At 35.3% G+C, this 72,089-nt stretch overlaps 1 protein-coding gene across 2 annotated transcripts; it reads right to left on the bottom strand.

Moving 5' to 3' along the window:
- Positions 1-22,088: 22,088 nt before the first annotated feature.
- ankrd50 (ankyrin repeat domain 50) lies at positions 22,089-61,915 on the bottom strand. Of its 2 annotated transcripts, none has more exons than XM_015343988.2 (5): positions 61,619-61,915; positions 59,375-60,650; positions 45,677-45,906; positions 24,661-28,217; positions 22,089-23,926 (listed from the first exon to the last, which is right to left on the bottom strand). In XM_015343988.2, exons 2-4 carry the CDS (start codon positions 59,860-59,862, stop codon positions 24,664-24,666), a joined length of 4,272 nt encoding a protein of 1,423 aa, XP_015199474.2. In that variant the 5' UTR covers positions 59,863-60,650; positions 61,619-61,915; the 3' UTR covers positions 22,089-23,926; positions 24,661-24,663. The 2 variants fall into 2 exon arrangements, with proteins under 2 accessions (XP_015199474.2, XP_006629224.2); XM_006629161.3 differs by having other exon boundaries at positions 59,375-60,238.
- Between the last annotated feature and the right edge of the window lie 10,174 nt (positions 61,916-72,089).

Genomic DNA, 72,089 nt, shown 5'->3' with positions numbered 1-72,089 from the left:
ATTGGTACCTAAATAATATTATATTAGTTGGGAGAGCAAATCAAACTTCTCCCTTTACATTTCCTGACAGAAGGCATTCCATAACAACTGGGAAATACCATCACTATTTAAGCATATCGTTTTTAATGAATACTCAGTTGATGGGCAAGCACTGAAACTTCTCACTTTGGTGCCAACTTTTATTGCTCATACTGGTCTTTACATATCTTCTCCTGCTTTCTTTAATTATTTATAGTAAAACTTAATTGGAATCAACTACTGAAGATCCCTCTGTTTCATCACAAATGAATGCTTGCCATTATTTCCTCCTCTAAAATGGCCTTGAGCCACCCTCCAGCATCTTAGACTGACAACAACAGCTCAGTAAGACAGCCTTTTCATTACAGATGCTTTATTTAAATTTTAAAAGGCTTTGATAAAGTTCAAAATTAATTTTGCAGTTTTATTCAATAAAATTCAGCATGTATAAGTGGTGAATGCACAAACTGGGGTGATGTTATTAGTGTAGTCAATTTAAGAACGCTTCTGAACTTATATCAATAATATACATTCCGGAATAGTTAATAGTAAGGAAGACAAACCTGCAGATGAAACCACAATAGGAGGATTATCCACCACTGCACAAGCTGTGAATAAAATTATTTAGGAAAAATGCAAGAGAAGGGAAACTAATGATAGAGGACATTTAATTTAGGAAAGTGCAGAATGTCACATGCAGGTAGCAGATGCTTGAATTATAGATGTATAATGTCAAACACTTTTGACTTTTTGTCAAAATACATTTCATATAAAGACATAAAAAAACTTAATGTAGGTATCAATATGGTAGATCCTTTACATCTTCTATACAACCTGTAGAAGCAATAAAAAAGACAAAATGAACTTTAGTCTATATTGTTAGAAGTGAGTGCTTCAGATCATTGGATGTATTGTACAGTGCACTAGTAAGACCTCATTTGGAATAGTGTGTATGATTTTGGTCAGTATGCAGCCAAAAAGTGTCACACACTTTCAGGCTAAAAACTGAATCTTTTCAGTCTTGAACAGACAAGACTACAAGGGTACATGATTCACGTATTTAAAATACTGAAAGAAAATGAATGTCAACCCAGTGAATGTCTCCTTAATAAACAGTGAAGATGGAAACAGAGGACACAACTGCAAACAACATGGAGGTAAATTTAAAACTGGGAATAGGAGACACTTTTCCCACAAATGGTTGTTGGTGGATAAAACAGTTTATCAAGCAAAGTTACTGGAGCTTAAACTCTTTGAAGAAAAAGAAGGGAAAAACCTTTAGGTTTGCACTATGCAATATTATTATTATTATTATTATTATTATTATTATTATTATTATTATTATTATTATTATTATTATTATTATTATTATTATTGGCTTAATCAGAACTTCACTATTGTTCATAAATGAGTAAAGACGAAAATCTTCTGTATTTCTTCATAGACAAATTTGAATTTTCAGAAAATCCAAATTATCATGTTTTGAAATGACCCTCTTCCCCCATCTGTCATTCAGCATACAGGCCTGAGGTCCCTGCCCCCTACTGATCCTCTCAATGCACCGTCTGAAAATCAAAGCTGCTCTGTCATTATATCTGTCTTGTCTTTTTTAAGGTTTCTTGATCTGCCCATTCAAATGTTGCAGCTGGTAGACATTTCATGTTTCCATTATTTGATATTTCTAGCAAGATATGAATAATCTGAGATGCCTACTTTTAAACAAAGGTCTTGAAGTAAAGATGCCCAAGGATTTTTGTGTTTCTTCCAAAGGGAGGCAACCCTTCCAGCACACTAGGGTATGACAGCATGGTTGAATTGGCAATTAGATGAGGTTATTCATCCAAGTACTGACTACGCCCAGCATTATATATTGTACTGCAATGATCAGGCAACAGTGCTTTAGCTAAAGGCTATTGGAAGGATTTTGAAACAGTTCATTTGAATTAATTAAAAATTGTGACTAGAGCACACTAGTCAGTGCAATGTCAACATTAAATAATGCTGGAGAGAAAATAAATGGTATTACAGATTATTTAAAATGGACTTATTTAGTCAAGTGGAAAGATTCAATAATATAACACAAAAGATAAATTGATATAGTAACTACAGCAAAAGCCATAGAACATAGAATTTCACACAAGACTGCAAACATTTGTGTCATAAAACAAAGGACACAAGGAACTTAATTCTAAGAATTTGTCTTTTCAGTTTTTCTTTCATATGTTACAAAACAAGGAAAGCTGCACTTGTCAAATTGAAGTACTTTGTTGATGAAAGGAATGCTTTTGATCAAAAGTTCATTGACTGAATTTCTACATTGTAAACGATGAGTTAATTCCTCTAAAGTTTCCTTCAAAGAGTATTAAAAATAACACATGATGGATTGGTGCTTATAGACTAAGCATTTTTAATAAATTGCAGGCATCTTAAACGCAACACAGTTCTGAATTATTGTATTACTTTGCAAAAGGATTAAAATTAGTTACTTTGGTACATAATAAAAACAAGATATCTGTCAGTTCAAAAGAAATACATAATCATACTATAAACAAAGTAATAGCTTCAATACTACAAACCTATATACAGTAAATGTAAATATAGCTGCTGCCTTTTTATGAAAAAAAAATCTGATATACATGTAATACACACATAAATGGGAAATTAAAACTCACTTAAGGCACATGTATTGCTGATCTGAAATAGGAAGATCTGTATTCAAATGACCAATTGTACAGTATATGTATAAAAAGCATCTGCTGATTGTTTTTTTATATTTTGGGGTGGGAGGGGATGTGTGCACTACTGTCTTACAGCTTTTAGGTCCTGAGTTAAATTCTGTCATGGGGCTCCTTCTGTGTGCACTTTGCATGTTCTTTCTGTGCTCATATGTGTTATAAGTGCTCTGCGTTCCTCATGTTCCCAGAGATACAGTATGCTGGTTAGGTTAAGTCATGTCTCCAAACTGTCACTGTGAGTGTGTGCTTTCTGATTGTTGTGCTGTCTAGAGTTCAGTTCAGTCTTACAAAGGTAAATTCTGAGTTGCTTCAAAATTTACCAGGAATAAAAGGCAATAGGGGATTAGTTTATTATTATATTATGTAATATACAGTACATTCTTATATACTACTTAATATAAAACAAAATTGCTGTTTAATTGGTGAACAATACCTTTCTTGTTTAGACATCACACCCTCTCACCAGTTTGCATTTTTGTAAGCATTTCTAAAACAACAGGGGCCCTGAAGAGTTCTTTGTCATGTGTGTGTCTTCTTCTCATTAAGATCATTAGTATTCAAATATAATTCTATTTTAATTCTTGTTATTTTTGTTCCCGTTCTCTGTGCCATGTGCATGGAATAATAGCTTCTGTTTCTGTCATGCTTATGTTGTCTGTCACGATTATAGTTCCCCCTCCTTAAGGGTGCTCCAGCCCTTTCACTTAAGACTTTATTCTGTGCACCTGTTTCCTATTCCCAGCCCACCTTAAAAGCCAGGCGCTGACGCTCATCCGGGCTCTGCATCTGATTTCCGTATCGTGCGAGTCCGGGACCTGGAAGCGCCTGGTCCCGTTAAGGTTTTAATCTCGGTTCCCGTTCCCGTTCCCTGTCCGCCGGTTCCGACCCGGCCTTCATGTTTTAATTCCGCGTTTGGATGGATCTCCTGGTTTTGGACTTACCTTTGTGTTTTGGATACTCTCTTAGGACTACTCTTTTGGATTGTTCGCCTCGGCTACACCTCCCCCGTGCACCAGCGCACCTTGGACACGCCCCCTGTCTTCAGCCCCGTATTCCTGCATGACGTTTCCCTAGTGTTTCCCCACTTCTTCGGATTGTGTCGTCCGCATAGGGTCTGGAAAGAACTGTTCGTTACATTGTCACTGTGACCTTTCTTGATTACTTACTCCTCAATTAATTTAAAGAATGTAGATTTAGAATAGACAAATTATTTAGATGGGTGCTACTGAAAACAATATGGGCTTAATTGATGGGGTTTGTTTAATCTAATTGTGGTATTAACTATAGCAAATATATTAAGCCACATATAACAAACAGAAAACAACAGCCATAAAGACTGTATATATATTTTTCAAAGGTGCAGCTGAAACTCGTTTTACAATGAAAATTATGTAGAACTATTATCTGGAATAATGTGTCTTAAATTAAAAAAATGATCTATGATGTTTCCATTGAACAAAATCCTTACTAACACAATACATATTGCAAACATAACATGAAATATTTCATTGACAGCTTGCAAGACAAATGTCTGACTGACTAGTGAACTCTGTGAGGCCCAAGGCGTAAGATTTTAGTTTATTTTTATAAAGGAATTCATGCAATGTCAGCTTGCAGCTGTTGTTTATTATCACAGATCTGAGATTATTAGGAAACTAGATAGCACATTATTTGTTAATCATTATATTTTAATATAAAGGAACAATATTTTGGTGTACCATAGGCTTTATTATACATTAAGCTCATTATGAAATATGTTTTTACCGTATATGATTTCTATTGTATTTTAAAACAGTATATCAAGTTTACAATTCATTCTAATGAAGTAATTATATATTATCATAACACAAATTTTTGAGAGATACTAAATACAAAAACAGGTAGGTGAAAATGTGAAATGTCTCTTCTTGGTCTGGTGTGTATTGGGAAGCTGAATACAAGATATGGACTCTATAAAGAAGTTTAGATCTGTTTATGAACATGTTGTTAACCCTGTTCCTGCTAATGATCTTGTACCACAGTGCTGAATTTATCTATTTCTTATTTAGGCATTTGGTAAAGTACTGTGCATTAACAACCTCCAGCTTCAGTGGTAAAAGTTACAGAAAGTTCAATTCAATGTAAATATTCTCCCATTTTACATTCAAGCACTTATACATTTTTCAGAAATAAACGAGAACTCAACCTTCTTAAACTAAGCTGTTTTTTACAGTGGCCATGATTCACATTTACATTGATGAATTGACTTTATCAGTGCAAAACTGTAGAATTACATAACTGTCAAGTAATTGATAACTTTCATCATTAACTGAGCAGATCTTGTCATGCAAGCAAAATATTTGCTTTCCATGAAATGAATCCTGCGCTTGCAATTCCAGAAGCTAAACCCATCCCCTAGACTTAACCTGGTCATATTAAAATACCACTGGGTGGTTGTGAAGTAAACAGCTGTCAAAATAGTCTAGTCTGTTTTATTAGACCTTTATTCCAGTGCCAATAGCAGGAACTAGAAACATATCTTTTCTGATAAGGGTTTTGATGGGGATTATTTCTTTTTCTTATTCTGCTTTCAATAGAAAATACATTTCTATACCAAACCTACTATTACTTCTTAGACAGAAAAGGTGATATTAATTAATTATTCCTAAAAAAATGTGAAGCAGTCTCTTTCATTTACTTCATTCCTTATGTTTAATTCTTCAGTCAGGAATTATTACAGGCTGACATTATTACTTACATTATAGACTGTGAACTGGAGAATATACATTTAGGGCAGCATAGTGGTGCAATAATAATCATTTCTCTCCAACCAGTTGCTCTGGATTCCTCCCCCAGTTCAAAGACATTCTAGTAGATTAATTGGCTTATATGAAAAATTGTCTCTAATGTACTGTAAGTGTGTGTGCATGGTGTGCCCTGCAATGGACTGGCTTCTCATCCAATGTGCATCCCACCTTGCACCCATTGCTTGCCTTGTTAGGCCTTCTTCACCTCCAGAGTCCATATAGCACTACATTATATTATGATATCTTTTGAATGTTGTTGGACAAATAAAAGTACAATATGTAATTGAGAGAAATAAGTACTGTATTCTAGTTTCCTTTTATCTTTACACACATCACACTCACTGTTACTTCACACCTTAGTGAAATGACTTTGTTATCTCCAAATGTTTCCAAAGTATTTTTCTTTTTTCTCACACATAATTATTGAAGGCACACTGAAGAAGAATAAATGCAGAACACTGGACAGCCACAGATTTACAATAGTTCAGGTGGGTAGCTGCGTCAGCATGCGTAATCTGCAAAGGAACAAGTAAGAGGTTTATTCCATGCTTAAAAGAGAAGAGAGAAAACACAACGTTTCGGCTGTGAAGCCTTTTTCAGTGGTGAAGAAGAAGCATTGCATTTCATACTTGAAGAAAGCTTCACAGCTTTCTTTCTTCTCTTTTCAGCATGGAATAAACCTATTACTTGTTCTTAGTTAACTGTGTCAGCATTCTAAGGCTTCTTCTCTTTTCAGCATGAAATTAACCTTTATTTGTACTTCAGTACGTATGCACTTCACTGAACTTCAGTAATATGGAAACATGGAAAAAGATTTTGTGGTCAGACAAGACAAAATAGGATCTTTTTGAGCTAAAAGGAACTTTTTGATCAAAATGCAATGCTTTATGTTTTGCATAAACTCAACATAACACATCGCCCATTCAACACCAATCCTACAGTGCATGTCAAGCTTAGTGGTGGCAGCGTTATGCTATGGGGCTGCTTCTCATAAGTATCATTGGGAAATGTGTTTAAACAGGGAGAAAATTGGATGGAGCAAAATAAAGGCAACTCCTAGAGGCAAACCTTCTTCAGTGTGCTAAACACAAGATTTGTGGACAAAAATCACTTTTCAGCAGGACAATGACCTACAATAAAGCACCAGGCTAATGCTACACTGGAGTGGCTTAATAGGAATAATGTGAATGTCCCTGAGTGGAGTCATAAACTAAATCTGGCAAAACTTGAAAATAGTTGCCCACCTGCTTAACATATTTTAGTTCTTGACTAACCCAAAAACTAACCCAATTAATATATTTGAGTTTTTAATTTTTGCTGACATTTAACTGCTTACACCCATAAAAACATTCTGTTCAGGATTCAAGTTTAGATTCAGTTTATAAATTGTGTACTTATCATTTGTAATTAAACAAAATTAGACATCCTGGGAAGGGTAGTAATACTTTTGAAATGCATTGAATAGGCAGATTATATTTTTACATTATATAAAACATATATGTATTAAACATACATAAAGTGGAGACCTATCCAAGAAGATGTATATTTATAATTAATTTAAGGACAATATGTAAAGTTCCACTTTGATATTCTAGATTATTGTTTGTCTATGGCAAAGCAACACAAAATAACATAATGTACAATATTTAATTGGGATTTAAATGGCAAAAAATCCTAATTAAATATTGTATATTATGTTTCTATATGGTAACACAAAAAATGTGAAAAGGTCCCAGAGTGATGAATACTTTTGACAGACCCTGTGATATAGATAATGTATGACAACAGCTGTGATTAGTCAATGCAGAATATTGACATATGTAGCTGAATTTCATCTAGACATTCAGTTACAGCCAAATATGTCCTGCGGGCCTTGTTGATGGGCGTGTAGACTGGTAAAATGTCTTGTACTAGTGACTAATGCCATGGAAACCTGGAATCATACCCTACAATTAATGGCTTTCAGGTGGTAGAGAGGGTGGAGAATTTTGTAAGAGTTACAGTGACAAACGAGTCTCCTAAATGACATCCTTAAAAATGTTTGTGAACAGAGGACATTTGTTGTTACTTCATCACTCACAGCATTTAATTACTATCTGTTCTACTAGAGTTAAATCTATAGGCTGACCAAAGCACAGAAGTAGTTTTTTAAATAGAAATGAAATTTAAAGCATTTTCTGGTGCAATTCTGAGAAAATAGTGTTCTTTTATAGCAAACTGCTATAAGTATAGCTGTTCCTTAAATCCTTATAGCCTGATCTCCTCTCAGAAGTTAAGAAGGGCTGAGCCTAGTTACTACTGAGATGGAAGAACTCCAAGGAAAATCAGGTTTCTGTTGCAACAGGTGGGTCAGTAGGTGGCACTCTTTGCCCTGAGCCAGAATTTCCAGATGTTCCAGTATGACCAGGGTCACCGTGCTGTTGTTTTTGTGGTTCTGTCCTTCAGATGACACATTGAGCTTAGTTCCTCACTGCTTGGTTTGTTAAAAATCTTCTAAAACTGTCCAAACACACAGGAGTATTATCAAAAAAAATTCTGGATAAACTCCCAGTCTAGACTTACATGTTTACTCCTATACATAAAGTTCCCAAGTAATTCAATTGATGGAGCATTTACTCACATCTGTACCTATGTTATCTCTGCTGATCTTCTTCTTATAGGGTTTACTCCTGTACATAAAATCACTTTGGGATGAAGGCAGTGCGATATTAAATAAGTAAAGTATTATTATTTGAACATTTTCAAACCTATCCATAGCCAGAGCCTATCCCAGCAAGCAACAGGCACAAGAGTGGATACATCCCCTGGATGGGACACCAGTTCATTGTAGAGCACACACAGACACAAAGATGTACACACTCACACCACTACCAGCTTTCTCAGAAGTCAATTAACCCCACACAAACCAAGGGGTAATATACAAACCCAAAACAGACAGCACCCCAGGAATAACTCAGGTCTTCAGTGCTGCAAGGCAGCAATGCTAACCACTACAACACCATTTTACCCATTATGGCTGTCTGATCTTTTTTGATTTTCTTGGATGGTGTTGTTCTTCTATTTACTGTAATTTCCTTAATGTATTTAGACATCAAGGAATCTGTCAATTATTTTTTTCTTAAAGCTATTTTTAATCTGTATTGTAACTATTTTCTATTTTCTGTCACATACTGCCTATCAACATCCTCCTCCAACAATGCAAACTAACTCTTTTGAAGACATGATCATTATACAAAAAGAAATTACGTTTTCCAATGATAATTTGCTAATGGGTAGATCAAATGGCCACAGCTAGGCCAGCAGCTACCTACCATGTGGAATATTGGGGATTAGAAAAACAATTCAATCTTTGCCTGCTTCTTCCTAGTCAAGAAGAAGATGAAAGGATTTGACTAAAAAGAGTCAATCTGTTCACATGGTCAACTGAGCAGCAGGTACTGCTTGTTAAAACTGAGAGGGTGGCACTGAGCTCATGGATTTTTGTAATAGAGACAGACGTAAACTCTCAGATGTCTGCAATTCAGCAACTGATCTCAAAACTGAACTTGGTTTCAGGTGACCAAAAGGAACAAAAAAGTCACAAAATACCTTGACAGTGAAACTGGAGAGTCTGGAAAACAAGACTGTTGAGATGGAAGACTGCTCATGTTATAGCTACATCTCTATACTGGCTCTTCCAGGGGGAGCTGAGTTAGAAAATCGAGTCAGTTTCTTAAAAAACAATCCTTGATGTGATCAAACCGAATCTATAGTAATCCACCTTCGGAGGCCCTGACGAGCCCTAAGTGTTAATTTTCAAGTCTATCCATGAAACTGAAAGAAAACTGCTTCTGATGGAAAACAGGTGATCCAGCCCATTCACTGTTCTGAGGAATCAGTATATCAGATTTTCTTTTATTTCTTATTGTGGTGAGTTGTTTTGGTCCATTACTTTGGCCGTGTTGTAAGGAGTGGTGCATGAATGCTCTGCCATAGAGTTACTGTATAAGTGCAACCGATTTGATGAGAGGAAGGGCCTGGATAGGGAGGGGCTCCAAATTCAATTCACTTCTCCTTTGTTGGAATCTTGTCTGGGAGGTGGTTTCCTGTACTTGTTATTGTCTAGGATGGTTTTGGGTAGTGGTACACTTTTTAAGGATTTTCTGTTTCTGTTATTTTATCTCTCCATTTTTGCTTGTCATCTGGTAAACTTACTTCATTCAATAAAGAAATATTTATTCATCTTTCTCATTGATTTTCATCACTGATTTCTATGACTAATGTTTCTCTTTTGTCCAGGGTAATTATCTTACCAGGCATGCTAGCTGGATAGATTTATAGCTAAAGAAAAAATCTATACAGGAGTCTCATTTAAAACAACAGGATACTTGTAGATTTGCTAATAGATATTATATTATAGCAGTTGCTTGTTCTGCAGAAAACAAAACAAAGGTTGCTTTAATGGCAGTTGATCTACCATTTAGATTCCCCAATAATAAATGCTTTCTTGTCATTATATTGGGGTATTACTGTTAGATGTCATGCAGACAAACTACACATTTGGCCTCTTTTATTTAAAGTCTTGATTTATGATATGATCGAGAAAACTGCATGATTCACCAATCCCTTCATTTACCTTACCTCTCCCATTCTAAACGTGCTGTACTAGAGGTGCTTATAAGCATGTCTGACCTAGGACCTGAGAAGAGGTGAATTAGCTGAATAGTATTCCACTTTTTGATTTGCAATTAAGTCTTCTGTTTGAAATGATGCAAATGGCAATGGAGAAGAGTTCATTTTGGAGGGATGTTAAAAGACAAAGAACATACACTTTTTCTGAGCCAGCATTCCATTTTTCTGATTTGTTCTGACACCACTTGTATAGTGGAGTGCTAATACAAAAGCTGGAGGAGGGTGTATATGACCAAATGAGTAAACCATGATCGGACAGGCTTTAAAGACCTTGTTGTACAGTATCTGCTTATATTCGTTGCTTCAATATTATCACACACCTGCAGATAGTTCAATCTCTGTGTCATTCCTTTATCAGATATTATATTATGGTCTCTCACAGTGCTGTTATTAGATAAGAAATAATTAATATATACATATACACGTACTGTACATACTGTGATGAAATGGCATCCCATTCTGGGTGTGACCTGGCTTGTGCAATAATAGTGTAATAATATTGAAGCAAATGTGTCTGTGTCTCATGGAGAGCAAGCTGGGGTATGCGAAAAGACGAATTCTTAATGCAAGAAATTGTATAGGGCTAATAAAGAAACATTATATTACATTACATTATTATTATTAGATGATGATAAGAAAGTTTTTGACTGGCTCAAGTGGGAATATTTTTCGTTGGTTATAGTTCTGTCTTTAGATAATACTAATACAATTAAAACTTTATACACCATTTTAAACACTGAAGGTGTTGTTATTTTTGTTGTGCATTGGATTTGTTATGTTAAAAAATGTATTAGTAATAACCTTAAAAAATGAAAATACATATATAGCACATATACTGTATGTGAATGCTTCATCCATTTTCAATAACTGCTTAGTCTATTACCGGGGTGCGGTATGCCAGCAGACATTGGGCACAAGCCAGGTCACACCCAGAATGGGATGCCATTTCATCACAGTACTGTATGTACGTGTATATGTATATATTAATTATCTCTTATCTAATAACAGCACTGTGAGAGACCAAACTGTCTTACAGTGTCTCATTCCATCGTTTTGTGTATATTGTATACACATTACTACTCTATGCTCTTAATTCACATCCTAATTTACAGTATAAACGTTTTTTCATCTAATATATTATTACACTTTGGGGGGGATATGGTGATGTATAATAGGTAAAAGAATAATCAAATAATCATTTTCTAATTTAAGATGTCAGATAACTTGCCTTCTGTTATTGGGAGTGGAGTAATGAAAAAGTAGACTTAAATAGGTGAGCTAATATTTAGTTACAACACTTAACACTAGCACACAAACTACTATTAACATAATATTTACAAAATGTGAGTCCCTGAGTACAGGCTTGCTATAGACCTAAATTACTTTCACTTGACACTTCAGAGATGGGCCAGACTTACTGCTAAAAAAAACACAGCAGCTAAGGGAGGACATGCTGAATTCCAAACAACAAAAGGCCTTTCACAGGGCAGTCTGCTTTCTAAAACTGACACATAATTCTGAGAACCATTTCTCTAACGGAGATAATGCATCCCAGAGATGTGAGCACAGCCTGGTGAGTGCTAAAAAGGAAATAAATCTTTCCTCTGCTATAAAAAAGAAACACAGCTCTTTCCTCCCTAGACTTAAACCGGTTTCTTCTGTGAGCAGACTTACCTACTGTTCTAGTCCCCAAAATGTAGGCTGAAGTGCTGGTATCTTGGATCTGTAAGCGGGTGGTTACTCACAAGGGTGCTGCCTCTTGTCTTGTTGAAGGATGAGATAGATAAAAGAGAAGAAGAGAACAACTGACTTGGCTCTATACCACATTTTTCAAGCTAGTCCCATAGGAAAGGCCAATCATCTATTAGGCCAGCTCCAGCCTAGGTGTAGGCTACCAACAGGTTTTTTTATTGATAGAGGGCAGGAAAGACATTCTTAACCACTCCTTCACAGGCAACAATATAAAATACATCCCTATGAAGCAAACATACAACAAAGAGAGGCAGAGATGCATGCAGCAAGAGACTTATATTGATAATTATTTTTATCTTCTAGATACTGTGAGGAAGTAATACAAAAAGCAAACAGAATATTGGGATACATACAGTAGTTCCAAGTAAAAAACTGAAAACCAGGGTTTGGTAAAAATTGTACACTTTGTAGTAAAACCCTGATTAAGGATACGGTGTCCAAGTTTGGTCACCGAAATACAAGAATTCAAAATTCTTACTAACCTTTTCCTGAAAAGAGAAACACAAACTAGAGGACACAACTGGAAACAAGGGGAAGTGCATTTAAACCACAGAACATGAGGCACTTTGTACAAAGTGTTGTCGGAGTAGGACACAGGCTTTCCACCCATGTTGACACTCTACCCCCTTTCAATAAGTAATTGGATGAGGTCTTTGAGTCAGCTATTGTAAAACCAAATGAGCAAGACTGGCTAAATCAACTCCTCTTGGTTTTAACCATTCTTATGTTCTTTCACCTCCAGAGATTTTCATTAGTTTTAAATTCTGTTAAACTTTAAAATACAAATGTGGTCTTTTTTTTCACCTTTTGTGTTTAAAACATTTTTAACATATGATCTGAAACTGTTTATAAAAAAATGATATATTAATATGGTTACTGCCTCCATTACATATAAGATTTTAATCCCATTGCCTTCTCATTCTTCTGTCACACATTAAAGGTGGATGGAGTGGAACAGAGCTTAGGGACAAGACCTCAGATGGCATTTAATTTATATGTTAATCTGCTGACCTTTGCTCTTGTTCCTTGGAGTAATTGGTTCATGACTATTCGACCCTTCGACTACTTCAACCCTTGTTATTTGGCTTAAATGTCAGTTGATTGCATTTTTTTTTAATTTTAGAAGTAACATCATTCAGTAATGATCTACCATTCATCATGATTTCATTTGTACTGTAGCTCTCTTGCCACAGATGTATGTTGTATCAAAATCACCAACCAAAATTATTTTGTACTGCAGACAAAAGGAAATAACTAACAAATGGGTAAAAAGGAATTTGTTCAAATAAGGATGCATTTTTCTGAAAAACAGGAACATTTTACACTGTTTATGCATTGTTTTTAGTTATTAGTAAATTTAGTTTTGTGGCAACAACAGAATGTCTGCATTGTTTTCACTTGTAAGACTGATTATCTTGCATAGCTACTATCAGCTTCTACCTAGTGGTGTGAATAATAAAGAAGCCATGATTTTTATTATTAGGTCTACATAATGTGTAATTACAATTACCTGAAAAGCAGTTCTCTCACTATCCTAAGAAGACATTTCAAAATATTGTCAGGTAATCAAAGGTTCAATGTGGTAATAGGTAGAGAAAATATTTAATTATAGTAGTCCAATAATAGTCTAATTATTTGAGAAATTTGTTTAATTGTGGAAATATTTAAAAACGACCACTAAAGAGGCCGTAACATTATTATTAGCATATAAACAGTGTGTGTATAGGCTGGCTGTGCAGCAATGACAGCTCTACTAACAAGACATGTAGTTTCTCTCTTTTGAACAGCTTCTCTTTAATTATATGATTTATATTATAAATATAATTATTTTCTCTGTAAAATATTTTTTCTTACTTCAACTTGCATTACATATAACCACAGAAATCACAAATATAAATAAAATTTTCTTTCACCACTACTCTCTTTCTTTTTCTTTAGAGCAGTTACTTCATAATTATGACACTTGTTCTGTTTTGTAGTTATAATCAAAGATATTTTAAAAATGTCTAATTTATAATTATTATTTCTATTTACATCTATAAATGCATAAAATGCTCTTAAAATATATTTTTTTAGTTTAGAAATGAACTGTTAACCTTTTTTCCCTCAGCTTACATGCTGTAAGTACTGTACAGTAATTTAAGAGTGCCAAAACAGCCCCTGTGCAACAAAAAAGCAAGACTGACACAATACATCAAAACTGTAAAAAATGATTAAATGTGGAACTCCAGAATGAGAATATAAATAGTGCAGGGACTTAATAATTTTAGACAGCTGGGACATTAATAATAAAGGTATCATCTACCGTCCTTTACAACCTTTGTTACTGCTTATAGAGACACAGCCTTATGAGTCAATTTTAAGAACCATTATTTTTTCAATAAAATCACTCTTGTCATTAATTGTTCATGTACAGTAACTGTCATCTCTGGGGCAGAATATTGTCCTGAATCTCATCAGTGTCAACGGTGTCCTCAGATGAACTTGGCAGCAGCTATTGAATAATGTGTGGAGGAGTGTAAGGGAAAGATCCCTTGCCAGCATTCCTAAAGGGCATGAACACAAGCCATCCGGGAGCTGGAATTTCAAATAGTGTCAGCCGCACTGCACGCCTGTACAATGCCCAGTCAGCACAAATATATGATTTGGTTTTGAAGAGTTATTATAGGAGAACCAGTTTTGTGGTCATTGTCACTCTTAAATTATTTAGTAAAAAACATTTATTTTAATTCTTTTAATTCATACTTTATGTGCAAAAATAGAAAGACCCAGTAAAGTGCTCAATGTTAAATGCAATTTTATAAAAGTAATCTGTACTTTTACACTGAAATAGCATTTGCTATTTAAAAATAAAAAGGAAAAGGAAAAGAAAGGAGTATGCACTGTATTTGACTATACTACATTTATTCAGTTCGGTTATTGTTAAATCTGCTTGTGCAGATTAAGTGCTTCAAAGAAAACATATCTGTAAATGAACTAATACCTGTCTTTAGGATCAGACGTTAAACCGAGGTCCTGACTCTGAGTGGTCATTAAAGATCCCTGGGCATTTCTCGATAAGAGTAGGGAGTTATCCCGGTGTCCGGGCATTACCGTGGCCTCCAAATTGTCGCCATGTATGACTGGCTTGCACTTGCCCTGCGATGGACTGGCGTCCCGTCCAGGGTGTACCCTGCCTTGCGCTCACTGCTTACCGGGTAGCTTCCCGCGACACCATATGGTATAAAGCAGTTTGGCAAATGACATGACATAAACTAATGCAATAATCTAAATGGTCTGTGAAAACTTCCCGGGTAACAAGGAATGTATTTTATGCCATTTGTAGTTCTTTTACTGTGTTTTCTGTTTCTCTTTTATTGTTATAGTTGAAATCCATCAAAGATCATTTGGATTATGCATTTGTGGTATTGTATACAACCATTCTAATACAGCATATTGTATAAAATTGTGTATACCTTATGCAAGCATTTTAAATATAATTATTTGGTGATTTACAGATGTAATTTATAAGCAAATCGACATTTAAGGTGTAATATTTCCTAGCATATTCTATGGTTTGTTTTATCTAACACAATGCTATGTATCTTTTTCATGTAACAAAAATGAAACACCAAGAAACAGCCATGAAATGATGGGTGAACAATAATTTTATTTTACATCACAAATGGTGTGCCCTGCAGCTCTAAACCCATACACAAAACCACAATAGCTGCTATATGTGAACAGAACACAAATCAACCTCTTATTGCTTTAACAGGATTAAACTCGCTTTACGGTAAGGCAAATTAAAATGTATAATTTCAAAACCAGATTCAATGCTTTGTTTCTTATATTGAAGTTTTACAACATGCCTGTGGTAATAATAATAATGTGAAAACCCAAAAGGGTGTATATTTATTTAAGCTACAATGGATGGAGAAAAAAAACGCAAAGGAAATCTGCAAGACAGATACTTAGGGACTGGAGTCAAAAAGAAAACCAGAGGAAAAAGAAAACATTAAATCAAGTAATTGCTTATGCCTAAATGCTATTTACATACATTTGAAAGAACCTTTAGAAAACAACAATAGTCATATACTGTACTGTTACAAGATGGAGGTTACAAAACGAGGATGTGGATGTGGATTCGTTAAAAATTAAATAAACATAACCCCCTACTTGATTTTTTCCAAGAATATACCCGAGCGGTTAATATAGTAAGAGGAACATGAATTCTTTGTTCTTTGACATAGTTTTGGTGAAAAGAGAAATAATTCATGCACACTTGGTCAAACTGATATTTATTAAAAATTACCATACACACACAACGTAAAGATACACGTTAAGTTTACAGGCATTTCAGATGCCTATGTCTATAGTAAACAGAAAAACCCCAGAGTGCTATGAAGTATTCAAACTTCTAACACCTACAAAGGCCAGAATAAGATAAAGCTGCCTTCTGAACTAAATATATTTAACCTGCAGCTAAATCTCTCTCTCTCTCTCCAAACCCGGGTCCCAACAAAGGAAAGGGAACATATCTCCTTCATTTAAAATGCACCCACAACCATGAGAGGGTGACTTTAACCTAGGGATTCTTTGCTCCGGAATTCAGAGTTCAGAGTTGCACAGAATTGCAAACTCTCTTAGCGAGGTTCAAGTATTTAGCTTTAATCTGTTTTTTTTTTCAGATTATCTTGACAAGGAACTCTTGCCTGGCACACGCTATATATTCTGTCTCCTCCTGTCTACCCTCTCTCTCTTCTGTCCTTCTCTCTTCTCTTTTTCTCTCCCGATTTGATCTGTTTTTTATGCTACACTTTTTACACTCATAATCATTTAGGCAGTATTTAATTAACTAACGTAAACCAGGAGATTCTTTTGATCGGTGTGTCTCACACGCAGCACAAGTCCTTTGGTTTGAAGCTCAAGGAAGTGGAAATGTTAGCAAAGGCAAGGTGTATAGATAATTAAGGAATGAGACAGAGTTTAAGAGAAGTAAAATTAGTACAGAAACTGAAATAGTAGAGAATTTATGACAACAGGTTAAAGAGATTCCGCTTTGAGCATGGAACAAATTATCCCATAGACAGAAAAAGTAGTGACTGAAATGTTTAAATAATCAGTAAAGAAAAAATAAAAGCTGAAGAAAGCAGTTTACAAAATCATCAAAAAGGATCAGGATCCTGTTGTGACAAGGCTAGATGTTGGAAACAGCCATGTCTTGCTGACAGGCTGGAGAACTCAAGTGCAGTAAGGGCTTGAAGAAAGTTGAAGGCAGGCCTAGATAACTGAAGTAGATAGGCGCACACTGAGGATGATGAAGATTGCCAAAGTGGAATGAAGCCAGGTGAAGATTGAGGAAGTAGAATGGAGACCACTGATCCAGTGCTCTCTAATTGAGATACCTTCAGACCTAGATAGTGTGCTCAGCAATACTAACCTGTGTCTCCACAGGATACTCCAACTGAAGGAGAGTGGCAGGAATGAGAAGGTGAGAGCTTTCAGGTGAGTGCTTTCCTTGGCATAACAGTTCCAGTTAAAAGAAAAAAAATATATAATAAATAAAATTAAACATGGGTATTAGAAAGCACAAGAAAGAGAAAAAAATAAAATTATAATGTAGTTTAAAACAGCAGCACAGGATAAAATTAAGTATCTCGCATACCAAGACACCAAATACTAGGAAAGATTCAGATCAAGAATACATCACATACGTAACCCAGGTGTTTACCAAGAAAGAAAGAGACAATGAGTTTCATGCTAAGAAGACAAAATTACACATAAGTAGTGCTAACATGGGTGACGGAAAAGGTTACAGTTGTTCTTAATCAGCTGTTCTTAAGGAAATGAAGGTAAAACCTTTAACATTCTCTTGGAATGTATTACAAAGAAAAAGGTTAAAATAACTTAAACTTTTTATTCTCTCTCTGTAGAGATGACTACAGAAGGATACAAGTCTTCAAAATCATCTATGACATTGACAAAATTAGCCCAGTGGATTTCATTGAAACCAACAGTGAAACCTCATCCCTAGGATTCTAGTGTAAATTATGTGCAAGTACATTTAAATTGGAAACTAGAATAACTTCTTTATCCAATGGGCTTTGGAAATAGAGAGCAAGCTTCCCGGTCATGTGTTGAAGCCATTACCCTGGCTTCTTTCACAAGATGGCTGGATGAGAACTTTAGTTAAATTAGTTACCGACTACCAAACAAGCTAGATGAGTTGATTATAAAAACAAGAGATGTTACTCACAGGCCAAAACCAAAGCTTTAACAATTACTCAAAACAGGGTAGTACCCATGGAGTAGAAAATTGATAATTTAGGTACCCAGCCATATAAAGGTTGAAAAACTGAAACAAGCAATTAAATTTCAGAAAGTCTTACTTATATCACATGTAAGTTTATGGAAGCTACAATTTGGACCAAATTAGTATGTGCATCTGAATGGAAACAGGTTTCTAGAGGATTGGCAGCATCAGTAATGTATACATACATTTGAATATTGAATGTGTGATTTCATGGTTTTTGGATTCATTTTGATTCATTCATCATTCATGACTAACTCAAGTGATTTTCACTGTTTCATAACAAAATCATCTCAAGTGAGAGGCTGGCATAGATGAGGAGGTGATTTCAGCTTTTGAATGAGTGAAAACCAGTAATGACAAAAACAGAAAGGAACCAGAATCAGAATCAACACCTTTGTCCTACTGGTATGTTAAAGCAACAACATAGATACCTTTGCCAGGGTATCGACTTCAACAACATGGTTGTCTCTTCTGTAATCCCACGGCTTTTGGCATTGTAAAAAAGGAAAACAAAATGCTGATACATAGTTAAAAGCCCATTATTATATATACCAAAGCACTATCAAACTTTAATATAGACGAAACTATCCCTATGTTTTAAGAGGATGTCAGACATTTCTTGTCATTGGAAATACCTTGGGTACATACACTAATTAATGTTGTCACAGACCAAAAAATTAAAAATCAGAAAAACAACGCACATCATCATTTTACATACAGGAAAAATGTAAGCATGCAAAAAGTAATGCAATATGAAATTCCATCCAAAATACCCTAACCTAATTTAAAAATGAAATTCGAACTCTCATTTAGAATCAATAAAAATAATCATACTCCATTTGATTCTTATTTTACAAGCCTTCTGTAATACTGTAATACAAAACAAGAAACCAGCTGAAACAGATGTTTATATTGGCAAAAGTATGCTAGAAATATTTATGAATACTTTTTTTCAGGAAAATATGACTTAAGCAACATTTGGTTTGCTCATTATCTCAGTCATGCTTGTCTGTTCTCATGACATGAGACCATTTCACATTTGTTATTGTTTGAGAGTAAGATTTTATTTATTCTTTTTGACAATGTATTAACATTGTGCTATTGAACATTTCACTGTACATTTTCACTGTTATTTTCCCCAAGTACTTTTAAAACACTTTTATGGATTTGCAGGTCAGCATTTTGTTATTATACTGTATGTTTCATGTTCAAACCAATGAAATGCACAGTCTTGTAATTACTGTGACAATATTTTAAAAATACTTTGCGGTTAACACTATGAAATCTAATAAGGAAACTGTGTAAATAAACTTAAAAACTTTAAGATTAAGCTTTAAAACACCATACTGTACCATTTTACACAACAATTTATGCAACAAATCAATGAATTTAAGTGGATTTCTGCTATAAAGAAGAACCTATCTGTCCTTTGGTTTAATGTCAATTCCATCTACTAAAAATGATCTTAAATGGACAAATATCTGGTCTAGCTAAAACAAATACACAGAAAAAAACACATTTTTCAAAATATTTTTTCATTAAACAAAGAATACTTGTCTTTATATATGGGTTAGAACAAGGGCTATTTTGAAGAGGCCTGTGGATCCAATGCATGTCAGGCACTGAACTAGCATTAAAAAGCTCAGGGTATCATTATTTAAAAATAAGGTAATTATTAATTAAAATAATGTTCTTTACAATAATTAAGGGATACTTACCAGCATACAAGTCTCCAATTTCGAATTCTTAAATTTATTTAAGGTTTAAATTGCGTTATAATTTATAGTAATACTATACTGTATACATTATACTTGGAAAACATGATCATGTGATTAAAAAACAAACTGTTCCCTAAGCAATTTAAAGCTCTTTGCAAGATTAATTTGTTAAATTGTATAACTGTTAATCCCCCAAATTAGAAAGGTAATGTCTGATAAGTGCAGTCTTGTTCCAGTCTTGTATATTCAAGACACTACACTATCTGGAAGGCAAATTAATTTTAGATATTCTGGAAGAGATCCATCTATCCAGAATAGATCAACATTTCCAGGTCCTAATCTGTCTTGCAGTTTACACTATTGCTTAAACAGCTTTTGTAGAAAAAATAGCAGTTTTTAGAGGAAGATATAGACATTTGTTCATTGTCCCTGTTCTTTATGTCATATTTGTGTTAATTGCCTTACAATGCTTATAACTTATTCAGTTTACTCACCTAAGTCATTCTCAAATTTTCAATGTAATTCCCAAACCCTGATGGATTAATTGAAGCAATTAAACATGCTGTAACAGGCACAACAGCAGTCAGGGAATTGAACAAACTGGGTCAGTGACTGCTAGGAGCAAAGAGATATCAAATAGGTTATACACAAAAAGACAAGCGAAAAAGAGGAAGAAAGTTTAAAAGTGTGTTTAAAATAAAACGACATTACCAGGGCCAAGAGTTATTAATTGAACAGATCAAAAGTGCTAGTGATCTATAAATGAGCAACATCTGGAAGACCCATACTATGCTGACAAAACATTTATGTACACGTTTGTTTGACCACATCACATCGACAGGTTAGTTTGGTTTGGTTTGTTTGGTTAGCTTCCCATGTCTTTAATTATCAGTCCAAAATGGTCTTCATGTTAGCACTTCGTATTTCTCCAATGAGTGTGTTATGACTGACTGCTCTTTCAGATCTGTGCAGTATAAAAGAATGGGGGTGGACCTCATGACCATATCCAATACTTTTTCATCTTAGGGCTGGACTGAGGTATCATGTAAAGCCAAAGGTTAATGGCTTAATACAGAATTAAATCAGTGATATAAAAAGCAACTGTGAAATGTGCTATCATCTGATAATCTTATCAAACATGCCATATCATAAATGTCAACTCTCATAAACATTGGGGTGCAGCACTAAATATGAGAATTGTGTATGAACAGACAAGATCTACAGCTGTGCTAGAATTGAATGGTCTTTTAAACCTAAAGATTCAAACACTGCATTCTGTATGCCTGCTCATACCATATGATGAAGTGTACAGTATGTAGAGGCACATTAAAGAAAGAAAAAAAACATGAGCTCAACCATTTCTTGTAGGCTTTATTCTATTGTTAAACAAACTGAAAATGTAACAAGGATAATAATGGCAGCTGCAAAGTAGCAGGGCAATATTGCTACTGGAGCACAAGAAACATTTTCCCCTGCAACATAAACCAGTTTATAGCCATGCTGTTCTGTACTATATATGCTTTTCTGTATTCTATAACATTATGTCAAGAGCATGAAACTCTTTGTTCAGCCCTCTGTCTTATAATTAAAACAAAATTCAACATTAGAGGTGGAAAGGCCACAGGGAAGGGCAGTCATCATGGAACGGAACCATTCCTGCATTTATGCCCAACTGAAAATGAAGAGCATAGGTTTTTTATATTTACAATACTGATTTCAGATTTAATTAGATCAGCCAAAGTACATATTTATTGGATATTTACACCTTCATTCTGAAACAATGTTAGACTGCTCACAGATGTGTGTTAAGTATATGCTAATACAGAAATAATTGCAGTGAGAAGGGAAAATGTCATATAAAATAAAACAAAATAAGTTCTGATAACTGTCCCCTTGAAGCACTGTGACAATAATATGCAACCAATCCAATGAAAAACCTAAATAATAATTAATAATACATCTAAGCTTTTATAATGTGGCCACATGAAATGAATGTTGTGATTTATAAAATAGACAGGAAAAATGTGGTTATGAAAAAATGTGAATGCTATAAAGGGCTATTGATTAAAAAAAGTGTCAGCATTATAAACAAGGGAGAGTCTGAACAGTTACCTGCAGAAAAGCAAATATATTTATTAAGCACTTTAATATACATAAGGAATTTCAGCTTCATATAATACAAGAAATAAAATAATTTTTAAAATGTGAAGTTCAATGTACATTATATGCTATTTACAACCATACTGTTTAAATGCAATCCTTACAGCCTAAAATGAAAAACAAACTTGCATAACAAAAAAAAAGATGGAAAAATAAGTTCAAAACTTGGCTAAATTATCATAAATACTGTCCAGGACAGAAGGCCTTTAAAGGGCCCTTCTGTTTCCTATGTGCTTTTCCCAGTCCTTGCTAGCTTGCAAGTTTAAGCAAAAACCAGAACCCTTTAGTTTGAAGCTGTTATACAGATCTGTTTGAAAGATGGCCACAGTTTATTTCTTTATAAACATAGTTCTCCATACATTAATGGTTTTCCACTTTGTTTTTAATTTAGGAAAGCAGTGGCATACTGATAGTCCATCTTCGTGAAACTAAAAAGCCAGAAAAACTATGACATTACACAAAAACGCGCACACACCCTTCACAGGTCCACAAGAAACAGATGTTCCGAATCTCAGAGCTCCTTGTGCTCTAATTCTGAGCTCCTTTGCTTCCTGGCAGTCAAAGCTTGGGGATATGAAATATAGCCGCTGAAACCAATACTTTTTCCTCTTTGTTTTTCCATTGACTTTCAGAGACATGACAAGCATATAACATCCAACACTGGCTTAAAACAAGAATATTATTGAAGTTTAAAGCTTCAAGGGATCAGAAAAAAAATACCCTTTACCAACCCATGGAAAGTGTTTTCTGCCACAAACTGCTGCATTCTCAAGAATGTCTTATTGTAATTACGACAGCAAGGAAAGTCTTAGAAAAAAAGAGCTTACACATCTTATCTTGCAATGCACATATCATAGGCTGCTGAAAACAACTTCATACAGAACAGTGTTACTGATGAAATTAATTTCTCTAACCTCAAATACTGGCGCACACTAAGAAGCTTAAATCTAACACTATTTTAAGTATCTTTTCTGACATATCTAGTAATTAAAGTCCCACTGGGACAAATCAAAAGCAACTGTTCCTGATGATTTCATTGAAATTTGCTATTGGGGACCCAGTAATACTATGGTATTCATGAACAAAATAAAAATGCTTAATGGATGTCAACACAGCCCCTTTAAATATCTGTAGGGAAATGATCATGACAGCACCATGGTATAATACACAATACAAGTGGCTTTTTCCATAATAAATAGTGTTGATTATATCCATACTGTAAGTTACGTTTTCTGTTAACATAAAACACACAAGATCTATAGGAAATGTACGATTTCTTATGAGAGGAACACTGTTTCAAGTCTACATAGAGGTTTTGACATCAGAAAGGCAGAGTATATAAATACATGTAACACTGCCCTAGGCGATGAAATATCTTGAAATTCAACAGTGAGGTGTTGCAGTATTGTACTAGGCAGTACATTTATTTCTAGAAATGTATATTTGCAGGCAAGGAAAACAATAAAAAAGCATTTTCAACAATTATTTTGTTAGGAAACAAACAGAAGTTGTCTAAAAAAAGTGCATACTCTGCATATTAAATATATGGTACATTAAATAAAATTATAAAGCGTGCAGGGTTACACTGAAAAGGCCATCACAGATGTAGGCACATTGCAGTATCAGTTCATGTAATCAGTGTGCAGCAATCACATTCTTCCCTAGGCTTTCGAGGTGTTCAAAGTTCCCACTCTGTAAAAAGTGGAAAATAAATTCAGTTTTCTGCAGATAAAAGAGGTTCCTTTGGCACATTCTCTCCAATGTCTGTATGGCGGATACTGTTGAAGACATCTGAAACAGAATAAAAGGAAATCAGCTGTAAATTTCAGTTATCTATTTTAAAAATATGAGATATGGACATTTAACAGGACTTAAAACTTTCACAAAATGTACTTTAACAGCTATTCATACGATGTCGTAATCAACAAAGAAGCATTAGAGTTGAGAATAGAATTTACTTTGCTTGTTTTTTACCACCAGAAGAATCAATTCATAGCAGACAAGGTGTTGTAAAAGAAGCGTTACCTCCAAATCATGACAATTTAATACACAGAACCAAAGCCTCTGCTTTTTAAAAAGTATTAGCATCCAAATTTAAAAAATCTTGCTCCCTGTAAGTATTTCTAAAACAAAATTACATTAATTCAGTTTAATAATTTAACTATATTCTCTCAAATATTTAAATAAAACAGACAAGATATTTTTTGTCAAGTCTTATTTTGACTCAATAGCAGTCCCCTACATTTCAGTATTGCTTAACAAGCAAAATCAAGCAGAAACATGTCCCAGGGTTCTCAATGTACAATAGGATAAAGGTTTATACAAAAGTCATGGGGAGATTCAAGAGCTACGAACACCAAGTTACATGGAAAATGTTTTCATGAACTTCCTTGTGCCTTCCTTTTTGTACTTTTTGGACATGATACTAAGCTACCAATTAAATTCTTTCTTCAGCAAAAAGATACTATATTTTTTTCTAATTTCTTTTTTAAAAAACATGTCAGTCCATGTTTGACATAACGTACCAGCTATAATGGAGTTTCCTTTTTGTAGTTAAAGCTTGGGTCTGTTCCTTCAATCTGCAGTTTCAGGGCTTGTTTAAGGCTAAGTTCCGTCTCCCCTATGGGGTAACCATCTAGTACTTCCTGATGCCCTCTATCTTGGACAGTTCTTGGGACAGACACTCTCCCAAGGAAAACTTGATTCCCCTGAAGGTGATAGTTCGGATTGGTCATGATGCCATTCCTTTTCTTTTCTGTACTGTTTTGCTGTTGGATAAGGAACTGTTGTGGTGACCTTCCCACCTCTTGCTGAGTGGGAACAACTATTTTACACTGAGGTTCTGGAAGGAGCTGCTTCACTGTCACTCCAGCATTTGATGCAGGCTTTGTTAGAGCGATCCTTTTGTCAAACTGCGTCATTTCATATTCTAACACCTGACTTTGTGAGCCACTATTCTTGGACCTTTTTTTCTCCCCTGAACTACCCTTACTTGAGCCATTGGATGCATTATTTAATTTACTTCCTTTGGTTGACTTTAGGCTTGGCTTTACTTGACTCCATTCATATTCACTAGAGGGTGAACTGGGATGTTGTCCTATGGACTTTGTTGTAGAAGACGGTGATACTATAGACTGCCTGCTTCGACTGCGAGGCAAAGAGTGCTGTTGGATTTGCTCAGTAAAGGACAACCCATGGAAACTATCAATTGGCACAGTCTGGGCAGTTGCCGTTGATGATGTTGTTCGCAAGGAAGAGTTCTTTGAGCTTTTGAGAGAGTTGTTGGAGAGAGAAGACTTATGCCGGTCAACAGTTGAGTCAGGGGATTCTGAAGGAGAGCTGAAGGCGTGTACAGGTCCATTAGATAAGCCACGACCTGAAGGCTGGAGTTCCCCAGCACCTGTGCTGCCAGAGCTGTTTGATTTTATTGTTAAAGACTGCATCTTACCAGTTACAGAAATGGGAGCCTTCTGTTCCATTGTGTGAACAGGAGAAGGACTACAACCATTCAAACTAGAAGCCCCATATGTTTCTAAAAGTTTGATAATCTGTGAATGCCCTCCCTTTGCAGCCACTCGCATGGCTGTGCGTCCAAACTGGTCTGCGTGGTTTGGGTCAGCACCATGTTCTAATAATAGCTGGACCACATCAATGTGTCCTTCCTGGGCTGCAATGCATAATCCTGTTGCTCCTTGATTACATGTGTGATCCACGTGAGTTCCATTATCAATCAATAACTGTACTACCTTGATGTGACCCTGCCATGCTGCAGACTGCAAAGCCGAACGCTTTTCATTATCACAAGAATTCACATCAGCATGGTAGTTTATCAGCATTCGCACCATTTCTACATGCCCCTGCCAGCAGGAAACATGAAGAGCTGTTCTTCCTTCTGTATCACTGGCTTCTACATTTGCTCCATTTTCTAAGAAATATTCTGCCATGGCTAGTTGATTTTCAAGAGCCAAGATATATAGAGTAGGACGTCCATCTGCATCTTTGCAGTCTATGTCAGCTCCATGGTTAAGAAGCAGCTCAACAATGTATCTATGTCCTTCCAAAGCTGCAACTCTGAGTGAATTCCTTCCATCATAGCCTCTCTGGTCAATGCTAGATTTATTTTCAATTAGTATCTGTACACAATCATAATGACCTTCTTGCGCAGCAAGTATCAGTGGAATCCGCCCATCATTGTCAACTTCACTGCATCGGGCACCTTGTTCAATAAGCGCATCACATACTAGCCTGTGCCCCTCAAAAGAAGCCATGTGCAGTGGGGTCCAGCCTGCATCATCTCTATGATTTTCATCTAGTCCCCTGTCCAGCAGAGTTCGCACAACTTCCACATTCCCTTGAGCAGATGCTATACTCAGTACAGTTCTTCCTTCACTGTCAATACTATCTACTGCAGCTCCCCAAAAGAGAAGGGTGTTGACAACTGATGCATGTCCCATAGAAGCAGCTGCAAGAAGAGGTGTTCTCCCATTGTTATCAGTATGATCAACATCTGCTCCCCCTTCCAGCAGTAAATCAACAACATCAACGTGTCCTTCATAGGCAGCAACTAATAAGGGGGTCATGCCATCTTTGTCACAGTGATCAACTTCTGCTCCTCTGTCTATAAGTAGACTGACTACAGAGGCATGCCCTTTGCTTGCTGGTACACAGAGGGCAGCTACTGAAAGAGCAGTCCTCCCATCCACATCCTCATGATTTACTTCTGCCCCATGGTCAAGAAGATGCTCCACAATCTCTCTGTGACCCATATATGCTGCAGCAATGAGTGCGGTCCTTCCTTCATTATCTGCTTTATTGACTTCTGCCCCATGTTGTAGCAGATTCAACACAATGTCCTCGTGTCCTCCCCAAGCTGCAGCCCTCAAGGCTGTTCTACTATCAGCATCTGCACAATCTACTTTGGCGCCAGAGTACAAAAGTGCAGAAACCACCTCAGAGTGTCCTCCCCATGCAGCAGACCTTAGCGCTGTCCAACCATCATGATCAGTGTGATTGATATTTGCTCCACACCCGATAAGGCAGTTCACAACCTTGGTATGACCTTGTCTTGCTGCAAGTGTAAGTGCTGTCTGTCCATGGCCATCTTCAATTTCCAAATTTGCTTCTCTAGAAATTAATAAATTAACCACATCTAGATTGCCACTGTATGCAGCATTTGCTAATAAAGTTCTTCCACTTGAGTCACTTTGGTTTACAGAAGCTCCATTATCAAGTAAAGTCCGAATTGAATCCTCCCTTTCCAAGGCCTGTTGGACGATACATGACGCTCGGTCATCTTCACTGCTGACATGGGCACCAGCTTTGACCAACAGCTGTAAAACCTCCTGTTCTTTTGGGATGGAGGTTGTCAAAGAGTCTTTAGCAGGTGTTCCATTCCATACCATCCAGAGTGCAAGATGATAGGGCTCTATTTGGAAGTTGGAGTTAATCAGGTGTAATGCAAATTCTTGCACTTCCAGTGGTTTAAGCTCCTTGGCCCTACAGGTATAACTCATAGCCATCATTCTGTGTCCCTCTGCTGCATTACACAAATATTTTTGAGTACAATGCTTTACATCCAACAGCCACTCTGCAAAGCTATAATGAAAAAGGATTTTAGTATTTCCTAGGCCATCGATGAGCAGCTTTGACAGGATATCCATCTTTCTTTGAAATTCTTCCAATGTCAATGACATGTTTTTTGTCCAGACTGCATGATAAAGCTCCTTAACAGTAAGCGGTCTGCATGCCGCAAGAATCACATTCAAGATGGGTTGCACTTTTGTAAACTGCTTTCTCACAAAAAGCCTCTGGCAAAGCCACAGGTACAACCCATTCAGTGTTCCAGGGATGTCACGGATCTCTCGAAGCATGATGAAGTTCTCCACAACTCCATCTAGCACTCGTTCCAAATACAGGAAGCATCCGCTGCTTTTGATGTGGAGTTGATTCAGCATTTCTGCCGTTTCTTTTGTTAGGTGTTGCCTCAGTGCTTCTTCTTGGTCTAATCGGTGTAGGATATACTGTTGCACATCCTTCACAATGTAAGCTTTACGAAGGTCATCAAGGCTGATTTTACGGAATCCTATGAGAGAAAAGCAGAAAAAATGAGTACAGATGAATTTTTACTGACATGACAATACATACTAATTTAATTGTGGAGCTTTTTAGGAAATGGTCTAAAAAGTACTGACATTTTTTGTATAAATATATATAAATGACACTTTTAGAAACAGAAAACTTTTTTCCACAGTGTTATGCTTTTATTATTAACCTGATATTTACAAAAATATTTTATACTAAATGCACTTGTTAAATGTTATAAACTTAAATGTTAATAACTGAATTTCCTGCTATATGCAGCACACATTCTACATTTTTCAGTGATATTACAAAGTTTACAAATATAAATCATTTGGCCCAGCTAGGTTTTTAGTTAAATTAATAGTTTGCTGTTATGAGGTCAGATCCAGTTTTACTTTCTGATGTTGTCATACAACTGGTAGTCAGATTTCAAATGGCTTAAGAACAAGATAGACCATAACCCAGCAGGCCTACCAGGATCAAATACTTCAAAGAAATCCACATTTTATGACCCCAGGCTGTACGTATTCACAAAAGGTGAAACCTCCTGCTACTGTAACATCTATATTTAACAGGTTAAAATAGAGAGCTGCATCAGTGTGTGAGCTGAAAGGAACAAACAGTGGTTAATTCCACAATAAAGATCAATCCTTTCACTGTTTAATGTGGAATTAACCTCTGCATGGTTCCTATGTATAATATATATAGACCAATTGAATACTTACATATGAAATATAAAATATTGCTTATTTATGCAATATAATCTACATAATATACAACTAAAAATTAAAAGCATATTTAATTTTAAGTAGGTTTTGTATAATGTGAAATACTGTCAAAAAAACAGTTTAAATCTAATCTATAGTCAGTGAATTACTAACCAGACCATCAGGCCCTACATTTACCTCCCTAGAACAATTTGTTTTATCATCTTAGCTGTCTGAAACAAATCTTTTGCAGTTACATGAAACACATTTTCACTTTTCTATGATACCAGAAATACAAATTACATGATTATAATGAATAGTGCATGAAATTAAAAACACTGATAGAGACACTAGAGACACTGTAATGCTTTTGAGTTTATGGTTTCCCGTCTTTTACTTGTTAACGTGTGTTGCTTAACCTCAATCCAAACCAATCAGTTAAATTCCTATTAGCAACATACACAAGCACAAAGAAGTAGGAAGATCATTTCAGAAACAACACCAGGTTGTATTGCAGAAAGCAGTAAAGCTGAAGAATTAAAAAAAAACATCACATAACCACCAAAACTATCACCACCACCTGTTCAATCATACTTTTTGTTTGGCTATAATCAAAACTATATCGGAGACATTAAGAAATAAGTATCTGAATTAAAAAAAATGTCCTCAACCATTTTTAACCGTTAAATACCATAAGATAGAAACTATTTGTTCTGTGTTTATAAGGTCATAATCACATTTTACACTGAAAACAATTCTTAATATAAAAACTTTTACATATCACTAAGTCCAAGGACAGAGGAGTATTTACATAAAGCTGTACTGTTCCCAGGGTCTCCCTTAACTTGGAAATGGGGGGAAGGGACACAGTCTAAACATTCACTTGCACTGCTTTGGCATAGTTCACATATTTCTTAAATGTAATCAGTGTATTCAGTGGGAAAAATAAATGCTGCATTCTCTTATTTATTGAATTCTCCATTGACCAAAAACAATTCTGCTCTGAATGCAAATCTTCACACTCTACAGAGCCCATGGGTCATTAAATAAGTGCATCCAGATTCCCCATTTCTGGTGAGAAAGTCTAATGTTTACATCTTTTTATTCTAATGAAGCAGCAGATTTGCTTACAAAATAACCTTAAGCCATATTTTAAACCCTTCCCCTCTTAATATCCACTGCAAACTATCTTCTGTGAAAAGGACAAAATTTGTAACTGTTATACAAGATAACACAAAGTCATTATAAAAACAGTAAATCAGTAAAGCAAAATACTGTGTAGCCTTCTACGATTTGTCATTTCTACAGAAAATAGATCATACCTAAAATTTAGTAAAATCTAAATTCAAAACTGCTCATCTGTTAGGCAGACCTTGACTGGAACTTGATCCAGTTGGTTTAGGTTTTTGCAAAGAAAATACCTAATGTCCAACACAAAAAAATAGTTCTATTATGATGACTAGGCTGAACAAAAGTAATCTAACCTAAACACAGTTTTTTTTCCATACCTCTATTCCAAACACTTAGTGTGATCACAAAATAGTTTCTAAGAAATAATGCTTACTGGTGAGAATTTCTTTAGTATTTGGTAAAAAAAAAAGTAAAAACCGTTTGCTCTCAAGAATTAAGTAAAGTACACTTATTTTCTTTAATTAAATCCACATACATTACTCAAGGATCCTCCTTGTGTTTTACAAAGCATTCTTCTTGTATGTGACAACTCTATAGTACCTGGGCAAGCAGAAAACAGGTATACACTGGTAACTTAAGTAACAGCCTGATAACACTTATTGATACATTTCACAACATCTTGCTTATAACAGGAGGACTGTACCTCAAATCATAAAAAATTAACAATAAAACCCTAAGACATTCAGTGGCATTAAAATGTGAACTTCACAGACTTCTACATATACAGCCGCATTACCATTTTATCATCAGAAACTATTTTCCATTACTGCTCCAGACAGCTTACATTTATTTCCAGTTACAATGATCTAACGGTACAGAGCTGCTTAATACTTAAGTGAACACTTGGGAAGAATCCAGGCTGAACAGGAAACAGTCTGGTTTGGAGAAAAAGGATAGAGGCCATGCAAAAGGATAACCAAGAAATGAAACATTTTATGTATTTCTGAGGGCAAATGCAGACTGACATTTCTTTCTCCCACTGTAGAAATCTTGCAGTTTTAGCGTATTTTGAAAATGTACCTTTTGTTTACCTTTTAGAACATCGAGTTTACCTTTTAGAATAAATGTTTCCAAGGATTAATTCCTTCCGGACTTCAAATGGTAGAAAAAAATAACAGGACTGCGATGTTTCATTTCTTCAAGTTAACAAGGTTTGGCTCCGCAGAATATAATGTGCAAATTCTATGGGTGTGTGAAGACAGTATACCTTCTATACTGAGATAGCATAAGGTGCGTAATTATACAAACCATTGTTAAGGGGATATTAATATGTAAAAACAAAAGAAATTCTAACAACTCCTAAAAATAGAAAATCTATTGCCTACTTGAAGTTTTGATAAAGCTATTTTCTAACTCACGAGCTACAGATAACAGATCTAGAAATTCAGATTAAATTATTACCACATATGGTGTATTTACCTGTTAATTGACATTTTAATGTATTTGAATCTCACATTATTATTCATGGCAAGATAAAGCCTTACTTCTTTAAGTGTGGACGATCTGAATTTTGTTTTAAATCCATATTGTATAAATGAACTTCACAAAGTATCAGAATTACACAAAAATTACATGTATTTGCTTCCTTATACTTGTCTAAAATGTTTACATTTTCTGGATAATAAGCATATGTTAGATTTTCAACATAGTTTTCACCTTGGTATACCAATGAAAAGTTCTCTCTAATGCAATCCTTGTATCAAGTAGTGTAACTGATCTTAAAATAGTGACAAAATACATATGGCTTTAGAATACGAGCTGCAACAGTCATTATTAATGATATCTTACCTGTTCAGATGTGCTTTATTATTGCAAACCTTAATTTTGAAAAGGAAGTCATATTATAAAAGTCTAATAAGGTCTTCATTAGCATAAATATAATATTCACTTCGGAATAGGAGCTATTGAAGTCTTTATTCCCGATCTACACGTAGTGGATACAAAATGGAAACAACAATATAAAGCCACTGAACAGGGTGGCTTTCGGGTACTTAATATTTACCAACCAGCCCTTTCCAGAATTTCTATAGATCATCCTGAGCATAAGGGGATGTTATTTACTTAATGCATGACCCACACCTGTTTGGAAGCCCTTATTTTCAATATACTTGATGCCCCTCCGTTACCAATAGTGTCCCTTAGTTATTTCCATTTCATACTTCATTAATCATTAATGACTAACAACCAAAGCGCTTCGAAAAGGAAAATATGCTTAGAACAATATGCTAAGCTCTGACTAAAACTGCAGGGAAAAACTTATAAATATAATGTGGAATTTTAAACTGAAGAACATTTTAAACATACATCCTTAAGTTTGTTGTTTTATTACCTAAGTGTTTATGCTTAAAAAGCAGAAAGTAGGCTCTTAACTGGACACCTCTAGTCTTCACTTCAGAACCAGAGTTAAATAATTTGCAGACTTAAATTTATATCCAGTGAATACAGTGGCAGAGGGGAGTAGCCGGTAGGGCTACAGACTCTTAAACAGATTGTTGTGGTCTGAAATAACTGGTGAACACACTGTAGCCTTGAACTAGGTACTTTACACAGATTATACTATATGAGTGGGTACCAAACTTTACATGTAAAAACAGGGAATCTCCATAAAGTTGTCTGGCCTAAAGTGTCAGCCAAATACATGTATAAGACTGTAAAAAGAGAGTGGAATAACTAGTTTACACAGTTTTATTCTTAGCTGACATACAGTGTCGTAAAAAATAATTTGCCCCCTTCCTGATTTATTCTATTGTTGCAGACTTTTGACACTGAATGTTTTCAGATCTTCAACCAAAATCTAATTTTAGATGAATAGAACCTGAGTGAACAAATAACACTTTTTTAACTTATTTCATTTATTTAATGAACAAAGTTAACCAACACCAACTGGCACTGTGTGAAAAAAGAAATTGCCCAATTAAATCAACCCAATTAAAGGGATAATTTAGAGTCATCTGATTGAACACAGGCAGGCTTGATTACAGCCAGTCCTGTTCAATATAAACCTCACTTAATTTTACTGTTACCATCAGAGTCAAGTTGCCAGCACAAAGATTCAACAAGCACATTATAACATGATCAAAGGAAATTCCTGAAGAGATGAGAAAAAAAAGGTGTTGATATCTATCCGTCTGGAAAGGTTACAAAGTCATTTCTAAGGCTCTGGGACTCCACTGAAACACAGAGAGAGTCAATCTCCAAATGGAGAACACTTTGAACAGTAATGAAACTTTCCAGGAGTGGCTGACCTGCCAAAATGTCTCCAAAGGCGCAATGTCAAGGAAGTCACAAAGGATCTTAAAAACAAACATCCAAAGAACTGCAGGCTTCTCTTGCCACAGATAAGGTCAATGTTCATGACTCCAGAATCAGAAAGAGACTGGGCAAAAATGGGCTTCATGGGAGAGTAGCAAGGTGGAAAAAACTGCTAACCGAGAAGAACAAATATTCATCTCTCATTTGCCAAGAAGCACCTGGATGATCCCCAAGCTTTTTGGGAGAATCTTCTTTGGACAGATGAGTCAGAAGTGCAAGTTTTTGGACAACATGGGTCCCATTATGTCTGGTGTAGAGAAAACACAGCATTACACAGTAAGAACATCATATCAACAGTCAAACATGGTGGTGGTAATGTGATGGTGTGGGGATGCTTTGCTGCCTCAGGACCTTGACGACTTGCCATGATCGAAGGAACCATGAACTCTGCTCTGTATCAGAAAATTCTTAAGGAGAATGTCCAGTCATCTGTCCATCAGCTGAAGCTGAAGCGTAGTTGGGTCATGCAGCAAGACAATGATCCAAAACACAAAAGCAAGTCCACATCAAAATGGCTGAAAAGAATCAAAATTAAAGTTTTGCTGTGGCCTAGTCAAAGTCCAGACCTAAAGCCAATAGAGATGTTGTGGCAGGACCTAAAACAAGCAGTTCATGCTCAAAAACCTACTGATGTTTCTGAACTAAAGCAGTTCTGCAAGGAAGAGTAGGCTACAATTCCTCCATAGTGATGTGAAAGACTCATATTGAATTATAGGAAGCATTTGGTTGAAGTCACTGCAGCTAAAGTTGGTGCAACCAGTTATTAAGTGCAATTACTTTTTCACACAGGGGATATGGGTGTTGAACAACTTTGTTTATTAAATAAATGAAATACTCATAATAAAATGTTTTTTGTTCACTCAGGTTCCCTTTATCTAATATTAGATTATGTCTAAAGATCTGAAAACATCCAGTGTGAAAAAATATGCAATAACAGAGGAAATCAGGATTTTTCACAGCACTGTATGCTTTGTTTGGATTTAGCAATAGGGAATACATGTCTAGTGATGATGTCTTCAATAAAGTTATACTACAGTTTGAAAGCGACAATGCCAACATCAATATACAGAAACAAGACAAGAATAATCCACTCAAAAAAGCATCTTATTCACAGTCTGCTATACGATGGGATGAAACTCATCTCTGGACAAAACAAAATCGGCTGTTTGCCAAAAACTGGAAATGAGCCATGAGCCAACAAACACAAAAGTAAATTCCAGATTTCCCAGTTTAATTACTCTTCCACATGATAAAAGGACCTGTGGTTTTCCAACTGCTGGCATATAAAATTCAGCTCTTCTTTCTGCATCCCAGAGCAAGGTGATAGCCACATCCATGACTAGTGTTTAAGTTCAGTTATAATACCAAACAGAAGATGGATTATATAAAAAAATCGACAGCTCTAAGATACTCTGAAATGCTTTCCCCTAACCTTAACCTGTCCCTAACCTTAAATGTTCTTTACATTTCCAAAAGCTGCAAAATAAGTCAGGAGTTATGATACGTGGAGTTTATACTTCTTTGCATTCTTTGCTCATATGTTTATTGAAAAAAAGACTGAGATTGATACTTGCTTTCACTATTTTATGTTATGATGAAAACCTATCTGCTTTATCAACAAATGGATATAGGTTTATAAGAAAACCCGGGAAAATATTCATACATTTTATTATTGGTTTCATACACTGTAACACAATAATGTGACTCTATAACTGAAAACACTTGTAAAATGAAGTTACAGGATGAAGCTTTTTGATTGATTAGAGAAATCATGTAAAAGAGAACTATTGGATTTACTCTTAGAAGAATAAAACAATTCTAAATCCATTTTCCATTAATCACTCAGGACACATGTATGCTCTTCAGTAGGTATGATGGATGAATGAAGAATAAGATCAATTTACAGGACAATGACTTAGACCCTTCAGTAATGTGATCTTTGTAACCTTCAGAAGTAAAAACCCACTGCACCTTATAACGTTTTAATTGGAGATTTTATATAAATATATATTATCTTTGAAATGTTGGCAGAAATAGGGACATGGTCCGTCTCTTACATAAATACATAATGAGAATATTACAGAACCTTTTCTGGATGTTGAGTCAGTCAATACGGAAATGCCAACTTCTTAGTAGTAAATTTTTATTTTTAATTTGTAAATGATTTTAAACCTAAAAACTGTACTTCACAGTAAACATCAAGAGGGCATACAAATAATCTCTGTTCTACAATGAAACACATTTATTTCATATTAAGTGTTTTTAAAGCACACTGTCAAGTTCAGACATGCCAAGTCCTAACATTTAAATACTAGCTTCAGGAAAATCTGGAAAGCACCTTTAGTAAGTGACAGATCCAACAGATTTACATGTAGGAGAATGGTAATGTAAGCGGAGTGAAACATAAACTAACGAAAAGTCAATCTTGCTTTCTGATTACGTATTTTGGTTGAACACCTCCTTAAAATTATGTTTAAGAAGAATAACATGCACAAGGAAAAGAACTGTGATTTGTCAGCTGGTTACCAACACTAAATACATGAAGTCATTATCTGTTTTCTGAAAACATGCAAGCCTTTTTCAGCATCAAGTATTTTCTGATGGCAGTCATGTCATATAAATGTATGAAAATAGATTCATCATAAATGATCTATGTGAAACTCAAGATCAACAGTTTATGGGCCATGGAAGGACACATACTTCCATTATATATACCATTCTCCCATTTAGACCAGTGGTATATTAAAGTACAGTTTTATACCCTATGATAAATCTAGTGTAAAGCACACCTGCACACACAAAACATGGTGAATAACAGTTCACCATTTCAAGACATTTATCATGATAATCTCTTTTGTCATACCACACAGTTGCTTTTGAGAACTACATCTTTAGTTGGATTATTTTCAAACAACTACATGACAAACATGACCTGGAGTTAAAATGATTACATTTTAATTAAATTAAGTTTTTATCAAGCGTATGTAGGATGACAACAATAGGGGTGCTGGTTTTTAACAAGCTTTGCTTTTCTCTAAATTACTGTGTATTACAATAAAGGAAAAAAAACATTTTCTCGTAAAGTCCAACTAAAAAAAGCATTATGATCTAAGCAATTTCTATATTCATGGTATGTAACTTGCAGGCTACTGAAACATTCCCAAATGTGAGTTTTTTGCAAATTATGACCTCTGGTTCTTTTGTACTAGAATTTTTGTATTTTCTCTGCTACTGCTTTGCTGTCACATACAGAACACACCCAGAATACTTTGCTAGAATTCTAGAACAGCATTGTAAATGTCTCTGCTTCTAAAGACAAATGTGTTTTTTTAGCAGTAAAGAAACTTCAAACAAACATGTCCCTGCTACTGGTTTGCAATGGAATCTGAAATTACTTTGGGCCAGCAGGTCAACATACAGGATTTAGAATACAGCAAAGCTTGCTTTTATATCAGGTACTTGTAAAGTTATTCTTGGCATGCATGTGGAGCTTTGGACACTCAGGGATGCCTCCCAGTCACTGAAACACTTTTGCTCAAAATTATAAAAGGCCTTAGAGTTAAATAGGCACAGGACTGCTGTATTTTATTGCATTTCAATAAACAGATGACAACCACTTTGTGCAAACTATTTTTTTCTTCACATTTAAAATGCTTAATTACAAACCATCTGGATAAATAAAATATATACATTTGCATGGCACTTGTAATTCGAATATAAAACCTTAACATTATAAATGGAAGATGTACTGAATCAATGGCCTTTCATTGCTGAAAACCAAATAAGGAAATATTCTGGTATTGTGCTAAAAAAAGTCTGAATTCTGTAGTTCAACTGCAAGGTGCTGTACTCAGAAAAAGACCTGACCTGTAATTACTAAGCTCTTTAGGGAGGACTGTGCATGGCAAATTACAGTATTTAACAGAAAAAAATTCTGGCCTGCTCTATCACTGTACAGCAGCAAGCAAACCTTAACATATGAAAATTATTAATTTCCTACAGGATAAATATTAAAATAATAAACTGCCCTCTCAGCATAAAAAATAGACTACTAGATAAGCCTATTTCTAACACTAAACATAGACATTTTTGAAGATTACCTGATTTAAAAAAACAATTAAGAGTTTTGGCAGACAAATTTTGCATTTTATTATTTCATGTTATTGGTTTACAATTAAAAAAAACAACAAGTTTTCAAATACTAAAACTTCAAAAACCTTTTCTAAATGCACAAAAAACATGCAGACAAAACAAGTTTTAACAAATTTAAAACTATGTTTGGACAACAGATATGTAAGTGACAAGATTGTCAAAACCGGTCTGCATCTTACACCTGCATCTACAATTTGAACAAGGCAGAGAACTTCATTAAGAGCTAATAATTTCTAATTATTTATATAATAATGTTATTAATTTCTAATAATAAAACTCGTGTGCAACAAGAGTTTCTGGATTTCATGTCACCAGACTTTACAACAGCACCTTTCTTACCCATAAGTAGTTCAATGTTCGTATGGGGATGAATGGACCTTAATCACTCATTATCACCATCCATTAGGAGAAACCCCACAGGTACCAGCAGAAATAAACCGTTTGAACCATCTGAAAATGGTCTGTAATGGCAATAAGTCAGAACCTTCAAACTAAGAAAAATCCTTCCATTTGCCACAAGAACAGGGGATGAAAAAGTCAGGAATGTAACACCAACAACCTACTTTACAAGGAACTTTAGTAACTTACAATCAAGGGGTCATGTAACTTTCAGCAGGGAGCAAGCATTTCAGTTACGGGCAAGGAGGTAAGTGTTATATTCATTTCTGAGTTACAATCTAAAATTAAGATTATCACCTGCTGACAAGAAGTAAAAAGCCTCATTCGTGTTGGCATACAGGAGCTACAGAGAATGTGAAAACAGAGAAAAAGACTGCTTAGAATGACTTGGCAAGACAAAAGCATCTATTCATAATCTTCAACTGGATTTGGCAGTTTATGTCCACTTAAAGGTTTACCATAAAAATGGCAAAATTGCAATTACACAGCAGATGCACAAAATATGAATAAGAAGAAAAAGACTTCATTATAAGGTTGAATAGTTTGGAGGAATACACCTAGGAGAAACAACAGACAGTGCTATTGTAATTAAAAGTTGTGATTTGCTTTATCACAGCAGCATACTAAAGGCAAAAGTGCTTATGTCAACATAAAAATTAAAGGTAATTATAGTTTGTATTGATAGCTACAGGCCTCTTCTATAGGTGTGTCAGCAGACTGAAGTGCAGTTAAACAAAGGAGATTCATAACATATGCCAATTCAAGAACAACAAATGTATTCAACAATGAATACTGCATGGGCGAGACAGACCTCACTCACCAAGATATCTCTGAAAATTAGGCATCAAATGTTGGCTTTAAATGTTTGAATTCCAAATCAATCAATGCATATAATTATACTCCCAGTTCCTAGAGGAGAGCAATAATATTGAGCTTCACATTAAAAAACAAATCCAAAGAAATGTTTTAAATTTCAGAAATTAATGGAATATACACAATGTAAACTGCTCTGTTACCCAGATAACGTATTTAATTCCTGCGGATAGTGTTAATTCAAAGCTCTGCTGATTTTTAATAAAATGTAATCAAACTAACCATATGATCAATCTTGTCTTGTGCGGCTTCATCTGCTGGAATTGGGATTTAATCTCAGATGTAAATATACCCCTTCAATCACTTTCAGTAACCACTTAAACCTTAGAGGGTCAGTTAGTCAAAGCCAAAACCAGAAAGCAGAGAACACAAGGTGGGACCAACAACCTAGGTCCTCATGATAGGGATGCCAGCCCATTGCAAGCACCCAAAGGCATACTGCATGTTCTAATTTCTGAATGCATTGATGGGTGCTGAAAAGAGTTTGGAGCAATTTGCTATTACCATAAATTATTGAATTTATTCAGTGCATTTCATCCCATTGGACACTAAAGTACTTTTACATCTTCCACCACCTAAGTTCAGTGCCCACCTGAGTGATGAGTGACAGCCATTTCGAGCCAGCAGCCTTACTGCACAGTAGTTCAGGTGGAAGAGTGAGAAATTACTTCACCAATTGAATTATTCTTTTGGTAGGCAGACTGTTGAATTTAGCCAGGACACCAAGGTTTAAACCCCAATTCTTTCTAACACTGGCATGGAATCTTTATGACCAAAATAGTCAGTTTAATGCATAAACCAAAGGACAGTCACTTATGGAACATTTCACTTCTGGTATATGTATTTCATATTTTATACACTTGTTTTAAGCAAAAAAGAAAGTCAAAGGTGAGATGCATTTAATTACACAGTACATAAATATAAGCATGGAGTAATATTGTTGATTTTATCTTTTCAAATGCTCAAGATAGAGTGAGAAAGGCAGCATAAAGAAGAACTGGCAAATCGTGACCAAAATGCAACCACTTTTGATTTATATTTCAAAACTAGATAAGAGTCTAAAGCAATGGTTCACGATATTAAAAAATAAGCCTTTAAAATGAGAGAACTGAAGAGAGAGGATTAAGATAAATACATAAAATAGAGAAAATGACAGCTAAGGTTAAGCACAGAGCACTGAATTATAAGCACAAATTAAGCAAGATAGCAGAAGAGCTGAAACAATAATAACAGATCACTTACAGTGGAACGAAACATTGAAACTGTCCATATATGGGTTCAAGGTGTTTTTCTTTTATAGTCATCTAGCTGACTAGTGAGCTGAAATATGAATATAAGCTGAATTAATCAAACTCTGTAGCTAAGCTTTGATAAAGTCAAATATGATAAGACTGATCCTCAAACTTAGAACTGTAGGAATTGAAAGCAATGGGGGTGCGTGCTCAAACAGTTTCTTCAGGAGCCACTACTGGAGTACCACAGACATCAGTTCTAGGACATCAGCTCCTCCTACTTTTTATCAGTTGTTAAAAAAACAGTAAAGTCTACGACAGCATTCATACACAAAGACTTCGTCTATTCACTGATTTTGATGGAGTAGATGTGGTATATTTTGAAAAGTGCAAGACTTTTCAAACCCACCTACACCTTGTCATTAGTGTCAAAGCTTTGACAGAAATGACTCATCCCACACTTGCAGGAATACATTTCCTTATCAGTTCTCCAACTCCAATCTGTTCTCCAAGCCATACTTTTCAATTTTGAGTGGGTATTATACGAATGCTAATTTCAAGGAATCAGATTTTGTAATAACAGAGGTTTAAACTTTATCAATCAAGCAAATTAATTTGCTGATCATGTTAAATGTTACATTAAAAAATCAAAATAAATCCACTAAATCAATGTTATAAGAAAAGAGAGCCATTCGATACTTGTTCTGGTTTAATATAGAGTTATACAGAAAAAGTAACAATTTAAGATGGAGAGGAGAGAAGAATAGATTTTTTCCAACCCTAGATGGATCACTCACAGGGGTCCATAGAAAACAGAATATCCATGTGAAGACTGAGAATTAAAAGACATGCAGAAATAACAATTCAATTGTTTTATAAGCCAATCTTAAGCTTTTTTTTGCTAGAGGCCTGTTTCCTGCACAAATTGGCACTGTTTCTAAACAAACTAAATTAACTGCACTTGCCAAGCAGGTGCTTACTATTTCACATTCCCACTGATAGCTGACTGCTAACAATACTACAAATATATCACAGAGACACAACTCTGTTCAAACCACACACTGCACGTATTAGGAACATGACAACATATAAGTTACAAATGAGAGAACCATCCAGTTCATTCGGCTGTTAGTGTTTAAGTGATCTGAGGATCTTATCCAACAGCTTTCTGAAAGAAGCCAGGGAGTCAACTTCAGCACGACTGAATAGCTAATGTAAAAAAGCTTTATGTAAAAAACTGATTTCTGGTCTGTTCTTTATGCACTTCAGTGAGAAAAAGGAAAGCACTGTAATGTTGAACTGTTTTTCACCTTTTGCTTTTGATAATCTTCAACCTACAGTTTGGAATATTGCAGTCAAATGTTGTTTAATTTTCTTTAAGCAAATGCCCGTTTACTAGTGTACCTCCTTGCCAACGATAAAAAAATACAGCGATTCCATTTTATGAACACAGCAGGTAACGCGGAGGGTAGACTCGTGAAAAAGAGCCAAAATCAACTTCTTTAACCTCATTAATATACAATCTACCACTGTACTTAACTTACTTTAACATCCTTATATACAAGAGAGTTTATTTTTATAGCCTTAACCATGTGGAAATGTAGTTTATGGAAAGTTTACTTCACTGCAAGACCTCAATACCTTTTCCAGAAAAAACAGTTCCATAAAAGGACTTTGAATGACAAATTATTAATTCAACCAGAAATTGAAATCAGAGATTATAATATTCTGCACACCAAAATGATCTTGTCCACTCCACAAATGTTAGGGTTAAGCTTTCACACTTTACATGTCTTGTTTACAAAATAAGAGGAGGTGGCTGAGAATCCATGTTGTGTCAGAACAGACAAGGCATATACTGAGCATTCTTCTATACAATACCAAAATTGTTTTACCAGCCTAAAATATAAAGAAATTAACATGCCCAACATAAGTCAAATACAAAGGATTTAATCAAAATACACTGGACATGTAATAACAGTCAAGGCGCAAGTTTTTAAATTACATTTTTGGATTCAGTTTTAAATGTGACTATACAAAATTGTAATCATTCTCAGTTCAATCAGTTTATTCTCACTAAAAACCTTGTACTATTAATAAGTCACAAAAATAATTCCTTATGATTGCACTGTGGTGTCTGAAAATACAAAAAGAAAATGCCTTCCTCAAACCAGATACCAATGGAATCTCAAACAGGGTACCTTAACACTAACATTCAGCTAAACAATCGTCCAGCCTGGAATACTGGAAAGGACCACAGTCCATTCCAGAGCACAGAATATTGTCTTTCAAAAGAACATTTATCCTGTGGCATCATCTTGTTGTAAAGCTGATAATCTGGATAACTAAACAAAGGAAATAACTAACAATAATGCATACTGGCAGTACAGGCTTCCTGTTGTTCAGCACTGCATGCTGCTTGTCTGACAAAAAAAAACCCTTTATTTCTGACTTCACTTTTGCATCTTTGGATTACTAATAAAAACTTAAATTTTGTTATCCTTTACAGGAATGATGGACAGAGGAGTTATGACCCTGACAAAACTTCATCGCATGTTAAATTTCCATTAGTGACAGACAAAATTAATTTATCTGTGTTCCTAACTCCCTGACAATTCCATGACAGTATGACAAAAGGCTTGATGGCAAGCAGAAACAGAACAACAAAGACTGGGAGTGTCCATCAAAAAACAAAAGAAATTGTCGCCTTAGAGGCATACTGTAGCAATTCACTTCTGAAAGACCAAAAGAAAACATGAAAAAAAAGATTCAGATCTGTGCCGCTCTTCAGAAAATAAACTAGCAAAGATCCAAAAATTCCACATGTGGCTTGCTAAAAATAATTGACACTATTAATCAAATAAAGATTAACGTAAAACGTTGCTAGGAGAATTGGAGAGATAGACCCTAAAACTTATAAATACATCAGAGAACAGTAGATTATTCTTAGTAACAAAGAACTACTTCAGAACTATCACCAAGGCCCAGCTTTCCAGTCTGAATTGTTTTAAGCATTTAAAAGTCAAGGAAAAAAAACTTTTAAAAAGCTAAAAAGCATTCTTTTTGTTTATTTGAGCTAAAATTAATGGCTACTGGAAACTGTGGCAGGACAAAAAAAACATTTTCTTCATTCAAGCCAGATGCCAAAAGAATCACAAATGAGGTACTTTATCTTCTATAAATAGAAAATAATATTTGTAGGAAGGTATGAGGGAATGACATTTTATCAGTGTTGGTCATCTGGTCTTATTTCTTTCTGTCACTGCTGTAATAAAGCTCCAAAAAACCTATACAATATTGTGCTGGCTAGAATGAAAATCCCAATCTGTTAGTAATAGCCTAGGACAGAGACTACAAAACAGACCTAATGAAACAAGACAAATCTAATAGTACTTACAGTTTTCTCACTCATTATAACATATTCTCTATGATGGAGAATGAGAAGCTAAACTACAGCCGACTTTTAGAGTGTACAATCTGAATTCTCATAAGTACAATATTAAAGTCTTGCATTTAGTTTCCTGTTGGCTTTGCAGATATCAGAGGTTTTAAAAAAATGTTGCCCCTATCATTCCTGCTATGCCAAATGTACAAAGTATTGTTTATAGTACCCTTTTTGGCTGGATATATTTAACACATTAGTTTCCGAGATACAAAAGAGTATACAGAGTAACAGGATAGTTAATGTCCTGCCCCTTGATCTGAAAGCCCATTTTTCTCAGGGCATAATTTCACTGTTAGATTTTGGAGAGGCAATGAAAAAAAAAGTATTAAGACAAAACTATGCAATTTGTTGCTGCACTTTCTGGCAAAGAGTCTAACATATCTGCCAACATATGACAAAAATATTCCAACTCATGGATCCAGAGTATCCATAGGGACCACCCAAACTTTCCTCACTGTAAGCTCCCACAAGCTCAATACTGTCACAAGCTTTGTGGCTTTGTGTCGTTGCTCTGAGCTTGCATATGGACTCCAGGCAAAAAAAGCAGAAAACAATTAACTGTTTCTTGCATAAAACTGTAGAATTAAAACAAATGTTTAAAAATGCTGTTTTGTATGTACATTGCAGCTACTGTAAGCTACATATATATATATATTGTCCTATACTAAGTAAATGTTACTTAGTTGGCATGTAAAAATATGCCTTTCCCCTATACTGGTCATTATGCCAGCATCTCTACATGCACCCTAGAATGTAAGAATACAGTAATGTATAATTCAGATTATTAATCCATACAAAACAAAGATAAATATTGGACATCATAGGTCCTTCACTAAGTGGTCCAATTCCAGTACAGTTGAAGGTTCCGGAGTATTTGAGATTATATACCAACCACCAAACAAGTTGGTGTAAAAGAGTGCCTCCTCTTGTTTGAAACAGTTATTATAATGGCTGCTTCAGATACTGATATTTTCAAAATGAGAGTTTCACCTATTTTTACAAAAATACAGATATCCTAAACTGTACTGAACAGAATAACAGGTGTTGACTCAACTACAGAATTAAATAATATCCTATAAAAAAAATCAATCAATCAAACTCATAACTCTGCAGAGTGGGTTAAAATAGGTAAAGGTACAAAGACCCACATTATTGCTAAACAAAACTCCTACACTCCTACCATGAGATGAGCTCTACAATGTTTTGCGTGACTAATATAATTACAGTACCTTTTCTCATCACTTTAGTGTGGGATGGTCCTCTATCAACCTGATAACGCCTAAGTACCTGAGAGTCTGTATTATATAACAATTCATAGATACTGTAATATATCAGTATTCTCCATGGCAATGACTAATCGGGTTTCTTGTTTTCACATAACTGCAAAATGTGCATTCCCCATGGTTTACATAACCATGGGTAACATGGCATACCTTATCTAAATGTTAGAGGGAACAACATTCTGACATTCAACAGGACTGTGTTTGAATGAAGGCAGGAATAATTATTAACTAACATGATATTCCTGAGTCAACAGTAAGATTAAAAAACAATGGATGAAGCTACTGGAACTTAAGATGAAGTACAGACAACAGGGTGTATGGATTTTTTATTCTATAACATGGATATTCTAGTTACAGAGTAAGTAATAATAATAATAATAATAATAACTTATATAGCGCCTTTAAAGGTGGCTTATAAATGCATTCTGCAATGCAAATCCACTTTTAATGGCATCTAAGAGGTCAGGAGACCTTAACAAGGCAGAACTTAATTAAACTGATAGCAGTATCATGTGCTAACAGAAAGTGAAACAAGCTTGCTTTTTTCATTATCTGAACGCTTTAAACTCCCGGCAAATATATCTGTATTTTAAACAGTTCACTTACTACTTTTAGATGAGCATTCATTTTTGACAGCACAGCACATCCCTTCCACCATTTTTATCATTTAAAAATCACAATCCTAGATTCACAAAAGTTTTCTAACACTTAAGATACACACTTTGGAGACCAAAAAACAACAAGTTCGATTTCATTTTTAAAAGAACTCTTTATAACATTGTATGAAGGTCACAAAGGTCTCTCTTTAAACGTCCATTATCCTAAAACGTTCAGAAAAGCAGAACACTAACCATAAAGGAGCTTACCTGTAAACAATTTAGTGACAGCTTTATTCTGCTTCCGAGCTGAGCATATCAGTAACAGCCAGGGAGGAAAGAACTCGTGGTGGCTAGCTAAAAGCTCAGCAATAGTACGGGAAGGGCTTGAAGATCTCTGCTCCCCTTCTCCGAAGTGGCATCCCTCATCAATGGAATCAACAAGAATGAAGACAGACTGCTGTGGAGCCTTCACTCCCAGAAGGGGAAGAAGAATACACCTGTGGACAGACAAAACTGCTTTTAGACCATCTCAGGAAAACTGTCACAACACTAATGAAGACGTGTATCTTAGGACAAGCTTGCAAACTGCAAATTCACAATCACTGCTTAACTTTTCAACATAAAAACTCACAGCAACTGTTTCAATCAAAGACTCATTCTTTCTTTCTGGCGCACTATGGCTGCCGTCGCATCATCCAGGGGGATGCTGCACATCATACTGTCAGGCATATCAATGAATCATTAAGATCAGGAATTGTTCTCACAGCCCTTAAATGTGACGTATTAGACCAGACAGAAACTCACTCACCTTGACTATCCACTAATTACAGTGCCTTGCAAATGTATTCAGACCCTTGACCAACTCTCTCATTTTACTGAATAACAAATCCTAAATTGAAATGTTGTTCTCTGTGATATTTTTATTTTTACCACACATATGTAATAGTGAAAAGGCTCTTCTTAGTTTTACTAATGATTCATTATGACTGCTGACTTTTTTTCTTATCCTATTGGATCTCACTGCAGCCTTGTAATTTCATCTAAGCTATCTATAATAAAAAAAACACACACAAATAGGGTATTTTTCTTGGTGTCACATTTGGCATGCCACAGGCTTATTCTTGGTCAGATTCTTTTTCAAATGTATAATTTACCATCGGATTATATTCTTATTAGGTATGGTATCAATTTTCCTTTCTGTGCTGATGACACACAAATTTATGTTCATAAGAAACAGGACATAAATCAATGTTTTACAACTGAATTCTGACAAGACTGCAGCTATGCTCCTTATCTACTCCACAACTGTCAACTGAGTCAACCTCAGTCTGATTTTGATGGTACTGGAATTGTTCCAAGGACTCAACATGTCAAGAATCTTGGTTTCATTGCATTTGAAGTTTGTGGTTACAATGATGTGAAAAGGCCCTATGTTCTTGAAATTGCTAGTATCTATTCACATTTCTCCCAATCTGGGAAGAGCTACTGCATGCATTTATCTTTTCCTGGCGTGATTAGTGTTATACAGGTATTGTTAAGTGTATGCAAACATTCTTAAGTTACAGCTTGTTCAGATCTCTGAAGCCCAGACGAAAACTAAAATATTAAAATGGATAAGTACCTCTCTGTTTTTTTTAACTTCCATATAATGTCTCCATGTGATGGACGTCAAGAAAAAATATTGTTCTTCATTAATGGCTTGAAGGTTTTGACTCCTAAATACATCAGTAAACTGTTATCCTTTTATAAACCTACGTGCCATTTGCGTTCTTTAGACTACTTCTTTCAGCTTCAATAACTAAACTCAAGATCTTGGGGATTGCATTTTCTGTTGCTCCAAGGATATGTGCAATCATCTCTATGACAATATTAGACCTTGAAAGTTAATTTTCTCTCTGTAAACATGTTTTTATAAGCCTACTTTTACCTCAACTTAATTTCTTGTCTTAAATTGTCTCCTCGTGTCTCTTTGCTTTTTATTTAAATATAAAGCACCATGAGATTAAGAACATTGTTATACTTAATCCTTTAGCTCTAGTGATATTGACTACTATAATGTGCTCGAGAATGCAAAACTGATAAATAATGTGTTTATATACTCAGCACTTTGTTTTGAAAACTCAGATGTAACAATACAATTTTAGAGAATACATCAGTTTTATATTATTTTTATCTCTTTTTTGCATTTCCACAACTACTAGGTCTACTACAAAAGGCTAGCAAAACTGTCAAGTGTCACATGACATGATACATACAAAATCTATAAATCGGAAACCACTACATACAATATAGTGACCAGCACAAACCTATTCCCAATGGGTAAAGTTCAGCCTTTTCATAATCTGAACATTTACAAACAGATAAAACCAGCTCACACAATAAATAGTAAAACAATATACAGTTCACTAACTAATTAACTAATTTTCTGAATTTATCAACTGTCCCAATATTTAGGATTTATTTCCAAGTCTCCGCATGGGGAGATAATTAAGATAAGATGACTCTTTGTACCTTTCTCTTCCCTAACAATGCTGGGAAGACTTTTCACAATGATTCTGAAATGGATATAAATTATCAAAAGTTGCAGACAGTGGCTATACTTAAATATAGTACAATACATTAAAAAAAATTAAAATCAAATAAAAAATGAGGGTATTACATACATGTACTGTATATGCTTTTTTTTCTTTTCTCAAAAGGCCTACAATATATACAATATATTCTGTGCCACTCAAATGTTTTGACTGAGCAAGCATTCTCCATGAAATGGAGATTTTTTTTGGTACTGCTGCTGTTGTTCTCCTATTACTAATTGCTACAGCAAGTTGCTCCTGCGATACGTGTAGGGTAGACTGAATTCTCTTAGACAAGTGTCATTATTCACAGTGCATATGCTGATGGCACCACCGCAATGCAACAGATTGGGGATTATTTGAACTGCAGCTGCTCATTTAGAATCTTTCTCATCTTAATTATCAAAAGCAAGATTCCCCAAAAGTCACATAACTGTAACGAACGACAAATTCTGCGCATGAAGGGGTGTGACTCAGAGTCAAAGATTCATCCCTCCCCCACCTATGCAGACTGAGATTGTTGCAGAAACCAGTTTTCCTTCACTTTACAACCCAGCTGTTACTAATCAATTACACAAATAATGGACAAAGGTAAAACTCACAAGGTTTACTGGGTTCAACAACTTAAACATGGGGACATGGGATGAATCAATAAAAACCTGAAACCATGAGAAGTTATTTGTAGTAATAAATTTGCTTACTATCACGTTTTCTTTTTCTTTTTAGATAACTTGCCCTTTAAAGTAAGTTTGCTTTGCACTCACACAGTCCTTATAGTTCTTATAGGTTTAAATAGAATTATTTAAAACTAAAATGACCAAACCAGGAATGGAGATTATAGGAAGCTGTAACACTTGGATTACAACAAAGTAAACTTTTCAGAAAACATTTATGCACTTGTATAGGCAAACATAAAAATAACTTAATAACCATAATTTGTACTATTGCTGCAACTGTTTTGACAGCAGTTTTGTATTTTACCTTAAGGAAGGGTTGAAGGCCAAAATATTTTATGGATTGAGCATTTACAGGGTTCCTACATGTGCTCTGGAGTAACCCTGACTACATATACACTCTTTAAGGAACTAAGATGCAGTTTTTTATTTGACCTTCACAAAAGGTCAATGGTCATAGATTAGTACATGTTTGTATAGAGCACTTATGGTTTCCTGTATGTTTTACACAATAACCATGACCCTGTCAGCAATCTGTTGAAAGTTAGGAAAAGATATGAATAAACCTCTAGAAACAGTCTCAAACTCAATCTTTCTAGTGTCAAGTATCTTCTCTTATTCCAACCTGGGTAGTAATTTAAATTGACCTAATAGTTCTTTTAGTTAGAACAATGCAGCATTTTCTTTCAGGATTTTGTGTACCTGACAAACTCCACAACAGTATAACAGCAGTTGAATCGTTCAATTATGTCAGGCCGTAGACAAAGAACCGGCAGCAATTTTAGTTTTTGTGTGAGGAAGTTTTATAACAGTTAAGAGTATCTGGAGTTGCACACATACATAAGATGGCTTTCACAAGGATGTGCTAAGACATTTTGGAGATGTTTTTGAACCACCTTAACTTTCCGTTTATGGGTGTGGAGAGTCATTCTTGGACAACAGACTTTATTGCTCCCTGTGAAGGGTATCAGCACTTGAGTTAAATCATGAAGTAAGTAATTACTATGAGGAGGTTCAATCAGATGAATGCAAAAAAATGCAATTAAATTCCAAGAAGGCGCAGAAAACAAATTTTAAACATTAGATGTTTTCCCAGTAAAAGTTTCATAATTAAAATATACTAATGAAGCATTCTTCCAAGCATCCAGAGAAAGCCAATCATCATAGAATCACGAAGATGAGTATAAGGGTTTCCAGTGGCAAAGTTTTGAGCTGAATGATATAAAATATCATGCTTTCCAAACATCATCAAAATCACCACCAAGCACATCTGTAGAGGAATATGTAAAACAGGATTTGCAGTTATAAAGGAAACCAAGTTTTAACTTCATTTTTTAATTTGTGAGATTAGAAAGTTTGAGAATTATACAACCAGATGTTTTGACATTCATTAATGGTACAACTGTATCTTAAAGTGAATTTTTTAGGATTGTTACTGAGGGATAACATATGGAACCGTATAAATTTACTTTTATTTGTTCTTCACAAAGGAAGATCATCTCATATCACAACTATATGATATGAGAGTTGCCTGTCGTCTGACCACCACAGTTAAAACAAAGAAAAACAATGTGCCCAGGCCAGAACTTTGGGGGACTCCTTTACTAATTGGAAAGGATTGTTAAATCAGATTTAACACACTGGACAGTGATAATAGCAATTCTGACACCATGGATTGGAGTTCTTACCAAGATTTATACTACACAACATTTTCAGAAGAACAGAGTGATCCACAGTACCAAAAGCCTTAGATAAATCTGTAAAACTATCGGCACATGTGACATTTTTGTTGTTGATGTTTAAGGCTTGTATTGTAATACTTTGCCTAAGCAGTGAAAATTGAAAGGGTATGGAAAGGTAACAAATATAATTAAAGCTGCTCTTTGGCAGAAGGTTTCTATTGGAATACAGAGAAGCATTTACCTGAAAAAATCTCAGAAAGCTACCGTCCTCAAAAGTACAACAGTGGCACCCCACCTGGATTTTTTTAACAGACAATTTTCTAGCTGTAAATCTGGAGTATTGACTACTACTCCATTCCACTGTCCTACAAGATCTACCCTCTAATGATCAACCCTTTCACTTCCATTACAACAGCACTCTCTGATTCCGAGTTAACTAGCCTATGTGGTGCTCAACATGGCTCATAGAAGAAAATCATATAAATCATAATGAATAAGAATGCATATTTCACTAGATCTTTAAGACTAACTCCACACATGCTTAGCTTTGTTTTCTTGTGCAATCTTGCTAAATGAGAACACGACCTCAGCACTTTCAATGTGAACCATATGGAATTTTACTCCATGTCCAAGCTGCAGTAGGAAAGAGTGTGATAAAAGGAATCTGCAACCTGTGCACTTAATCATTACACTGCTTGAATCCCAAGAGCCTTGAGAGCAATCATGTAAATGCCAGAGAGAGGCAAGACGGATTTAGCGCCCATAGCACAAATGTTCTGAAAAGCCACTAGAAAATGTTTTCATTAGTCTGTTTTTCTTGCTTTGTGCTACATATTGAGCATCAGCAATAACCCAGCAAATTCTGAAAGCTAAATTTATTTTGACAGCACTGTGCTCCTTATGGAAACAAAGACAGATTCTTCCTTTGAAAAGCATCTGCATTCAAATTACATTCAATCAAAACCAATGTATCAGATGTCTTCTGACACGGACGTCAGAAGGTTTGCAATAAACAGAAGACACGCCAAATTTTCCATCTGGAGCTGATGACAACAAGAACAAGCAACAACTCTTTGCAAACACTCCATGCTTACAGTAACAAAACATTCATATACTTCACCTGGTCCAAACTCAAAACAGTAAGTGGCCTGCAATGCTTCATATGAATTCTTCCTCTAAGAAAAAAGAGGGGAATAATATCTTCCTCTAGGTAAAGTAAGGGATACAGCTGTTTCATAGATTTTTTTTAAGTATAGATAATACCAACATCTCTCCAGAAAAGAGTTCTGATCCACTGAACATACGCTTACAATCCTATTTAATAATCTAAACTGTTCAATTAGCCACATTAAGCAAAAAAAGTAGTGTCTTGCATACAAACCATCTGCTGTGTTGCATTTGACACTGCTGAGAATGGAGCACAAAATACATTTCACTATGATATTATATAAAGACATCGGGGACTGATTTTTCTTTCTGGGCAAGATGCCCATCTCTTACATTTTACAGAGTTAAGTTTACAAAGTGGGCACTTTGCCTAAAATTCACCCACAGCGAAAAAGACAGCAAGGCTACGACTCAGTATGTGTCAAGCCATGACACCATTTTGTAACTACTGTACATAAAAACAGCAGGTGACAAATTCTTAACTGCTTCATTATATCAGTAGAAACTGTAAGAAAAGGACTAATACTGCACACATCCTATGAGATGTCAAGAAAAAAAAAGTATCAACCAACTCAGAGAGCTCTTAATCTGGGGGAAGTTAAAAAAAATACAAAGATATATTGAAAATCAGAATACATAAATAGGTTGTGCTCCTTTCCACTTTCCAACTAGATTATTTTACCGCAATAGTATTGTCTTTATTTCGCCATCATTGATGACTAATCTTACCGATCTAAAACTAACATTGTAAGATCTGACCATCAGTATTGCAGAGAAACTGTCCATAGGTTCAAGGTAAAATGTTAGAAAACTATGTGCTATAAGTTGTCAGTACTATAGATTTATTTTTAGTTTTTGAGACACAGCAAGTGCAGTTACTATTTGATTCTCTTTTGACCAACAGAAAATACTGCTCAGCAAATACTGATAGAAGACACTTGAGTATTTTGCCTCCTGTGACACTGACTTGCAGTGGAGTACATTCAGACTAGTTTAACCCATTTTGGTTCCCTCGTAGTTGAAAAATTTCAGTCCTGTAAAATTTGCTACTGCAACTTTGTTATTATGAAAAAAACATGTGCAATATTAAAATTACAACGACAAAAGCTGATAAATCACACAGCTCATTACATGCTAAAATTATGTACTCCGAAATTAATCCCAAAATATCCGAAAGAGTCTTCTTACTGAATCATACACTTGCTGCTCTTCATTGCATAGCTTCATGGCTAACGGCGTCTGGATTGAGCTGGGTTCAAGACTTTTCTTCACTCCAACAAAAAGCAAAAATTTAAATTGGGAAAGTCAGATAATCCCCAGGAAAACTTCACAAATTAATAGATTATTTCCCACATGCATCAGCCATATGAGTGAGTTATTTCATTGCTGATAATACAACACTGCCTAGGAAAGAACAGAATATAATGTATTTCTCTGCATATTCATGTGAACTAATTTTCAAATAGATTTTTCCCCCACTTTAGATAACTGAAAAGGCACCCTGAGCAATTTAAAATTTAAGAAAGTCAGAAATAAGTTTTTCTAATTGTTTTCAAGAAATAAAACTATGGCCATTCAATACATTCTTATGTGTTCGGCTTAGATCTATAAAGCTTATAATGTAATAATTTATTTATAGTAATCTCTGGAGAGGTGCAAAATCTTTTATCTTTCACTACAGATTTCCATGAAATAAACTTCATTTTAAAAGAGACCAGAAAATATTAAGTTTGAGTGGGGAACTGCGTCAGCATGCACTGGCTGAAAAGGCACAGGTAAAGGTCAATTCCACGCTGAAAAGAAGGATTTTAGTTTATGCGAGAACAGCTGAAGAACACTCAATGGCCAAAATACTGCATTTATTCAATATATTCAGAATTGTTCAAGGGTTTTATTTAAATGCTGTATTACAAATATTACCAGCCAAAATCCATTTTTAAACCAGCATATAACATTGATAACTATTATGTCTCCCATTAAATCTCTATCAGAGCTTATACCCTTAACATAGTACTTCATAGGGATGAAGTCTGGCATGAAACACAATAAGCAAGGTTTGATTAATCCATATCAGTTCTAAAACTTACTTTACAGAAACATTTTAATCAACTACTCATCTTTCAGTTTATTAATGGCACTGCTCAACTAAAAAAAGAGGCAGAGCAAGTGGATACAAACTTTGGAATGCTACGAAATGATTTTTAAAAACTTCTCAACTACGTTTTTGTTCATAGAAATAAGTTAAAAACATACTTTTGTTGTTATAATTGTGTTCTCATTTAACATTCACGAAGACTCTGAATAAGTTTTACATCAGCCATGTTGTAAATGAGGAACAAACTAATGCTTAAAATGAATGCTTTGAAACACGCAATAAAAAAGCTGGGGTTCTTTTACTCAAAATTCTCAGAAAGATTAACATTTCATTCCTAGAAGAACATTCGGTGTCAACTGTGGCACAACTGAACTTTTATCAAGATTTTCCCAAACAAGAAACTATTTGACCCACATTTCACACCTCTACTCACAAACAATTGCTGCATGGTCTCATAGCAATGGAGGCAATCAAAACCATTCTTATTTTGCAGTGGTCCATGATTGACCCAAACTACATACTGAACAACACAGCAAGCACGTATTCTATTTTACTTCAGAAGTCACAGGCTATTAAGTTACTGCAGACAACGCAGTAAGCAGCTTCTAGCCTCTGATATCATTCAGCCAATGTACTATACATTAGTCAGGGTTTAATGAAGTTAAACCTCATCACTGGGTGAAATCTTCCATAGTAAAGTCATTATCCTAAAGAAAAGAAAATTATTAAAAAATAATCATAGATTCATAAGTACAAGTCAGACTTATCAGTTCCTGATTTCCCACCCCCAAAGGTTAATTTTCTTGTGATAACTTATCACATATGTCATTAATAATTACAGTTACATCAAAATGTTACATTGCTGCAGATATGGGATCATCAACTAACTTCTACACTGCAAACATTCATAAATGGCTTCCAAACAAAAACAGATCTTCTCATTTTACAGGTTAGATGGGAGTTTATTGTGATGTTTTACAACAAAATTAATCAGGATTCTTTTTTAAAAAAAATTCTATAATGCATCTGTGATCCATGATCAATCAGTTTAGCTGTAATGCTCTTCTCAAACTGTACAGTGTTAATAATTCAGTCTCAGAATTTCTTAATATATCTATCATGGAGTTTGTTCAACAATCTATACTACCTTTTATTAAATCGAAGGCACACATTCAAAATTATCGATATTCAGCTGGTAAGAACCCATTATATAAGCCGTCTTCAATCACTTAATGAAAAAGTCCAGTTTTATAGTGAGAATGGAAACAGAAAATGTTACCTTTAACCTCTTTAAGCAGCTTGGTGTAAATTATACTTTACTGTTAGGGAGCAATACATTTTTCTGTCATTTAAATTTGCATATTTCGCTAATAATGAACATGAATTAATAAATTGAAAAACTGAACTGTAATATTTGATATAAGACCTTTTATGATGCATAATCTCAGGAAATTTCATGATAAGATAACGGAGACCGGGATACATAAATTATTCCAGCAAATTAAACAGATTTAAAACGATAGAGTATAAAACTGTTTTACTATTATGCTGAATTGTGCATCTTGGGGATTCCCTCACCAGTCTAAAATCTCACCTCGTTAATCCCTAAAAAATCCATTTAAAAATCCACAAATATAAACTGTGGGCTAGTTCCACTCCCCAAGTGGGTATGTGTGGCACAGCAGACTTAAGAATCCTTACTCTACCTAATTCAGTCCCAGCAGATGGTACAGCTTAGATTCATGAATACCTTGATTTCCGAGATTGGAACGAACCAGTCCCTAAACATAACCATTTTCCTTTTTTCCACAGCAAATTAGTAAGTAAGACGAAAATAAACATTAATGGTCCACATCTTTATCAAGGAACAAGATCATAGTACAAACACTTTATTGTACTAAGCTTATGGCCTTTGAAATAAAACTGACTATAAACATCAGGATCCTACTCAATAATGGAGTACTAGAGTACTTGGGAGTACTGCTGTTCTTTGTATTGCACACGTCACAGAAAGAGTGGTTTAATCCTCCCTGAACCTTCCACAGCTGTGCTCCAGATGAAGGCTACAGGGACCTTTTGATCCTGTATTTATGTTCTTTGAGCCTTTTTCATTCTGATCGCTCCCAAAAGCAATAGCAACAAAGGGGAAACACACGTACCAGAAAATTGTGTATCTAATAATACTGAACTACAAGGTACTTTCAATATTTTGTATTCATTTTTGAACCAAACAATTACATTTGTTAATGTTAGGATTCCAGGATGGGCTCTAGGTTGCTGCAGTTAATTCCAGGAATATATGGTGAACTCATTTATTAGTTTAGTTTCTGTGATGCGCAGGCCTATATTAAATCTGAGACATAAGTTATTAGACTGTATGATTTTTAGTAAATGAATTCCAAGTTTAGTCTTAAAAGACTTTTTGTTTGTCATCTCAGATCTCATCTGTGCAATAAACTATTGACACTTCCCAAATGAAGACTTAGCCAATTTGACAGTGATTACCTTGACTGCACGAAACCATTCCAAAGAAAACTAACTTAAAAAACTGGTTTGCACTAAGACTATACTGTGCATTGTGTTTCAGACGTTAACCACAGATTAGGGAAAGACAGTGAGCCTCTACACCTACCACTGAGTGCAAGAAGCGGTTTGAAAATGTGCACTCTCAGCAAATCTCAAGACCAGCAACTATTCGTACACCCATATATGCAGGGTAAAACCCACATGCTCACTGACAATACAGAAGAAAAGACATAATGGATATGAAGGATCATAAAGGGACTGCTAAGATTATTCTACACAACAAAAGCAAGACTTCCAAGGTAAATTAATTACACCCTGGAGGTAGTCATAACATTTTTGAGTGCAGCCATATACTGGGCTTTCTTTTTTTTGTGTCACTGAAAGACAAAAAACGTCACCACCCTTTATGTCCATGGTGTGGATCAAGACATGTTCACTGAGACATACAATGAAAAACCAATTATAATCCATTTAACAGCGCTTCACCTCGGTTAAATTCAGCCACAGGAAACGGTTGTGGAAAGAAGCATAATAAAGTATGTAGGAAGCACAGTAAATTCTGCTTCATTTTTAAAGGACAAGCACATCCGAGATCATCAGTGAAAACAATCATTCTGTGACCAATTTAGAAGCCAAGAGTGTAGTCCCCTGTGCAGTTTAGCATTAGCAGACCTGCAGAGCTAAACACAGGTTGCAATACTTGTAATGCTAATGCATTACTACATGTGCTAACATGTTTGAAAACCATTAAAAACATATTTGATTTTCTTCAAACTACAAATCTCACAAGTGGGTACTTCAATGTGTTGACAATTTTAAGAGAAATTCAAGAACAGTGTAAACCGTTATTATGCTATAAAATTGAAGCGCTTTTTGTGAGGTATTTAAATTCGGATACAAATCTGTCCACTTCTCCTGATAAGAGAAGAATGCTTATTAAATGCCATACTGCTGGAGGCACTTGGATAAATCAAGTTTATCCTCCATGCATCTGTGATATTTAAGGACCTGTGCGCATTTTTGTTTGTCTGTGTATGGTTGACCCTCAAAACCCTCAATGATTTTATCTCAGGAGAAAATATTTGCATGGTGTCAAGACATAAACACCTGAAACGGTCTCCTTCAAACCCTAAAATGTAACTATTAAAAAAAACTATAATGCTAAACTTTTATTACAAATCTCTTCCAGGTGCTTATTTAATAAGAAAAAAACATTGACAGCAAGAGGGATTGAATTCAAATCAGCCTTTTTAAAGTTATCCCTGGTCTGGGGTGTGCACAGTGCAACATGTCCACTTCTATTTTAGAACCTAATGAACAGCAAAAGTCACATTTCCCTCCCAGAAATTAATTGCCATCACTTCCAATCCCCAATCTAGTTTATTTTTTGCTGATTTACCACTGTTGCCACATCATCATGGTCAACCTGGGTCACTGCCTAGCACCTTGTGGGACGAGGTGGTAAAGACGTGTTAATGCCTTTCACTTTTCTTTCATGTCTTAGTGAGACCCACATGGTAAAGGCTGGGTAGATGGGCAAGGATAGTCTACTCTGCTGCCACCATTAGTGAATCAATCTTCTTCAGACTTTTTTTATATAATATTGCTTTGGGTTTTTCTTTTGGATACACACATACTAATCAGCTTCTTGTTATCAGTCAACACCAAAATTGCATGTGTTTTATTTTCCCTCCCAAGTAAAATCTGACTCCTTTCACAGGTTATTTTAACCAGGAACAACCTTGCCAACCATGTTTCTCAAGGTAAAACACTGTGGAATCAGGTTGTTCAGAGCTTCAGATGAATTAGCTTCTGGCAACCTAGACGGGGGAAAGCTTATTCTGCCTCTCATTGGCAACCTTTTTCATTACACAGCAGTTGCATTTTACACAGAAGTGTAAATCTACATGCATTCTATCAATTCATTTTGGAAGTCTGAGAAGCTAGAACTTGGATCATTTTAGGCTGATACATAAAAAATAACCTTATAAAGCCATGTGGCACTATAGAATGGAAGTAATGAAATATAGGATAGAAAGGAATACAATGTTCCAGAAAGCACAATTGTTACTTTAGGAATTAAACATCCAAGAGCGGTGCATCATTTACTATAAAGCAACAGGTAAAGGTTAATTTCACGTTGAAAGGTAAAGAAAGGAAATTATGTTTAGGCTTTTCACAACAGCCACAAAACACATCTAACCAATATTCGTGAGGGTTCTGTGATAATGGCTTGACAAACAAGTTGCTAATATTGAAAAATTATTACTATTTTTTCAGCATCTGGCATAAAATAACTACAGAATCACACAAAATTCTCAAAAGCAAATTAACTTTTTCAATATTTCAATACGTCTTTAATCAACCGCAAAACCCAATTTCTATTCATTTTCTACAAAACGCTGAACAACAGACTTTGGAGACTCATATTGGATTCAGACTTGTCTACAGTATCAAACCACTAAGTAATATGTGGAACTACTAGGGAACAGTTTGCTATTAAAGAAAGTAACCAACGTAGAAAGGTCTTGTGACAAGCTTTTATCCTCATCCAGATTTTACATATTACATATTTACCCACCTAGAAGACTGTTTTGCTGAGGGATAACGTTCTTAAACCACCAAATTTGTATAACTGTCTGTTACAGTCCCCCCCCACACACACACACACCAAAGTGGTTGTACTACTGATACAATGTTGACATTTGGTTTTCAAATAGAAGTCCCTCCCATCTTAATACAACCCATCTTTAAAAGACCAAGACCTAACAGTACCTAAAAAAAATATAAATGTCCAAATATGTTGACAGACTGGAAAGTGTTTTAGTTTTGTTCCTGATTTTAAAGATACATAATCATAAAATCTAACTAGAAAACTTACTTTTATCTAAATGTTATTCTGAGAAAAACTTCATGTTATTATTAGTAGTAGAAGTAGTATTACTTAAACTAGAAGTCAATCAGCCAACCTATATCTAGTCAATAAAAGGTATTTAAGTAGCTAATCCAACCACTGATGTGAATAAAATCAAAATGAAAGATTTTAAGAGTGTGTCTATAAGGGCTCATGACTTACACTACGCAAGGATTAATATTAATATTAAACTGAAGTGACCAATTTAAGCGAAACCCCTTTTTCAGACCTAGCTGATAACCATGAAAATGATCCTGGCTTGAATATGCGTTAGAACAGACGGCCAACAGACTGCGGAAGACCCGGGAGACAAGCAAGTGAAGTGTAAAAATACCTTTTGAAAGCCTCAGCGGGGTTCCTTTCGCACTCGCCGGGTCTCAGTGCACTTTGAACCGCGGGGTCTCTAACTTTCTCCTCGTAGCTCGGGATCAGTCCGCTGTGGCAAATCTGGGCCACCAGAGTCCGAATAAACCCGCTCACGCAGAGGGTGTCAGAGTCCTCGGCCCGACAGAAGTGGAAGGCCAGGCCTTGGTGGTGCAGCCCCCTGTGGGCTCCTTGAGGCGAGCTAGGCCACAGCAGCTCTGTGCAGAGGGCTGTCTTCCCGCTGCCTGGACCCCCGACCAGCAACACTCCCCAGGCAGTGCCTTTACTGGAGGAAGGGCTGACACTGCTCAGGGGGCTCGCCACACAGGCCTGCTTGGTGGGAATGCTGTTAGCGCCGAGGATGCTGTTCGTTTTCTCCTGGAGGCAGTGCTGGAGCTTGTGGAAGACCCACTCCCTGCAGTAAAACCTCTTCCCCTGCAGCAAACTGGTTTGTGCCATTGTGAAAACCTGCTGTTCCAGCAATTCCTCATATGGCTCTCTTCATCTCCAGTGCTGTGAACTGAAGCGGGCTTGTCTCAATTTCAGGCCTGCATTTTGATCTCATTCCCACTATGGCTCCACATATGCTGCCAAGGCTGATTATTGCTCACTCCACACGACCTGGTTTGTTGCTGACTTATGCCAGAACTGGATTTGCTTCTCTCTTGGTAAATGGGAAAACTGATAAAGTGCAAAGCTGTTTCCTTGAGGTGACTTATGGCAGAGGTTCAAATTCTGTAAAAGTGCTGCTGACTCCCATCTGTAAGATGCTGTTTTTCTTACGGCTTTCTCAATTCCATTGCTCTGAGTATCACCTTAAATGCAGACAATGCATCTGGAAAAAAATCATATCATGTGTGACATCAGCTCTTCAATGTATGCCGAAAGCTCAGTTTTATTCCAAACCTTAGTTTTCAGTCCTTATAAAATGCTGCACATCTGGAATCTTTACATTAGCAAGGGCACCAGCGAATACTAAAATATGTTGCCAGTTGGTGCAGGGCTTAGTTACAACTGAAAGTTCTTGTCTTCGACTAGTGGGTAACTCACAGCTGCAAAGATACCACACAACAGATATACTGTCTGCATTGTTTTAGGAATAACATAACGTTGTGTTGGACAGTTCAGTTCGGAAACTTCTGCCCATGAATCGGCAATCTCCCAAATGACATCTGTGTGTGTGCTCCCTGCCCTACAATCTTCCTCACGTTTAAAAGGGGGCCGTCCTAAAAACGAAAAGTAATCCACTGAAAAAGAAAAAAAAAAACATCACCTTTCATGAAATGCTTTTGAATTGTATTCTTTGCATCAAACAGGGTCGGAATTAAAACGTGTTCATTTTTCAAACGTTGATTATATTAAAATAAAGCACGCTATTCCTGGTGACACCCGTTGCCCTTTATTTTCCGTTCCAAGTGCTGAATAATTAATTATTCAGTCCTCATACACTCTTGCGGATGAAAAAGGGTTCGTCTCCTGGTCTCGCCCCCTTTCTCTCTCCCTCCGCTGATCTTGCCCTTTCCTTCCTATGTGGCTTTAAATTTTAAATAATTCACATTCACATCCGTCCTGCATGGACCGAGGTTTAACCTCAAAAACCAGAAAGAGACCCGTTTTCCTCCGCCTACACATTTTGCCCTCACTGATGTTCTCCCACTTGTATTTACTTTAATGAATAGATACAAAAAAAACGAAAAAGCAATTATTTCCTAGTGTTTCTAAAAGCCTGTAGCTATACAGTAATTTATAACATGTCTTGGTCAACCAGTAAGATGCCTTACGCCTTATCGAATTTAGGAATAAGTATTATTTTATGAGGTTCATAATCAGCTTTGTACGGTATGGATGGAATGGCTAAAAAGGAATAAAAAACAATCATAAGACTTTACCATTTGTTTCCACCCGTAAACAAAGAGTTTTCCCCTCCCTAGAATTGTCGCAAAATATTACAAATGCCAAACTACTGGATGTTGTATTACAAGGCAAAGGGGTATGAAATACATTAATTTGGCAAACCTCACCCCTTTTTTATTTTGCATTAGCCAACCACCTATCATCGTGAATTTCTTTATATACTATAAGGCTTCATTATTGGTATTTAAATTGCAATAGCACAGTCTCCCTAAACAACCATCTCACATTATTCGAATACACAGCCTTTGTTACAACTGCTTCCCTTCTACTTTCGGGATGATAAAATTGTAATGGTTCTCACCTCTAACCGCGATTGCCTTTTCTGTTTTTTTATTTCTTTTATCGTCTCTGTTCACAAATCAGCGGTCTGTCTCATTTGGGTCTGCAAAACGATCAGGAGTTCCTTTGCTTCTGTTGCGCTTATTACAAACCATTTATAAGCAAATGCTCCTTTTCTGCGCTCGGTAGTAACAAATTCAGCCCTCTTTATCTGTTTGGTTCGTCTGTGCCCGTCTTTTCTGTTTCTCTCGCTCTCTTGCTGGAGCTCCTCCTGCCATCAAACACAGCCCTGGACTGAGCCGATGTCTCCTCCTCCAAACATCCAAAGCAGCTCCCTTACTGACTGACCGCAGACACAGATGCAGAACAACGGGCTCTTGGGATTGTGGGAAATGTAGTTCCGTTTTAACGTTTGACTCAGAAAAAAAAGTCATTTAATGTTTTTATTCTTCTGTTGACGTGGAACTTTTTATTTATTTTCGTAGCAGTTTTCTTCTGTAAACAAGAGTGTTGTTAATTTTGGATCATCTCATGTCACCGATCTTAACTTAAACTGCAAAACATGGCACTTAATGGCTTTAATACACAAAATTTATATTATAATAATATACTACTAATAATATGCAATAAGAATACGCTTAAGACACACTACTGTCATTATCTTGGTGTGTTTTATATTAATGAAGTAAAATGAGTGCGTTTAAGTGAAATAAACTAAAATAGATTATACGAAACAGAACTAAAATATTATACGTTATATGAACAGCTACAGTCATTATTATTTCACTGCTGAATGAAGCCTGTTTCCATCCAGCGTACAAAGTGCCTTTTTTATTCAAAATGTACAACATCATCATAACTATGGCCTCTTAACATCTGTCCTGACCTTTTCATTATAGCTCCTCTTGGTCACTGCCTTGATTCGTCAAACGCATTCTTTGACAAACGCACCCAAACATGTTAGTCACTCTTTCTGAGGATAGATTGTTCTATGCCTTTTGGAACAGCTTGCAGCATTTTTCTCTCTAGTTTCTTGCTTAGAGCTCAAGTTGATCTTTTATAACATTGCACATAGTTCCTCTATCCACTTCTTCGGTTAACCATAATTGTCCGATAGTTTAGAATTACCACAGTCTATACTTAGGGATAGTAATTCACACTTCCATGTGAGAAGTTAGTTCAGAGAGAAGCTAAAAAAGCTCTTAGCTTTGGATTGTGAATACCATACAGCATATTCAATGCTGAAATGCAGGTGCCTTATTATAGACATCTCAAAACAGCAATTAGTTTACAAAGATCAACACAAGCATGCTTAGTGTTACATAAACTTCATGCAAGTTAAAACTAGCCTTGTGGTGCTCTCTTGAGTTTCCTGTTTTTTTTTAGATTGGTATTTCTTTACATGTATTCCTTCTACATGAACGTAAATAGTTATCACCATCTCCAAACGAGTATGATCCAAAACCAAATGATCTTTAAAATGTTACTTAGCATATAAAACATAGTAATGGGTGCATGTCAGAGGAAGCAATTCAGCCTATTTACTGTAGCTGGTTGTTAGAAGCAAAATAACCCGAGAATCTCATATAGCCATCTTGGCAGAGAAATACAGTGTTATGAATTTGTGTGTTTGCAAAATAGAGTTATCCAGAAACTGTACATATAATTACCTAATGGGGTCACTTCAAACATTAATGTTTGAACTAATGGTCCTTTCAAGACTTCATTACAAGGGATATTTTGCATCCTTAACCCATGAAGCCTGTTTTACAATGCATTTCTAAATCACATCATTCATCCCTTTTTTCTTTCTAATCCTTGTCTAGTTTATGTAGAGAGTTTTTCTAGTTTATCTAAAGTTAGTTGCAGAAGTAACGTCACTCCCTCTAAAATCTAGACAGTGCTGCAGAGCTGTACCACGGCAGAGAACCCAACCTTTTGGTGTGGCGGAGTCTACTGAGTAGCGCTGTGCTTGTTCGGAGCCCGGCAGGGGTGGGGAGAGCTGCGTGTGTCACACTGTCAATCCAATATACATTTACTGTATAGTGACAGGGTTAGTTAAAATAGTATGGTTTCACTATAACAGGTCGGCCTTAAGACCCGATAAGAAAAGAGCTGTGGGTGTTGTTTGTAAAAAAAAAAAACAAGTTTGGAGAAAGTGAAAGAGTTTGTTTTATTAACCTTCACTGAATTTGATTTTGATGAAAGGGAATACAATATTTTTCTTTGAACTGCACATATTGATAAAAAATATCTACAGGGAAAAAACAACACTCTCAATAACTACATGTATGTGAAATGTGCCTTGTCCTGCTTGTGTCTTGCTTGTGTAACAGGACTCATAATGTCTAACCAGCCTGCTACTGTATGTTGATGAAATTCCTCTAATTTAAGAGCGTTTGACTCCCCTATCCACATTTGTATTGTTTCTACTATGTGAAAAAATGTTTCAATTTAGAATAATTTAGATGCATACCAACTAGATAGATTTACAGAATATATAAATAATATTAGTGTCATTATTACATTTTAACAGGGGACATTAAAACAAGTGATTCTAATCTAGAGAAAAAACAGATCACTAATGATATGCCACATCCAAAGTCTTGACACGGGATAAGGTGTAGATATTTATGTGTGCATTGTATATATTTCTCTACAGGTGTTCTCTAACTTATATTTTAAGTGCCTGTAAACTTTCTTTTGTATGGGTCATATTGACCAAATATACACCCAGTTTCTTCCACTTTTGAAGAACATGTTTTGTGAGGTACACTGATAAAATATTATTAAGAATGTCCTTCTTAACTGACGCAAAAACATACATCTAACAGTTTCTACAAGAAAATCAAATGAGGCATTGTATAAAAAGAAACTCTTAGAATATTTTACTGTATGTCTGTTAATAATCCTGTTAGTAAATGAAATCAGTAAGAATTTCCTTTCTACTCAGCTGCAGTTCTTGCATTCTAAAACACATTTTGAAAAGATTTACTTTAATGACAAAATCATTCTCTCTGTGTATTTCCCATAGAACACATTAAGAAGCAGACAAATATTTCACATAGTCTACATTTGTACAATGGATTGTGCAGTATATCTCTGCTTCTAAACAAAAAGTGTTTTTGCATATTTTATAATCACTCAAAATTAAACTCAATAAGTTAAAAAAGAAAATATTTCATCATCTTTATTTAACTTTATCTAGCTTTGCTTTAACAATTTAGTTACTACATAAAATTATTGTATTCTTATTATTTTAAATTAATATCTTTTTACAACATTGTGAAACATCGGGCCTACACTGCAGATACTGAATACTGTAAGTTATAAAACAGCAAAATACAAAGTATACAGTATTCTTCACTTTTGTAAAGCTCAGAATGTTAAAATAAACTTAAATATACTGTAATTATTCACACTTTCTATGAAAATTTTTATTTTTGTGTTGCATATTGGTAACAAAATTCTACAAACTGAGAAGTGTGCCAACCAGAGACTAAAATAAAAGGGAAGACTTCTATAGTAGACCTAGTAGTTTGAAAGGCTAGGATTACAGTAATTATAAAACACATGAGACTACTGTGTTATTATGATCGGGTGTAATAGTAAGTGTTTCAGTAGTGCATATACACAGGAATGAAGCATCTAAAAATATATTTAAAATATCTAAATTTGTAGCAATTGAAGTCTTGTGAACAGCATTTAAAAATAACATTTATATTTCTGGATAGTGTATATTGTATCTTCTGTTATATATATATATTTAAAAAGGATAATGAAAGAAATATTATAAGAAATATGACAGGACATTTATCCTTTGTTGCTGATTTGATTGCCTTATTTAATTCAAGGATGTCATCCAACAATTTTCTAAAAAGATCCTATGAAAACTGTTCAATTCAGTTCATCTGTCATATGCACAAGTGCAATGAAATTCTTATTTGTTTTGCTGATAATGTAAAGCACAGCTTTTAAATGTACAATATTATCATAGCCTTTGCTTTATCCATAGCAATGGCTTGAATTGAAATTAAGGACAAATAATAGAAAAACATAAAAGATACAAATAACAACCACACATAGACACCACCACACAACAGGTACAGGTACATGGACAAGTGCAAATATTACAGTATATCTGCCAAGTGACACACAATGCATCAGTAATGTGCCTTTAAGTCATATACAAATTTTACATTACACGACACCTTTCAAGCCTTTAACAAGCACTTATAAACAAGAAATAGTTTATATAGCTTAAGGTTAAAAATATCTGAAATTACCAGGTTTTTTTTAATTGATTTAGAATTCCTACCAGGTTGTAAAAGCTGATGCAGGTAGTAATTTGGAGGAAAATGATCAACACTACACCAAGATGTTCTAAAAGACTTTCACTATGCAGGGTGATGAGAGATACAAAATCACAGGCATTGCACAGCCTAGATGCTGACTTAACAGTTTCCTTGAGCTGATATTTATCATTTTGTAATGTAATATCAAACCTTGGAACTTAGGCATACTCTCAATAATTGCTTGATAAAACTGAGTCATAATATCCTTCAGCATACCAATATGTTTTAGCTGGCTGATAAAGGTGGTGTTCTTTTTTCTGTGAAATATTAATATCCCTATATCATTCATAAGAGCATATGATATGAAGACATACTATCAAAACATTAACAGCCTCCTGTCCTTAAAATCCTTTGTATCTTACAAAAAAAAAATGGCCTTGTTCTAAAATGAAGGTGCTTGTGTAAATAAATAAAATCTTTAAAGATGTGTTGAAGAACTAAATATTGTCTAAAAATAAGAATAACATTTTTGGTAAATTTTATTTTAAAATATTGTGCTTTTTTAATTAGGCATAAATAAACCTGACTCTTCAAAGTTTCTTCAGCTTTTATATGTAGTGTCTTCTTTACAGGGCTAATTCACTGACTGACCATGCAATGCCTAGGAGGCATAATGCCATGTTCTTGTGCAGGTTAGTCAGTTAACTGGCTCCAGGCAGAAACCATGAGCAGAAGTAATAGTTAAATAGGCCTGGCCAATAATTGCACACAGTTAAAAAAGACAATAATAATGCAGAAAATAACACCTAGAAATTATTAGAACTACATGCACAATATTAGAAAAGGCTCTTCACACTCCATATTCTAATATACATTGATACTTTACTCAATGGCAGCATATGGATAAGAAGCTGGATAAGAGGACATTTTCAGAAAGAAACTTTTCATGTTCTAACATTAGTAGTCAAAGAAGAATATTCCACAGCCGAAAAGTTGTGTTTATTTCCTTCTCTTTTCAGCATGTACTGTACAGTAATAAACCCTTACTTGTTCCTTTGCAGCCTACACATGCTGACACTGCTACTTACTTCAAATACTTTTTATGTAATAAACATCTCGGTTGTTTCTGATGTCACCCTAACCAATTTCAATGAAAAAAAAACCCTTTAACTTTATCTCTTTTTTGTCTCATTAACTCGCCCATGTGTTGGAGGAAACTGTAGCCATAAATTATCTGTAATTTGGCCCTTGTAAAACATTAAATACCTGTTGTATAAAACATATTCTGAAATAGCACATTGTTATGTCTTTATTCAATGCCACTTAACTCCACACCCTGTAAATAGACTAATTTAATTTTTTCATAGCAAACTTATCCAGCTTTATCTTCTTTACCTAATTGATACTGTCAGTATATCCAAGTGAATTTGTTAGTTAATCTGAGATCAGGTCTGCACCTGTCCTTAAACTCTTTCAACACCATGACAAATAAAAGTCTGAGATGGAGGGTTTAAAGTGACAGTTTGAGCTGATTAAGTAAAATTGGTCAAGGATCTGAAGTTGGAACTCTTCTGTTTTCTCAAGGGTTGTGTATACTATTTGTTGGCTTAGGTGCAAAGTCCTGGTTTTAAACCATAGGCAAACAACATTTAGAGACACATAAACAGCGGTAGGTAGTAATGCACCTCTTGAGATATGGAGTTCTATAAAATATATTGGGAATTTTAGGGTCTCAGACATCCCAACAAATAAAGACTCAATAAAAGTGATTTTTTTCTTAGTTTTCATAGACATATAATAAGACTGAAACTTATTGTCAGCCTGTATACCTTTGTTTCTGAGGATAAGTGAACCAGCAACCACGGATTAGTACAGCATAGTAGCACCTATTTATTGCTATACAACAAAAAATAGCACCTGTCTTAAAGGTAGATCTCAGTGATTGCTTTATGTTCAAACGTAGAATAATCATTGGTTGATGCATAATTCTCTTCTAAAAACTCAAAAGCAATAGTACATTTACTTGTTATAGACTCAGTTTTTCACTTTCAGTTATTTTAAGAAAAATGCACCCAAAAGAACCCGACTGTTAAATATTGGGTAGAAATTTCAAATACCCAACATTCTGAATTTCTAAATCTTTATCATCTTTGCAAAATCTAGGTCATCAGCTATCTTATACAATAGCTAGCATTAGGAATGGTCAGGATATGTAATTTAAGAAAAGCCAGGGTTCTATAAGTTAATATATTAATATACTTGCAGTATTAAAATCTTTACAGCAGTCTTGTTAGTTTGTCTTTGCTTGATACTACCTTAGGTATTGATTTGTCTCTCCATTAGTGAATGGCACTGTGATTCTTTCTTGGCAGCTCTTCAGCTTTATAAATCTTTTATGTAAACTGGCTGTTCATTATTGCTGTGTGACTGGACCTAAAACCTAATGTAAGCTTTTTTCCAGTAAAGTATATCTACTAAAGTTAGACTGCTCCTGACAACTAAAAGTGGAATTAATTTTCTCTATGAATCTTGCCAAAATAGCCCCAGTATCTCTGCAAGAAAAAGAATGTGTTATGATGAGGGGTTAGGACTGGACAATTTAAAATGCTAAAAATCCCACTTATGTTTTTAAATACCATTTGTAAGAATACTGTTAATAAGAAAGAGGGAAAAATCTCTCTCCTCCATTCATGATAGTTCCATATTTCAAAAGTCACTCCTAAATCCCTTTTCTGAATATTTCAAGAGTGCTGTCTTGATAAACAAACTTAAGCTCTGTTACTAGGTAAGTATGGGCAGTATGCATGGTGTTGAAGCTAAGCATTGTAGAAAACAATATTTAAAAGTACTCTGATCAGATTAAGAAATGACCATATATGGTCACAATGTTTCTGAAACCAATCATTGTATTCTATCAGGTTTGGAGGAAACATGCAAAAAAGGACATTGTAAGATTATCAATTAAAAACAAACAAAAGGGAAAAAAAGTGCCAGGACCATTAAAACGTGTGCAGTTTGTTTTCTGACCAAGTTGTAATTGAGACTGAAACATTTTACCACATCTAGTTCAATAGGTCTTGTGTGATCACAATGTGTGAGGATTCACATTAGACTAACTAAACATACCCATCAATGTGCTGGCAAGCTTAATTTGAAATTGAAACATCTTGGAAGTCTTACAGATACCCTCTTTGAGGGTATTTTATCACAAGGGAGTTTTCTTTACAATTATATTTAAAAAAAAACAAATTTTTTGGCACAGTATTTTACAAAGAAAATGCAATGGATCTTGATATATGCATATGAAGCTCATAGTTTAATATGTACAGATGGAAAAATGAAATGCAAAATTTTTTGGAATGGAAATATTATAGTTATAGCTTACGTACCTTCACAATAAGTGAAAGCAATACAGCTTGTGCAGTGAGGCATTGCAACTTGCCAATCAGACAAAAGCTTGTTAGGTGCACTTTTACCCAACGAGGTCCAGATGGAACAATGCCTGATCAGGTCACCTTTCAAAAAGGATCTTAATTCAAAGCTTAGTTCACTGCAAGAAAAAGGGCACACTTAGTCAGTTTTCTGTGCATTCCATAATGCCTTGAATGTCACCAGAAGCAAGAGAGAGGGCCATTGGCATGCTGCAGGCAGGCGTGTCATGTGCCAGCGTTGCCAGAAACTATGGAGTAAACCGCTCCACTGTGTCCTGACTCAGAGAAGGTTTCAGCAGACCGGCAGGACAGACAATCATCCAAGATTCGGTCGCCTCTAGAGTGCCACACCAGAGCAGGACTGACACATCAGACTGGTCCATCTGAGAGATCGCTTCAGATCTCCCACTCATACTGCTGCTGAAACTGCCAGCAGACACAATGCCCACATCAGTGACAGGACAGTGAGGCTCCATGCTGCTGGCCTTAGAGCAAGGCAACCTGTCAGAGGCCCTCTGCTCACACCTCCAAGACATCACATCCGAAATAAATTACAGTAAGTAATATGTTTTGCATCTTTATGTCACTCCCTTTCTGTGTATTTTGTACCAGTTTGTTTAGAAAGTCTGTAGGGTGTACAGTATATACAGTAGTGGAACAACTACAGTATGATGGAATTCATAGCCTTAAGAGAAAGTGATCTTGAAATGGTGACTTACAATTGTTTTGAAAGAAATTCTATGTTCCTCTAATCTTGTAAAGGTTTGACTTGAACTTACCTACTGAATGCTCCCTTCCTCTTCCAATAAACAAAATATCTGTTTTTTTTTCAGTTATACAGGATATTGTGATGACTATGGTACTAAAAATAAATGTGGCATCAGCATGAAGTCTTTTTTTTTTGCAAAACTAGGTACAGGTTTTGCTCTGGGATTATCTTGAATTTCATCCATTTATCAGTTTGACAGTTAAGTGCTCAATGCAGTTAAGCTTTAACATTGACAAAACACTTAGCTGAGAATAGCCTGTACGTAGATGACAAAAGGTAACAGATAAAGATGCTTTGTGGTAAATAGACTTTATAGAGCACAGTTTTAATTTAGTACCTTAGCAACTAGCAAAAGGTCATTACTTACAAACAAATTTAACTTCCAAGCGATTCCCATAGGTATACTCAACATTATTTAACAGAAACAAGCTGTTCCTCATTTGTGCCTTCTAGCTTTAGTTTGTGCTACAAATATATTTTAAACTAATGCAATAGCTGGCAGTTTTACTAAACGTGGCAGCTCAAGAGGAGCTAAATCATCCTAGCAAATCAAGCAAATTTGGATAATTGCAGCAATTTTCTTCATGCCAGCTAAATACCAACTGGAAAAATCTCAGCCTATAAAATAAAATGGATTTGGGGTCATTTAAAAGTGCAATAATTATGGGCCTTTTCAAACATGCAAATATGGATGCATTCCATATGTACTGCAACATCACTTATCAGTCAATATATTTTGAAAACTAACAGGCCATTAGTTCTCTGTAATCGTGGTTTTACAGCAGAATCTACACACTAAAGGAGTGTCTACGGATAAAAGGATGATTTTGCTAGCCAAAACAAAAATGCATCTTGGAAAAATATTTTTTTTAATTACTTTTCTTTTTGCAAGTATTTCAAAAGTATTATTTTCCCTATTTTTCTGTATTTCAGAATGTGACATGGTGAACCTCAATTATTCTGGTAAGTGCTCTGCCCCTTTGGATTAAAATTTAGATTCACAGGAACATATTAAGCCTTTTTACTTTTTTGTTTATGTTTGCTATAACAAAGACAGAGTTGAAACAATATAAAGGCATATATAAAACTATTTGGAGTGTTAAAAATGACTGTATTTGCTAAATGTTCTATTGAGAGTACAAATTTATCATGAAATGACTATTAGATTTAATATTGAGCAAACAACTGTGGAATAAATGTAAAAATAACCAGCACAGATTTACAATACAGTGGTGCAGTGGTTAGTATTGCTGCTTTGCAGCACTGGAGCTCTCAGTTCAATTCCTGGGCTGCTATCTGCATGGAGTTTGTATGTTCTCCCTGTGTTCATGTGGGTTTTCTCCAGGTGCTCATGTTGCTTCCCACAGTCTAAAGATGCTCCAGCTCTCCCGTGACCATGGCTTGGATGAAGTGGTTAGTAAATGGATAGATGAATGGTGGTAAAAGATTTTGACAAATACAGTATGTTTGGGAAAATCATCATGCAGTATTTTGTGTGACAGTCATTTATTGCTAATTATTGCAAGTCACTATAGAATTTAGCCATTTTGGATTCAATTATATTCATTTCATTCCTAACATATATTAAAAAAATGGAAAATTGTAATTATAAAATGGCAAAGGTGGTAAGCACTAAGGAGAAACAATCTTAATAGTGTTAAAATAACAAATCCTAACCAAACGACAATGTGCACAATTATCAGAATGACTCAGTTTGCTAACAAACTATGACTGGATTATTGCTGACAAACTCAGGAGAAAACACTTGCTGCAACCAGCCTGTTTCAGGAGTGGAAAACCAAGTAAAACCAATAATTTCTCTAAAATGTAGAAGAAGAAATGTTCAAACAGCCTGACAAAATCCTCAGATTGCTGCAAAGATCCATCCATCACCAGAAAGCTGGTTATTCTTACAAGTGTGACAGCAGTCAGGAGCCTATCGCAGAAGCTTACTGTAGGACAAAAGAGGTGACTACACCTTGGATGGGACACCAGTCC

This window comes from Lepisosteus oculatus, chromosome 1, assembly GCF_040954835.1.
Source record: "Lepisosteus oculatus isolate fLepOcu1 chromosome 1, fLepOcu1.hap2, whole genome shotgun sequence".
NCBI lineage: Eukaryota > Metazoa > Chordata > Actinopteri > Semionotiformes > Lepisosteidae > Lepisosteus > Lepisosteus oculatus.
The sequence above is the reverse complement of the archived record's forward strand: the minus strand, read 5'-3'. Positions and strand labels throughout refer to the sequence as shown.

Excerpts from the sequence above, each read along its gene's own strand:
- ankrd50 (XM_015343988.2), bottom strand. The coding sequence starts at position 59,862 with ATGGCACAAACCAGTTTGCTGCAGGGGAAGAGGTTTTACTGCAGGGAG. Across the intron at positions 45,907-59,374 it reads CCCGCTGAGGCTTTCAAAAG|GTGTATTCTTCTTCCCCTTC; the intron begins GTATTTTTACAC and ends GTCTGTCCACAG. Across the intron at positions 28,218-45,676 it reads TGTCACTAAATTGTTTACAG|GATTCCGTAAAATCAGCCTT; the intron begins GTAAGCTCCTTT and ends TTTCTCTCATAG.